At 37.6% G+C, this 72,089-nt stretch overlaps 3 protein-coding genes and 1 long non-coding RNA gene across 4 annotated transcripts; 3 read left to right on the top strand and 1 right to left on the bottom strand.

Annotated features, from left to right (window-relative positions):
* The first annotated feature begins 35,421 nt into the window (after positions 1-35,421).
* Positions 35,422-36,228, top strand: LOC119770793. The gene is made up of 2 exons (XR_005278993.1): positions 35,422-35,470; positions 35,555-36,228. It is a non-coding gene; the product is annotated as an uncharacterized LOC119770793 (long non-coding RNA).
* Positions 36,229-39,720: 3,492 nt separating this feature from the next.
* On the top strand, positions 39,721-60,742 carry LOC6040631 (titin). Its single transcript, XM_038262312.1, has 6 exons — positions 39,721-39,826; positions 39,973-42,396; positions 42,455-42,630; positions 42,690-42,900; positions 42,966-43,109; positions 60,047-60,742. Exons 2-6 carry the CDS (start codon positions 40,012-40,014, stop codon positions 60,200-60,202), a joined length of 3,072 nt encoding a protein of 1,023 aa, XP_038118240.1. The 5' UTR covers positions 39,721-39,826; positions 39,973-40,011; the 3' UTR covers positions 60,203-60,742.
* LOC6040628 (U-scoloptoxin(11)-Sm6a) lies at positions 43,115-51,064 on the bottom strand. Its single transcript, XM_001849944.2, has 3 exons — positions 50,881-51,064; positions 50,413-50,809; positions 43,115-43,365 (listed from the first exon to the last, which is right to left on the bottom strand). The coding sequence occupies exons 1-3, from the start codon at positions 50,986-50,988 to the stop codon at positions 43,163-43,165; spliced, it is 708 nt and encodes a 235-aa protein (XP_001849996.1). The 5' UTR covers positions 50,989-51,064; the 3' UTR covers positions 43,115-43,162.
* Positions 60,743-66,340: 5,598 nt separating the features above from the next.
* Positions 66,341-67,213, top strand: LOC6040626 (peroxiredoxin-6). The gene has a single exon (XM_001849942.2). The coding sequence runs from the start codon at positions 66,434-66,436 to the stop codon at positions 67,088-67,090; it is 657 nt and encodes a 218-aa protein (XP_001849994.1). The 5' UTR covers positions 66,341-66,433; the 3' UTR covers positions 67,091-67,213.
* The last annotated feature ends 4,876 nt before the right edge of the window (positions 67,214-72,089 follow it).

Here is a 72,089-nt window from a genome sequence, read left to right as displayed (position 1 = left end):
CTTTTTGAAAATTGTCGCAGTTTTCATTTTTATAATTAGTGCCTATATTTTGAAAAGCTGAGAAAATTCTCTATATTTTGCTTTATTGAACTTTGTTGATGCGACCCATAGTTGCTGAGATATTGCTATGCAAAGGCTAAAAACAGGAAAATTGATGTTTTCTAAGTCTCACCCAAACAACCCAACATTTTCTAATGTCGATATCTCAGCAACTATAGGTCCGATTTACAATGTTAAAACATGAAACATTCGTGAAATTTTCCGATCTTTTCGAAAAAAATATTTTCAAAAATTTAAAATCAAGACTAACATTTCAAATGGGCGTAATATTGAATGTTTGGCCCGTTTAAAATGTTAGTCTTGATTTTAAATTTTTGAAAATATTTTTTTCGAAAAGTTCGGAAAATTTCACGAATGTTTCTTGTTGTAACATTGTAAATCGGACCTATAGTTGCTGAGATATCGACATTAGAAAATGGTGGGTTGTTTGGGTGAGGCTTAGAAAACATCAATTTTCCTGTTTTTTAGCCTTTGCATAGCAATATCTCAGCAACTATGGGTCGCATCAACAAAATTCAATAAAGCAAAATATAGAGAATTTTCTCAGCTTTTCAAAAATATTTTTTTCAAAGGTGGGCAAACATGGGCACTAATTTTAAAAAATGAAAAACTGCGACTATTTTCAAAAAAGTTACCTAAAAATGGCTATAACTTGAAAACGGTGCACTTTATCAAAAATTCACTAAAGTACTTTTTGATTGCAAATTCGATTTTACATCGAAAAATGAAGTTGAAAATTTTGCGACCGATATTTCGATTTTTAAAAATCTGTATTGATTCAAAAATCATAACTCGGTCAAAGATTTTTGCCCATTCTGGAAATTTCTGAAAAGTTGGCATTTTATGTCCTCTAAAATATATCAAAAAAAAAAATTAAAAAAGTTTTTTGCAAATCAAGTTTAGTGACAAAGTTAAATAAAAAATCACCAAAATTTTTTTACCGTGTATAATTTTTTTCAGTGTAGTCCATATCCATACCTACAACTTTGTCGAAGACACCAACTCGATCAAAAAATTCCTTCAAAAGATACAGATTTTTGAATTTTCACATATCATTTTTGTATGGACAGCTGCCAAATTTGTATGGAAAATTATATGGACAAACTAATGATGCAAATTGGCTTCTTTGGGCATACCGAAGGCTTCAAAAAAGTTTCAGCCGGATTAAAAAATACTCAGAGAATTGCTCAAATGTGTTAAACTATCAAGTGCAAATCATCATTCTTATGTAAAATTGTCTGATCTTTACGATGAAAATATTTTCAGATTTTTAAAATCTGACCTAACATTTGAAAATGGCCAAAACTGCTTTTATAGCGGAATTTGGGTTAAATGGACCCTAGATGATTTTTGCGGTGCAAGTGGTTATTTTTACTGGATTCCTGGGACATTTTCACATAAGTTTAGTGCATTTTGGATGGCCGCATGAAGCCTCCGCTCTTAATACAGACCAATTTTCAAGAAAAAATCTAAAAAAATGGGGAAATGGGGCAAAATGGACCCTTTGCTGTATTGTTGGATGAAACCATCACCAATCGATTTCCCGGATTTTTTTACATAAGAAACACTATTTTCATACCAGGGAACCAGCCGCGTTCAATTAAGTCCGATTTTGGGTTCCATTTCGCCTTTGCGCAATGGGTGTTACTGGGTTAAATATAGTTATAATTATGGAAAAATCTCGGGAATTCCCAGGATGGACGCATTAAAATTTAGAGTTGAGTACCGAATAACGGCAGCATTTTTTTATCTGTCTTTTTAAATGTTAAATACGTTTTTACAGAATTCTCAGGACCCCATCAAATCAGGCGTTCAGTTTACATAAAAGTCCCTTTAACACCAAGTTTCCAAACCTACCTACTTCTACTAGTGAAAAAGCAAGAGAATGTCCAAATGGAGGTCCTAAAAATAGTAGGGTTGACAGAAAAGCTGCATTTGGCACGCTTTTGACAAATTATCACAAAAGTGTTCCGAATTTGTGGGTGTTTCGAATATGTGGGATAACTGTAAGTGTTTCTCGGAAACACGCAAACATGTCTTGGCCAACAAGGAAACAGTCAAATGCGTCTTGTTTGCAAACAAAGTTTGCTGTAATGGAATAGCACCATTTCTCGGAGCAAAAAAAATAAAATAAAAGCTTGAAACCTTTAGCGACGTAATAGAAATAAGCACGGTAAAACCTTTCTACAAATTGCGATAAAGGACTACTAATTCAATTAGTTGCCGTGTCAAGTATCTTTTGCATGATTAAATAGCTGGCAACACTGGCATCTACCGAGCAATCGTTATTTTTTTTCTTTTTTTCGTCGAAACCGAATCTAAGCCAGTGCGACTGACGCAAAATGCAACCAGTCGTTGTGCTCACAGTGCAGGAGCATGAAAGCGCGTTTCAACCGGAAAGCATGAATATTTTAGCCAACTCCAGCGGGAAAGCGAGCGCGAATTTCCTTCGTATCATTCAGCAGGGAGTGGGGAGGTTTCGTACTTCCAACAAAAGCTTCCTCTTCAGCTGCAAAAGCATCATTAGCGTGATTATTTTCCTCGTCAAATTGCGCGTACAGTGTTACACATGACTCGTAACATTCCCGCTGAGTTTGCGTTTCTAGGCTGGGTTGTACTATGAGGGGAAAAAGGGTGTAAAACGAGCAAGCTTGATGGTGTAGGTTGACTTTAAAGCCATAGATTTCAAACGTTTTCTATTTTGCGTAAAATAGTGATTTCAGTTCAAATTTTGATAGTTTTAAAGCAGGCATTTGTTTCCTTATACTTCAAAATACCAATCAAATTTAATAAAAGCCAATTTTCACATGACAGGCTTTCAGCTTAAAAAGCACGTTGCAAACACTCTACACACTGGCCGATGAAAGATCAAACCATCTGACGTCGACGGTGATGATGATGTGGCCGAAAAACTTTATCGGAATCCCGCTTTATGACTTTTGGTGGGCGCGTTTCGGAGGCGTGCCACCAAATTCTACTGTTATGCAAGCAGAGGTTGAAAATGGTTTACCGGATTTTGATAGCGCCATCACGTTTTAGAGGGGTTTTCCGAACTGGGCATGGGGTCAAATAGTATGAATAACCTAGTGGTTCTTTTAAACTGCACGTCCAAATGGAGAATTTCACCCGTAAAAATAATTATACACCTTAATTTTTGCAACATACTTTACAATCTTCTGGAGGTAATTTCCAATCATGATGATTGACGTACATACGATTAAAGAAAACAAAATATGTTTGGACAAAGCTAGATGGATGAAAAAGTATCAAACCTGTCTCTAACCTCCAAAAACGTATTTTCTTGGAAAAAAAATAATACAAAAATATTTGTTTTCGAAAATGTTTCATTTGAAAGCAAACTTTTGCATAAGTTTGCCTACTTGGAGATTTATTTTGGTTTGAGATTCCTATGAAATCGAGTGATAAATAGTTCAAAGAGAAGTGAGCAAGTTTCTATCAAAAGTAAACAATCAGTGAAAATCAACAAATTGGAGGAGCTGCCTACCAAACATTTCGCCTAAATATTTTGAAAATTATTGCGATGATAGTCTATCATTCCGCTAAAAATAATTTTTCGATTCATTTAACATAAATACAGATAGAATAGATAGAATAATAGAATCATATAAAAAATGCATTATTTTTTAATGCGTTTTTAAAGAATTGTAGACGAATTTAAAATATTCTGTAGAACATTACGACAAACTAGATATTATGATGTTGAATACAAATTTACTCAAAATTTAGTACAGCCAAACTCACCAAATAGCTTGCTCAGTTTATTCAGTTGAGGTCGAAGTCACGTCATGGCCTGCTGGATAAAGTGCTTTTCATTCCTATTAATATTGAAACACCAGATAATGGAGCACAACCTGCTGTACCCGTGCTATGTGCGACGATTCTCTTGATTTGCCATGGCCAAAATGAGTTAGATGAATGAAAAAGGTAAAGCTCGTGAAATCAGAGAAAATTTAAGTGTTTAATAAATGGTTTTGTTTCAAAATGTTTGTTTTACATTTTGGGACTCAGCTTATTTATGGTACAATTGCGTTTATTTTTATGTGTTTTTCAATTTCATAACTGCATATTAAATTATCCTTAATCTCCAATTCACACAATTGCACATAATTGCCAGCGTGATCCGTTGACAAATGTTGTGGCTTCCAAAGTGCTCGCTGTTTAGGTCAATCCTCTCGGAACTAATTTCCACCACTGGTAAACCACATTTTAGTTAGGCCACATTGTCGCTTTTTGTTCGGCACTGAAAACCACTCTGACGCCCCAAATGTGTTACGGTCCATCGTTTGTACCCCACCAGCCAACCCCACCCGAAAAGCACACACTCCTCCCTCGCCCGAACGGCGCTTTAAGGGGTTTATCGGCTAGTCGGTAATTGTTGGAGCATAATAATACTTTTCACTCTGTATAAACCACTCACCACCCACCGGCTGTGTGCTTCTCCTCCAGGCGGCCGGCGCCAGCTGCATCAGCGATCTGTTTGCTGTATTTTGGATTTAGAGCTCAAAAGGATTGGTGGCCGCACCCCTCCCCCCCAGGGGGTGGGAGCCGGGTGCTGTTGCTTGTTGAACTGCAAAAGTTCTCGCGAATTGATTGCGCGGCTGGTGGTGAGTGGCACCGGTGGGGTGCTTTGGAGTGTTCTAAAAAACTGGAAAAAAACATCATTTTGCAACTTGTTGCATAAACTATTTAACAATGTGAAATCATACCAAATAACCTTCAAAATATTTCTAAAGCATGACTACTCAGCACCAATTAAAATCAACATTTTATCATTTTCATGTTGGAAATTACCAGCAAATGAATGTACCAATTTTTTCAATGAAACACCCTAGTGATCTAGCTCACTGCAGGATGGTGTAAGGCAGTCGATTGTACGAGCTGTTAATAGGATTTGGTCGACCAACGAACATAAAACGTGTACGTGTGTGTGTGTGTGTATGAGTGTGCGTTTGACGTCCTGAATTGAATGATGACCGTTATTTTCGACGCTGATGCCGCGCCATTCTGGTTTAACGATTCATTATGTTGTGCAGCATATTGTTTGCCCCTGCTCCACCCACCTCCTCGACGTTGATTCTTGGGGGATTATGGTTTGGATTTCAATAAAACCGACAACAAATTGGAGCCCGTGGGGGTGTTGTGAGCTCGACCGAGTGGAACACTGCTACAAATTGTGTGTCGATTACCTACGACGGCGGAGGTTTAAGCTACACCGCTACCCCGGCCGCACTCATCTAAGCGGATTTTCCGATTCATTCGTTTTTGATGTGGAAGCGAATTTTAATCACTTCGTTAATGGGCAAACGTTTTCGAGCGTCGTTAAAATCTGATTATTATTTCTATTTTTAATTTAATACCACTCAGTACAGTGAGCATAATGAGGGGAGGGTTATATGAAATGGATTGAAATGATTTTTTTGATTCCAAAACCTGCCTGGGTGAGGGGCTTTTCGATTCCTCCAAGTGTCAGAAACTTTTGAGGAAGCGGAACGAAACATCAAAAAAAACGACAGAACTTTTGCTCTGGAAAGTTTCATCTACTAGTGAAGATGACAGCCATCTTATTATCTTGTATTCGATTAAAAGTTTGCTTTCGTTATTTGCCCCATCCACGAAAATCATCCCTATTCAGAATCATCATGGTCTTGCGTCTTGGACTAGGAAATCATAAACAGGCTAGTTGTGACTGATATGACTATGATTGTTTGTGTTTGTCTTTACACGGAGAAAAAAGAGTTCCCAAAATCTTGAACAAGCGTTCATGAAAATGGGAACCACGAAGAAAGTGTTCAAATCCCATGGTACGATTTTGAAAAACGTACCATGACATTTGAACACTTTGTTCGTGGTTCCCATTTTCTAGAACGCTTGTTCACGATTTTGGGAACTCTTTTCTCCGTGTAGTTATCATTTACGTATATTTAGACTTTTTTTTATGACATACAGCGATTCCAAATGAAATCGGCAGGATCCATTTCATTGGCGAAAATAAATTGAACGGTTGTTTTTTTGTTTGTTTTGCAGTTCGAATGTTCCTATTCGAAATAGGGTGGTCCAAAAAATTGCCTTTTTGAAAATTTTCCACATTTAAAAAATATATAGATCTCAGGAGCGGCAAAACCAATTCTACGCCCAAAATTCAGAGTCGAGATAATCGTTCTGCCAAAATCAATAGAACAATGGTACCAACTCACACCATCATAACTAAGGCTACCAACTGTACGGATTTTTTCCTTACCATACGGATTTTCGAACCTCTTCGCGGATTTTTAACAGGCCGGAATTTTGTAAGGAATTTTACGCATAATACGGATTTGTACGGTATTTTAACAACTTTTTAATCATTGAATTGCTTTTTGATTTGGTTGAAGCTTTTGTTAACTAGATTTTTTTATTTTTCTGTGAGTTTGATTTAAAAAGGGAGAGTTTTCCGGGGTTTTCTCAATTCAAACTTAATTATCAATAATTCTAGAGTTTTTGAACTATTGTCTTTCATATGTTGATAGGACCTTGTAAAAAAATCTAGAATTGTTCTTTTCGAAATTCCTTACTAAATATATTTATCCATTTCCAAAGGCTTGTGAAAACATTCGTACATTTGAATTAACAAATCTCGGGTGAGTTTTCAAAAAGCCGTAAGAGCCACCGTGACCTCTGGCACTAATTTTTGTTTTTCTCGAAAATGAAACAAAATTTCATTTATTTCAAGTATGGGGCACTTGAAGGACGTGTAGATGAACAATCTCGAGCATTTTTGATATTGGTTTTTCGTAAGTAGGTCGAATACCGAAGGACTTTGTTTACCAATGGCTCTTACGGCTTTTTTGAAAACTAATCCGAGAAATCTAGAGTTTTTTTAAAGGTCCTATAAACTGTTGTGTTTCACATGTTATAGGACCTTTTCAATGAAAAAACTCTGGAAAAGTGTTCGTGAAAACACTAAGAAGGATATTATTCGTAAAAGAAAACTTGACATTTCGTAAACTATTAAACGTTTTACAAAAACAAACTGAAGAACATAATGATTTGTTTCAAATCACGGTTTATTTTATGAATACTTTTAAACGAGCTTATGCTTATGACTTACAAGCACTCTGATAGCATTTTGTGAAATTTGTTAGCTGTAAAAACGACACAGTTTTTTATTTTTTATTTATTAAATTTAATTTATCTAAATAGTACATTGACAGTTTTGTTACACCATGGTGTCATATCGGCAAAGTGTACGGATTTTGCTCAGCAAGAGTTGGTAGCCTTAATCATAACAAATGAGTCCATTCGTTAGTTGAATCAATAAACCTCCAACAGGTGTCATACATCGACTTCTGACTTCTCCTTGGTCACCAAGCTGTGGTGGCCGAGGCAGCTAAGTCATTGGATTGGTTTGTCAAAGGTCTCTGGTTCGATTCCCGTTGTCGACACTTTTGGTTTTTTGTTTGACGGATGAACTTTTTTTGCAAATGAACCTCGAGAGAATAGTTCTATCGCCCATCCCGAGCTGTGTTCTCTGCGTCTGTGAATGGTACCACTATTCTCTCGACTCGAGACCATCATTCTCTCGGACTAGCGCTGCCAGTTTTGGGTGTATGTAAAATTATCAAATAAGCCCAAAATATGACCAAAAATTGATATTTTGACAGTTTAGCTCAATTCCGTGGACAAATTCAGATTCAGCGGGCAAACTTACATGGAAAAAACATATAGTTGTACAATTTTCGAATTTCGTTAAGGAGGTCCCATACACTTTTCCCTTGAAAATTAGACATTTTCAAATGAAGATATTTCGTGTTTCAAGAAAAATACCCCTGAGACTTTTTCAACGTTTGTAGTGCTAAATCTCCCCTTTTTCAAAAGCAACGTGGCCCTTTGGTCTGTGCTTTTTCGAGATATTTAAATTTTAAATTTGTATCTTTTTTACCTTATAGCTGTAACTTTTAACCTTAAGTTCAAATTGACTTGTCAAAGAATAAAAGTGTCCTTAACATCATTTCTCTAAAACTTAACCCTGACTTGCTAAGTATGTTGGGTCGCGGACCCTATTATCTTCGATTATTTATTACCCCCCGGCGCACGGGGGGGTGAGTACAAAACTAGCGTCAAATGTGACAAGTGACGTCTTGTGGATTTGTTTATGTTTTGATTGTAATTATTGTGAATAAAGTTCTGTTGCGTTTTGACACCCGTTGAGACTGGTCGTCTCATCGGGACCAAGAAAGTCGTCGTGTTTTATTTTATTGTACCGTCCTCCCAGTCAGTGGTGTCTTCGTCCACCGTCGTAGTTTCGTTTCGTTTTCTTGTTCCGGACGTCCCCGCAGTAATGCACAACGTAGGGGACTGGACGATCGGGCCGAACAATGTAAAAAAACTGATTTTTGAAGGTTTGCTCAGATGCTTTCTCTAAATTTGGTCGTAGAAAGCGTATATTACGAGATAAAATTTTGGTGTCTTTGACAAATTTGCTTGGAAAAGACGGGAACATTCCCAAAAATATTTCTGAAAAGTTAGTGATCAAAATCACCATAATCGTGAACCATCCTAATTTTCAACCAAACCAAAAGTTGCCCCTTTCCATTTGCAACAACTCTCCTAAAGACACCAAGGCTCTAAAAACTTCACCATTTTAGGAAAATCAATTTTCCACTTGATTGTGCGGTCTGGACCACTGTGGGCATTGAGTACACAAAAAAAACTGTGCTTGAAAAGTATTTAGCGCGATCAATTTTTGACAGTTCAACACCAACGAAACATCCAAGTACCGTCAGTGGGTGTGACTATTGGTCAAAAAACGATACATCGATAACATCGAAAATCATTCAACGTGGATTTGTTCTTAGATAGTTAACTAACATTTTCCCAAAATATGGTGGATTTTGATGAACACTACCTTAAATGCAATAGTTTGAAAATTGATCAAATCTCTCCCCTTAGAGGGGATGACATTGGGTCAAGTGGAACTAAAATGATGCTCAAATACAACGATATGGTAAAAACAAGTTATCCAACAGTGTTTCTTGTTCGAGGGAATTGTATTGTTATGCTAAAAATGTTTGAAGTAGATATTTTCAAACATTTGGATAGTTTTCGAGTAATTCCAACAAAAATATTAAAAAAATGATTTTTCGAGAGGTAATTTTTCGCCAAAAACGTACCTCATCTTCAGACAGCTGAGCAATTCTCTACGGAATCGGTCTTTTTTCTTCAATTTTAATTTTTGTATTTTTTAATCCGACTGATTTTTTTTTGGTGCCTTCGGTATGCCCAAAGAAGCCATTTTGCATCATTAGTTTGTCCATATAATTTTCCATACAAATTTGGCAGCTGTCCATACAAAAATGATATGTGAAAATTCAAAAATCTGTATCTTTTGAAGGAATTTTTGATCGATTTGGTGTCTTCGGCAAAGTTGTAGGTATGGATACGGACTACACTGGAAAAAATAATACACGGTAAAAAATTTGGTGATTTTTTATTTAACTTTATCACTAAAACTTGATTTGCAAAAAAACACTATTTTTAATTTTTTTTATTTTTTTATATGTTTTAGAGGACATAAAATGCCAACTTTTCAGAAATTTCCAGGTTGTGCAAAAAATCATTGACCGGGTGCTCAATTTTTTAATCAATACTGATTTTTTCAAAAAATCGAAATTTTGGTCGCAAAATTTTTTCAACTTCATTTTTCGATGTAAAATCAAATTTGCAATCAAAAAGTACTTTAGTGAAATTTTGATAAAGTGCACCGTTTTCAAGTTAAATCCATATTTATGTGACTTTTTAGAAAATAGTCGAAGTTTTTCATTTTTTTTAATTAGTGCACATGTTTGCCCACTTTTGACAAAAATATTTTTGAAACTTTGTTTTGGACTTTGTTGATACGACCTTTAGTTGCTGAGATATTGCAATGCAAAGGTTTAAAAAAAAGGAAAATTGATGTTTTCTAAGTCTCACCCAAACAGCCCACCATTTTTCATTGTCGATATCTCAGCAACTAATGGTCCGATTTTCAATGTTAAAATATGAAATATTTGTGAAATTTTCCGATCTTTTCGAAAACAATATTTTCAAAATTTTCAAATCAAGACTAACATTTCAACAGGGCCAAACATTCAATATAACGCCCTTTTAAAATGTTAGTCTTGATTTAAACATTTTGAAAATATTGTTTTCGAAAAGATCGGAAAATTTCTCAAATATTTGATATTTTAACATTGAAAATCGGACCATTAGTTGCTGAGATATCGACATTGAAAAATGGTGGGCTGTTTGGGTGAGACTTAGAAAACATAATTTTTCTGTTTTTAAATCTTAGCATTGCAATATCTCAGCAATTAAAGGTCGTATCAACAAAATCCAAATAAGCAAAATGCAGAGAATTTTCTCAGCTTTCAAAAATATTTTTTTAAAGGTGTGCAAACATGTGCACTAATTTAAAAAAAAAATCAAAACTTCGACTATTTTCAAAAAAGTCACCTAAATCTGGATTTAACTTGAAAACGGTGCACTTTATCAAAATTTTACTAAAGTACTTTTTGATTGCAAATTTGATTTTACATCGAAAAATGAAGTTGAAAAATTTTTGCGACCAAAATTTGGATTTATTGAAAAAATCAGTATTGATTAAAAAATTCATAATTCAGTCAATTATTTTTTGCACAACCTGGAAATTTCTGAAAAGTTGGCATTTTATGTCTTCTAAAACATATCAAAAAATAAAAAAAAATTAAAAATAGTGTTTTTTTGCAAACCAAGTTTTAGTAATAAAAAGTTAAATAAAAAAATCACCAAATTTTTTTTACCGTGTATTATTTTTTTTCAGTGTAGTCCGTATCCATACCTACAACTTTGCCGAAGACACCAAATCGATTTAAAAATTCCTTCAAAAGATACAGATTTTTGAATTTTCATGGATCATTTTTGTATGGACAGCTGCCAAATTTGTATGGAAAATTATATGGACAAACTAATGATGCAAAATGGCTTCTTTGGGCATACCGAAGGCACCAAAAAAGTTTCAGTTGGATTAAAAAATACAAAAAAATCGAATTACTGAAATCTGGGAGAACTGCTCAGCTGCCAAAATAACAGGATTTGTTCTAGGAACGAGATTTTTTCAGCGAAGTCATCTTAAGATGTCATCTACACAACCCTTTTAACAGAATTTAGTTTCATTGAGAAGTACCCGAGAAATGGTAAAATCCGTAAAAAATCACTTTGACCCGATCTCACCCCCCAGACCCAATGTCACCCTCACTGACGGTACCATGTTTCTCCATCGAAATGAGTTTCCAGAGCATTTTGCTGGAGACGCACAATGCTTTATGTTCCATTAATTGAATCTATTCTGTTTTAAAACGACTTTTGAATTGGGCAGTCAAAATAAAAACTACACCATCAGATGATCAAAAAAAGAATGTGATGACCATTTCAATTTTAATTTTGATGTTATGAACTATTGTTCTAAAATTCAAGTTATCAGTTTTTATTAAATATAACTGAGAACTTGACAAAATATAATAATAAAGTTAATCTGGCCTTAAACACCTGGTAGAAATCAGCAGAGCAAAATCATTTTCCATCGATCTCGTTGTTCCTTTCAGATAGCACAGTTCGTATAATTTGTTAGATCACCCATGAGCTTTTCACTTCATAAGCTGGTGGCAAAAAAAGAAGCTCCTTCAAGCTCTACCATCCGATACGGGCTCGGATGCTGGACACAACAAGGCACCAACAAGGCTTCTCGTTTACAGAGCTGTCAATTAATCTGCACTTCGAGGTGGTGGCATTATTTTAATTAAAATTCAGCCATTGGGTCCGGTCTGTTCGCCGCCGCCCTCTCCGGAATGGGGAAACAATTTCGCAAGGAAACCAACCGGCCGGTTGACGGTTCCGAGGAAGGGGAAAGGTGGAGTAGTGTCGCTGAAGGGGGGAGGTGGCTTTTATTGTGTGCCATTTAGAAAGCTCCTGTCTCACTCTAAAGTTCGGGCTCAAGCTTGGCTGAAAATATCCGCAGGCAGTAATTTTGACAGAATAAACAAAGCAGTAAAAGCGCCGTAATTCTTCGAATTAGTAGACTCCCCACTCGCATTGTTTCTAATTTTGGGGGGCTGGTGGGTTGAGTTGGGGAGGGCCGGGGGATTGAAAAGGCAGCTACAATTTGTCCAGAGGGATATTGTTGGATGTATTGATTGTTTTTGTTGTTTTAGGTGCAATGCCGCGCAGATTGAACAAGGCTAGGAAGGATCAACGAAAGAGGATAAAGTTGAAGATTTAGACAATTAACATCATCGAATTTTAAAACATTTACTTAGCTTCTCTAAGCCGGTCCGGTGGTGTAGAGGTAAGCGTGGTTGGCCTGGGAAAGAAACGTTGGAAAAGGCCTACCTCGATAGAGTCGCTGGTCTGGACAATCCAAAGGTCGTCGGTCGTCGGCTGGACTCACAATCCAAAGGTCGTCGGTTCGAATCCTGGAGTGGATGGGAGCTTAAGTGTAAAAAAAATGTTTAGATTGACTCAACGTTTCAAGCCTTTGGACATCTAGTTTCGAGTAAGAATCTCGCAATAGAGAACGTCAAGGTAATGCTGTTGAGCGCAGGAGGCCAAGCAGTTATGATTTGGTGAGCAGTGAGCATACAATCGCTACTTTAGAATCGTATTCAATCACATCATTGATTTCCGATGATTCGATCGACCATGCTTGAGTTTTAAGAACTGATTGAACTCATAATTAGGACCCGGACTTTAAAAATACTTTTCCAAATTCAATAATAGTATTTTTCAAATCACCAAGTCAGATTCAAATCCCAAACACAGAAAAACAACACTTTTTTAAATTATGCTATGTAATCGCTAGGAAAATCAACCAAACTTCCTCCAAAACCACACGAAAGCAATAACCGATAAGTGCTTCCCAACTATCCACGGAACTTCCTGCGGATGGCGGAACCGCATTTCGCCGGGAAATTGCAAAGTTAAAACCCGATCGAGTACTAAATTTGCATAATTCGTTCAAACACTTTTTTCTTTTGTAACATCCGGACCATCGCATCTGAGGATGCTGCTGGAAGCACCCAGCAAGAGTTTCCCATTCGACACGCTTCGGTGATCCGTCTTGACTGATTTATGCCTTCCGGGAACAACCGGAAAGGGTGGCTGGCGCGATGGGAAGTGGTCGCTGTTGCTGATGGGATCAAGCTGATTCCGAGCTGATGATGGCGATGGACCTCGGAGGTCCAGATTGAGCGTCGTGATTAATTGATGTTTTTGTTCTCGGTGAGCCGGAGCACTGCTTGGGCGCTTTAACTTCATAATGACTCACTTTGAGATGTAAACTGCTCGGAGCGTCACGACGAGATTGGCGATATCAATCAACGGGGGCAGGCACGCGATGTGGAAGCAACGATGTTTTTTAAATAAATTAAATAAACCATGTTTTTGTTTCTTTTCATGTCTCATTCAAATATGACAAAATATTTCTGGGCTATATTCAAACAATAAGATATAACAAATTAGTTTCGTGAAGTTTTGTGATTCAATGAGTTTAATTAATTATTTATATCATCAATTAACTTTTTCAATTGTAACATTCAGTTCCATCTAAGTTTTTTTTATATTACTTTTTGAAGGGTTTTGGAAATTTCGGAATTAATAATCTTTTTAAACAACGTATTTTCAGTACAGACACTATGATCGGAAAGCTAATGTATTTCAACACGCGATGACTACCGAGAGCTTTCTTTGAAACAGTCAGTTATGACTAATTTAGACTTCAAATAAAAACGTTGGACAAACAAAACAAGTCTTAAAACGGAAATTAATCCCCTTCGCTTCATAAGTAAGACACTCGAGAGCGCAAAACTTTTTCCCCACGCTCAATCCCGAGCGATTGCGCTCAAATTAGCTTGTCTTTCTGGCCCGGTTGGTGAAAATACTGTCACCAGGTGAGAGAGCCCCAACATCACCCCGAGAGTTGGTTGTTGGGTGGGAAAAAGTTCTCGACGGCTGTTTGCTCAGACGGAATTAACGCTCCGAGAGATATTTGCGAAAGTGCTTGAGGTTAATTCCTCGAATGACTCGAAAGACACTGCATTACAGCAGGGGTCCAAATATCTTTGAGGAGAACGTTGAAAGTTGAGCAATAAGTAAGGCCTCAGGTAATACTTATCAGAAATTGGGAAAGTTTTTGGCATCGATGGCAGATCTTGGTGGCACAACTCTGAAGTGGAATTATTGGGACTTTTAGCGGGAAATGAAATAAGTCTTATGGTATTTTATTTATGATTTGCTCATTTTCAACAAAAAAATAAAAAAATCCTGGCCCCCTTTCCAAATCCATTAGTCCATGTTTACTAGTTAATAGATTAAGTAAATTGCACCAGATTGTTGATGGCGACGATGCAGCAATCAAACATATATTCCCAAGTAATTGTGCCTAAACGGAGCAAATTTATTTGAAGTGCGCAGTGGTGAGTATTATGTGCCACGGGAGACCAATCATGGCAAGTTCTCGGTCTGCAGCAAATACTCTATTATGTATGTTTGGCAAACACACGAGTGGCAGTGGCCAAACAGCATATCAGACGAGCTTTATGTGCAGCTCGATGCTTAAGCTGGTGTACAGGTGTTGATAACCAGGATTATTAGAGTTCATTTCCACCATGTGGACCTAGAGATTTACGAATTCAATTGTTTTAAACCTTTAAAGATAATTGAATTTTAAGTTTTATTTTAAGAAATAATTTTATAGTTAAAGCATAAATCAGTTATTAAGAAATTTTCTGATCGGATGAAATACACCATTTCAACAGGTAAGATGAAACAACGCAAATTTCACTAAAATCAAAAGATTTCATTAAATTTGAATTAATAGTTTACTTAGCATAATTTGTATTAGAAATGCAAAGCAAAAAAGCATTTGCTGTTTCTTTCATAATCAATTTTATTGTTTAAAATTAAGTATTACTTTTTAATGCGTAATCTATACAACATTATTCATGATTTTCCTAATGAAATGAATTCGGATCGGAAAACGGAACGCATTTTTGGATTATTTTCCACTAGAAGATGATAAAATTAGATTCCTTATAAAAAGTGTTAGGGTAGAGTAGTCATCAATGAGACACGGGGAACAATGATAAAATGGCTCTCACAAGCCGTAGTTTCAATCAATCAGGCTCATATTTGGAGGAAAGGTGTGTCTATTAGATACACATCTGACATAATAGTGGCTTTGGTTATGGACGCTCCCTTGAAAAGTTATTCAAAAATGTTTGATTCTGGAATGTAAAAGTAAATTATGGACCAAAAATACTTTTTCGCTCGTTGAAAGTGATTTTTGGCATATTTATAGAGTTTTAACTTAATTTAACTAAAAATACAAAGTTATTTGGTACAAATATATGGATTTTACAAAATTCAAATACTTTTTAGTATGACTTTTGTTAACTAAACTTTCATGTTGGCAAAATTGCTCTAAAATGTTCAAGGCAAGTAACCTGTAATGGACCTGTAATTGTTTTTGGTAGTATTTTGCCTATTCTACCTTTAGTCTACCTCTTCTAGTATGGGACACTAGAAAAATTACTGCATACTTCTTTTTACCTAAAATAGGCGTCATCCATAAAGTACGTCACGCTCTAGGGGAGGGGGTTGTCGCATGCTTGACAAAGTGTGACAAGGGGAGGGGGTCCGTGAGAGTGTGACGTCACGCTAGGCTATTTGTTGAATACTGAAAATTCAGTCTTAAAATATGTTTAAAAAAGTTTGATAAACTTTACTCATAAATTAAACACGATACACAGAAAAAAGTTGAATTTTGGAATGTTGAAAATTTTATAGGTTGAATATTACCTCTTTTTTGAGTAATATTACATAAAAATGTGTAAAAATGTGAACCTGATGAATATTCATCAAAAACTGATGAAAATTCATCATTTTCTGAGTAAAATTAATCATTTTTTTAGCCACAAAATCTGTCACCATTTCCTGATGAATATTACCATCATTTTTTTTCTGTGTACAAGGCTCTAAAAAACAGAGTTTTAATAAGGCCGTTGCAAATCTTTTTCAAAGTTTATGCCGCCCCCTCCCTTCAAAATGTGTCGGAAAAATCAAGGGACAAAAAAATATTTAAAAAAAAAATCAAAACTTCAACGAAAATAGAAGTTAAATCAACTTAAAACAATCTAAAATGCATTTTTTGCAATTCCACTGTGAAACTGTCAACTTTTCCTGCCCTTCTGGAGAAACGAAACGGCCTACTTTTCCCTACCAAAAATAACAGAATGGAAAATTAATACCTTTCAATAACAGTGCTGAAAAGTCCTAGTTGAACTTTTCAGCACTAGTATCGAAAAGTAACATTTTTCAATATTGTTTTGTTTTGAACGATGAATTTACTATACACATGAATGTTTGACATAAAATTCCTATATATAAGCGTTTTCGGAATTGCAAAAATGTTGTAAGCAACTCATTGCAAAACTTGATTTTTCAGCACTCGTCCTATTTATCCAACTCGGTAAACCTCGTTGGATAAATGTACAACTCGTGCTGAAAAAATCTTCTTTACAACTTGTTGCATAAACTACTATTTCTGCATTGATAATAATATTTACCATGTTTGGGCTGGATTAAAAATATTTTGATTTTTATGAAATTCCAATGCACAACACCGCAAAAACTTTTTTCGCGAAAAATAAAATTTTCGTCAATACTTAGATAAATATTTTGGAAACTAATGATTGCAAAACAACTGGACAGGTGTATAATGCATTTCAAAATACTTTATTTATTCAAATGTTGAAACCATGGCTCGTAAATTCAATTTTCAAACTTTGTTTTTGCCCTCTCCCTTTGACTTTGGTCAGAGGCGAGGGGCATAAAGTTCAAAAAATATTTGCAGCGGCTTAATAGATTTAAATCATCAATAATAAATAATAGAAAAAAACTTCCTCGATTGAACTCCCAATAAAATAATAATCTTACATTTAGAAATCATGCAAAAATTGCTAAAGCAAATTTTCTAAACAACCTATGAGTCATGGGTATCTCATGCCGATAGGAACTTTTGGAAATTTAATCTAGATTGAACAAAAATCAAGATGGGGGTAGGGGTACGACAAGTGTGACGTACTTTTCGAGGGGGTCAGAGTCAGCGTGACAAAGTGTGACTTAGGGGGGAGGGGGGGTTGATTTTGGCCGATTTTAGCGTGACATACTTTATGGATGACGCCATATAGGAAATGTTAGTAGAAAAACACAGCTAAAGTTGACCCTAAAAAATTTACATTTTTTAAAACATTGGGAAAGTCACATAAAACAAGTAAAACTTCCAACCCATAAATTTTCTAAATTTTTTAGAGTTCTTCTTTCCAATGCTTTTTAAAGATCAAAAATTGGTTGAAAAATTGTTTTTTTTTTAGATTTTTCAAATCGAAGCCCATCTAAAGGCGGGGTTGGGTTGTAGAGGGTTAAAATTTAATATAAGTCTATGTTTTTACATATACAAAACTAGTTTTTAAGTATTGTAGACTACAATAGTTAATTTGTAGGCAACATTCTAACTATTTATCAATTTAATTTAAAAATTATATTTGAGCAATTCCAACTCAAATCAGGATTTTTTCTGGTACTTTTGTACTCGACCCTCTCCGATTTCAATGAAACTTTGTAGACATGTTATCCTAGACCTATATAAGCCATTTTTGTGTATATGGAGCCAATAGTACTCGAAGATAACATTTGAGAAGGGCGTAAGGTATTTAAATATTTTTGTATTTTGCAATTTAAAAATTACTGTATCTCGAAGCCGTTGCGTCGTATCACAAAGTGGTTGTAGGAAATTGGACAAGCTTTCTGAAAAAAAATACACTGAAACAAAATTACACGCCACTTATTTGAGTTTTTTTTATTTTAAAGTCTAAAACTTAAATTTAAAGGTGATGTCACGATTTTTTTTCGTTCAAAATTTTTCTGAAAATAGCCTAAAATGTTACTAAAAGACTGACGAAAAATGCAGGATGGTATGTCTCTCCTAAAAAAATACAAAAATCATTTACTAAAACTGTTTTTTTGATAAGTAGTCTAAACGTCGAAATTTTCAAAAACCGGTAGTAGGAATCGATTCCTCAGACAATTTTACATAAAAGTCTCAATATTGGCCATTGTCCTATGTCCAATCCTTGGGAAGATACAGCGGTTTTAAAAATAAAAATGTTGAAAAATGGGTTTTTTGATTTTTTTTTTTCAATTTCTTTATGACAGACTTGGTTTTTCAGTCTCGTACATATTTTTGCCGTCCAATTTCCCACAAGTTTGTCTTTGACAGCATTTCAATTGGATGTCAGGGCTTACAGATATACAAAAGAACCAGAAAAAATCCTGATTTATTTTATAAAAATATTTATCAACATAGTTTACTAAATACAAACATTAATTTGCAACTTCAAAAACAAAAGCAGCTGTATGAGTAAAACACATTTAAGGTAAAAAATTAAATTTGCAGGCTCTAAATTCGATTTCAATAAAAAAAAATCAATTGAAAGTCACAGCTTTTTGCCTTCCTCGCTCACCTGCTCTAAAATTGAACTTTTTATTTAAAGCTTAGAAACCCACCTTGATGTATACAAATCAACTCAGAATCGAAAACTGAACAAATATCTGTGTGTATGTTTGTGGGTATGTGTGTGTGTATGTGTGTGTATGTGACCAATAATGTCACTCAGTTTTCTCAGCACTGGCTGAACCGATTTTGACCAAACCAGTCGCATTCAACTTGATTTAGAATCCCATACGGAGCTATCGAATTGTTTGAAGTTTCGATAAGTAGTTCAAAAGTTATGTATAAACATGTGTTTTCGCATATTTTCGGAAGTTGAATAAATGGCAGTAAACTGAACCAAACATCATCATGTTATATATCGTTGGTTAGGTAATCAAAAGACAAAGTCCAAAGCATTGATAATCTGGTAACCCTGTCTCGAGTTATAACCACTTAAGTGATATTTATGTACTTTTAAATGTATGTAAACAATGTCCGGATCCATCATCCGACCCATCGTTGGTAAGGTAATCGAAAGACCTTTCCAACGATTCCGAAACATACATAATCTGGCAACCCTGTCTCGAGTTCTGACCACTTATGAGCCCTTGAGTGATATGTGTGTTTTTTGTATTCCGGAACATAACGAAATAAGACGAAATTTGTGTCCAAACCCATCATATCACATATCACCCATTGTTGGAAAAGAGTGAGGAAGGCACCAACCACATAGGTGGATTAAGTTAGTTTTTTTTTTGTTTAAAATCGGATGCAAACTCTGCAAATCCTAGAATTCAAAAAATAAATCCCAATGCAACTTAAAAAAAACAATTGAAGAAACTTTTTTGCCTTCCTCACCTTACTGAGGAAAGGCTATAAAATCACTCGAAAAATGAACTTCTTAATTCGACCTCGTAGACCCACCTTCACGTATACCTATCGACTCAGAATCATGTTCTGAGCAAATGTCTGTGTGGATGTGTGTAGGTGGGTGGACAAAAAAATTGTCACTCGATTATCTCCGGACTGGATTAACGGATTTTGACCGTATTAGTCTCATTCGATCCGTCTTGGGGTCCCATAGATCTCTATTTAAAATCAGCAAGTTTAGTTAGGTACTTCAAAAGTTATGCTAAAAAAACGATTTTGGCGTATGTCCGGAAGATTGTAAAAAGGGTGGTTTTTGCAAGAAACCCTATCATGTTATACATTTTCAAAAGGGTATTAAAAAGACCTTTCCAATGAGCCCAAAACATTGAAGATCTGACTGGCCGATCAAAAGTTATTAGCACTTAAGTGTTATTTATACACTTTTTGGATGCCGGATCTCAGATATTTCAGTAAAAATTATGTCCGGGTTCATCATGCGACCCATCGTTAGTTAGATAATTGAAAGACCTTTCAAATGAGCCTAAAACATCAAGGATCTGACAACCCTATCAAAAGTTATTGGCACTTAAGTGTTATTTATATACATTCTGGAGGCCGGATCTGAGATATTGTGATAAAAATATTGCCTGAATCTTCCATGTGATCTTTCGTTGGGTAGGTTTTTTTTATCAGACCTTGCCGATGAGCCAGAAAAATTGAAGGTCTGCGAACACTATCAAAAGAAATCAGTAATAAAATTGATTTGGAATATCCGGAATATCCGATTTTACTGAATGTATTGACTTTATGAATGTGAGGAAGGCACCAACCACCTAAAGGTGGATTAAGTATCGTTTTTTACAAAAGAATTAAATTTTCGTTAGTTATACTGTCAACGGATTTATTTCCAAAACTGAAGAACTATTCAAAACAGTGGGGCATCCGCCACCGTTTTTTAATCAGTAGAATGTAGAATTGTATATTCAATTCGTTTTTATTGTTTAAAAACCTAGTTACTGTTTGTTTTTGTGAGCACAAAACAGAATTTTTCTGTTCATTTCAGCTATGCTACATAAAAGTTTTGTTAGCAATTTTTTCGTCCAATAATGCATAAACAAGCATAAGAAATAAAAAAAAACTTACTAAATTTTTAAGGGACCGTCCATAAACTAGGTGGAGTTTTTTTTAATAAGACTGGTACAAATATTTTTAAAAGTTTTTTTCAGCCCCCCCCCCCCCTTCAAAATTGGGCCGAAAAATCAGGGGGCAAAAAAAAAATTTTACAATAAACTTCAAATTTTCAATGAAAATTCAAGTGCAACCAGCTGAAATCAAATTAAAATACATTCTCCTGCGTTTAAAATAATTTTTAGCATGTTTGGGTTTATTAAAAAATCTTTTTTAAAAATTTTCGATGCAAAATCTTTTTTTTTTCGATTCAATTTTTGTTTTTGTCAGATCTTAGATTTTTTGAAAACTAATGATTGCAAAACAACTGAACTAGTGTAAAATGCATTTTAAAACACTTTTTTCATTTAAATGTGAAGACTATGGCTTGTTATTTAAATTTTTATATTTTTTTTATTTTTTTGCCCCCCCCCCCCCTTGACCTTGGCCTGGGCCGAGGGACAAAAACTTTTTTAAATATTTGCATCGGCCTAAATGACTTTTCAATCAATATTTTCCATGCTGCGGTTTTTGAAATTTCAATATTATGTCAGAAGGATACATGACATTTGGTCTTTTACTATCATTTATAACTGGGTTCAAAAAAGTGTGTTCAAAGAATAAACGTCAATGAGTATACAATGATCACGCCATGTTTCGCATGAACATAAAATAAGCTCAATTTTTTCTTAAATGTTCAAAAACCTGTAAATGAATGATTACGTGGTGGCCGAAAATACCCTCATAATCACAAGATCACAGTAAAACTTTTCTTATCCACCCCACGTTTTAAATTGGCCTTATTTGCGGTCATGTACCGCGCAAAAGCTTTCCCTCCAGCTTGCTCGCTCGGTTCGTGACGCCTAAGCTCGCTGTCCGTCCGACATCGCAGCTGGCGAAAGGATATACGTGCTAAATGTAGCGGAACGTGTGTGCATGCTGTGCTCCCACAATATTGAGCATCAACCCATCTCCAACCACCACCGAAAGCCAAGCTTAAAGCTCCCACACCAACGGCGGCAGCCTTTTGTGCTAAAATGGCTTCATTTGGTGCCACTCACGTCCACGATCTGTCGTTATCCTATTCATCAAAGGCCCACCTCCCTCCCTCCCCAGAAATTGCACGAGGCAAAAGCTTTCGAATGCGTGACACATGTCCTGCGAGCTTGGCTTAGCTAAAGGATAATGACGTTGCGGCGTTAAGATGGCTTGATGGAAGCTTTCAAATGCATGACACGAAAATAGTTGGAAATTCGATTGTTTTTTCATTCATTATTTTGTATTCTGCATAATTTTAACAGTGTACTACAACATAATGATGTATGAAGCATTTTTTTGTACCCTGATTTTAATATCGTTGTGAAGGAAGCGACAAACTTTACACAAATTTGTCAGGCTGCAAAACGAAAAAAAAGAATATAAATATTTTGAAATCTAGTGCAATGATAATAAAAGGTATTTTTAAAGATTAATTAATCATTTATGATTTCTTATTACATTTATTAATTCATTGATCTTTAAAAATTAATTACGTATCAATAATGTACCTCAATTGGATTATTTTAAATTTTATAAGTTCATTGACTAAGCTACTAAACAAATTACACTCCTACACCAGAGTATAACGAATATTTGTTCAGCACAAGTGTTGCCATCAAACATCACGGCAAGTGCACACGTTTTCATTGCAAAACCACATACAACTCAGAGCAAATGAACGCACAGAAAGTGCAGATTTATGTACCCTCGGTTTGATAAATTGACGCTAAATATTCGCCTACACTCGCCTCGGTAATTCGCAGTGCACACGTTCATGCCATTCCGCAGACAAACTTCAGAACTCTATCGACATCGGGTGGAGAACCTTGACGACCTCCACGTGGATTTAGGGACTGCGAGCGTAATGTTCATTCGAATATGGTTTTGGTTTTAGCGCGCGTAACATGACGACGCAAGTGCACAGTGCTGTTGCCACGCTCAGTTATTTAGGGTGAAACGGGTTTGCGATAAATATTTCTGAAAAAAAATATTCATCGTTAATACAATTTTAGTTGAGTTTACTTAAAAAAAAAAACAACAAAACAAAACATTTGTCCACGAGAAGAAGCAAATATACATTTTTAGCAAAACTCCCCTAAACAGCTAATGAGGTTAACTTTCGCCGGAACTATTTAGCAAATTGTATGCTGTGCGGATTAATGAAACCACCGCCATCGTAGCATCGCATTCATGCACCATCTCGAACGGTGGGCATTTCCCGGACGCGTGCCCTAAGTGTCCCTCAAAATGGCACGTCTGCAATGGCTGATGGAAGCTGATGTTGCATATTTTAGTACCATGCCGTGTAAATACAACGAACTGTGTGGATGTTGCATAGTTTTGACGCACTTTCGAAGTGGTGGAATTAGTTGGAATTTGGGATAGTTACTCTGTTGATCAACGTTTAGGGGGTTCATCAAGCCATGGTTCTCACAACCAAAATGATTCTTTTCCAAAATAGTTTGGTTTACAGTATGAGATGAGATTTTTTAACTACCCAGAATCAAACTTTTGGACTAGTTGGAAAGGTATTTTGATCACGAATCTTAGGATGTGTCACCTGATTGACCCGTACATAATTTCAACAAACAAATCTGATAACCGGTTTCAACAACACAGCAAAAAAAATCCGATGTTAATGTCACATGCAAACGCATGCACATCACCTTTGTGAAGAAAGACAGTTAAGGAGCCATTACACTATCGCAAATAAACAAACAAACTCGCACTTTTTCGTGTTTGACAGTTTGCCAAACTCGCAAACAATGCAAAATGTATTTATGCAGGCTGACGTTTGTACAAACAAATCCAGGCAAACAAACAAAGCAGGAAAACTGACAAAAAGTGCGAGTTTGTTTGTTTGTTTGCCGTAGTGTAATAGCTATGTATGTTCAATTTTTGTAAACACAAAAAACGTCGGGATTCAAACCCAGCACCAACAGTAATGACTGGAGGCTTACCCTGCTCGGCCAACAGACCGATGGAGAATTGAAAGCAGTGCGTCTATCCCGGGAATTCCCGGAACAAAATTCCAGGGATTTTTTTCCAAAACTAGGAATTCCGAATACCGGGATTTTTTAATAATATGTCCCGGGAATTCCCGAAATCTAAAAAAAAAAACAAATTTTGGTCTGAAAATTCAGATTTGGTTGTGGAAATAGATGAACAGTTGAATACTGATAATAATTTTAAAGCATTATAATTTGTATTCGACATATATCACCATTAATTGGGTTTATTTGGGAAAACTGTAAAAAAATGATTTACCGATCTGCTTACAATGTTTCCATTTCCTATTTGATTTTATATATTTTTTAAAGATTGAGATATCTACGTTAAAATTTGGGAAAAAATCAAATCAAATCAGCTCCCTCCGTGTACGCACGAGAGCATGCAGCTAGTGCTCAGTGCTCCATCGTTTTTTTCGATTTTTTCGCCGTAATTGATTGTGGTTACCCGCGAGTTTGCTTCTCCAGCATGCCAAAGGCCGGCCGTGGCCGTGGCAGTTCGAGTGCGGCCTCGAAAAACCCGCGAAGTTCGTCTACCGGCCGTGTGCAAAAGGTAAACAAACCAACGCCGTGTCGGCCGCCATCGCGCAGGGGGCGTCAGCGCTGAAGGCATCGACAAAAGTTACTACATCCTGGATATGTCCCAAGATCACCAGTGCGAACCCGTTCCGGTACTTCCGGTGCCACGACCAGTGGCACATCAACATCCGCCAACATCCCCATCAGGAACGAGTTCCAGATGCTGAGCGACGACGAAGAAAATAACAACTCTGACGGTAGCAGCACTACCGACGACGACGACGACGATGATGGTCGTGCACGGAAAAAAGTGCCGACGTCAAAAAAGAACAACTCTCCAGCGGAACGTAGACCACCTCCAATTTTTGTTTTGGACACGTTAGCGGACGATGTTGACGAGTTGCTGGAAGGCCTCGGATATTGTCTGAAAATCGGTAAGTCGGCAGTGCAAGTGATCACACTGACCAAAAAGAATTTCGACCTGGTGTTTGAAGAATTGAAGCGTAGCAACTTCAACTTCTACACATTCAACCCCGAGAAGCCCCTGTTAAGGTCGTCTTGCAGGGTTATCAAGACCGTCCGATCTCCGACCTGAAGGGTCACCTTTCGGACGCCGGAATAAAACCGCGGGAGATTAAAGTGCTCTCGCGCAAGACAACGGTGACAGGTACACACACACTGTACCTGTTGTACTTCGACCGCGGCACCGTCAAGATCCAAGACCTGCGGCGGACTAAAACGTTGGACGGTTTTGGGTAAACTGGCGGTTTTACACCAAGAACCCGACGGACGTAGCGCAATGCCACCGTTGCCAGAAATTCGGCCACGGCTCGCGGAACTGCAATCTTCGGCCCCGCTGCGTGAAGTGCGGTGAGTCACACCTCTCGGAGGCGTGCGCACTGCCACGAAAGGCGGACTTGGGGGACAAGGCAGAACAAACCAAGCCGCGCGTAAAGTGCGCGAACTGTGACGGCAACCATACCGGCAATTACCGCGGATGCGTCGCGCGCAAGGCTTACCTCGAGGAGCAGGAAAAGAGGAAGAAGAAAGCGTCCCACCCTCCTCAGCGAAGTACGAGCGCAGCCGTTCCAGCAGCTGGACAGCGTACGGTTCCAGCGGAAAACTCAGCGTTCCCTCCTGGTTGGGGGCGTTCGTTCGCCAGCGTGGTCGCTGCCGGTAGCGGCAGTACGGCCCAGCAAGAAGTCACCGGAGAAGATCTCTTCACCCTGCCGGAGTTCTTTGCTCTCGCGGGGGAGATGATGACGCGGTTTCGGAGCTGCCGGAACAAGGCAGAACAATTCCTGGCCCTTGGGGAACTGATGATCAAACACATCTACAAAGGATAAATTACCTGTGATCTAGATATAAGCTTTCTCTTCTTCTATCCCCTTTCCTTTGCAATTTCTGTAAGTTTTTTTTTATAGTTTTTTCTTACTCTTGCTAGTGCCTTAGTTAAAGAAATAATTGTTCCTAAATGGATTATGATGCAACACACAGCTGTAAGGAACTCCAAAACTCTGTTATGCACTTCAAAATAACTCATTGTATCTTGATTATTCACCAATAAAACCAAATTGAATTGAATTGAAAAAATCAAATCAAATTACACTCAACCCCCGGTGGTTGGTCACTTTTTCGTTTGACACTTTTTTAGTTTGTGCCCCGTTGGTTGGTCAAAGTCAAACTAAAAAGTGACGAACTGTCACTATTTACACGACGCTCACGCACACTATCGAAACAAACGTTTGATAGCGTGTGTGAACTCTGCCTGTTAAACTAAAAAGTGACCCCGTTCGTTTGACAACAGTTGGTGTCAAACCATCGGGGTTTGAGTGTATTAACTTTTCTAAAATTTTAGATGAACTGGTGTCATTTTATTTACTTTCGCCTCTTGTTTTTTTTTTAAAGATATTTTCTAAGAAATTTTTCCAGCCTGAAAAATATATTTATATAAGTTTATTTAATTTAAATACAAGTTTAAATAACACTGTAGTTCATTTAAAATCCAGAGCTCAACAAAGAATAAAAACAACTTATTTTAATTTCATTTAAGCTATTAAAAACTGTCATCCTTGTTTAGATTGAAGTGCAGATTATCACCAATCAATATGATTGAGCTAATCCTATGATTTATATACACCCAGAACTGGGCATAGGTATACGAGAGGATAAAGAGCACGATTCGATAGTAAAATGGTACTGTGTGCGGATGGAGAGGATAAATCCCGAAATTACCGAGAGTACTTTACTCATGGGTTCATCTTCAAAAAAAAAGTTCATCTGTCAAAAAAAAGTACCAGCACCGAGACTCGAACCCAAGACCTTCGGCATATTGAACCGTGCCTTTGTCCATATAAGCCACTTGGATGAACTGTTCCAATGAACGAATGAACACGCGAGAGGACTATACTCTCGCAAAATAGCACTTTCCTCACGTTTCTTTTCGTGAGGACTATCCTCTCGTTCTTTAACTTTGGGTGTAGAAAACATAGATTTCATGACTGTTTCAAAATTTTCTTGGGATCTCGGGATTCTGAAAATATTTTTCCCGTTTCCCGGGAAATTCAAAACCCGGGAAATTTGGGCGCCCTAATTGAAAGAACAAACGCATATATAAGCTTGACATTTCGGTCAATTAGTTTTCCCATACTGATGGGCTACATATTTCAGGGTGTAATATAACATAAAATTTCATTAAAAAAAATCCAAAATTTATTTTACACCCAGACCTTTTACACGCTGCTGGTTCACTACTTTTTTTGGCTGTTAAAGTGTATGATTAACACTCAAGTGAAATTATTTGATCTTTAATCTTCTGAAAAGGTAAAAAAAAATTTAAATGACCTAAAAATTATAATTCAATGACATTACTCAAATCAGACATTCACATTTCATCATATTGATCTCAATTTATTAAGACGTGCGTTAAGATACCCCAACTACAACGAATTGCTGCTCTATTGAATACTCATTAATATACACGGGACAAATTCATCCCAAAAGACATACTCCAACTGGCATCGTTCCAAATGAGTAAAATTAGTTCTGACCGGAGCAGGCATGACTCCTAGCATCCTAATGAGCACCCATTTGGCACACGCATTCCGCATTTCCGGTACGGAGTTCGCAAAAACACATGTCATGGCCGCACCCATCAAAACCACAAAATTGGAACGTAAAGAACCGGATGTGACCGCCATTAGGAGAACCACCATGATTTCCATCTCGTGGACATCGTTTGACAAACGTGTGTCGTCACACGGAACTCCTCGTTTTTCGTCATTCCGTCAGCGAGGAAACGGATGAATTTAGATGACCACAATCATCAGTAACATCCGTGTAGAGCTGTTCTGTCCGGGCCATGGCAGGGGACCATTCGAACCGCAGTTGACCGCAACATCCAATCTGGGACCCAAGGCATTTTTCAGCGTCAGCCAACTAAAAGGAAAGGAAAGGAAAATCTCAAATCACATCAGAAGCACCATTATGGATGGACGCCACCGATGTGGGCTGTGGTCCGTGGCATTCGAGGGTAACCCTTCATCTGTTGACACCCCATCTAATCATAAATATTCAAGTTGATAAGAAATTGAAATCAAGACCTTCATACAAAAAAAAATCTTTTCAAAAAAGGTACACCCTTTAAAAGCCCTTTCCACTATAAAAGTCACACTAACGAGTAGTGTAAAAAAAAAGGACGACCTCAGAAAGCATTCCCACCGACAAAAGACGAATCATTCAATCCGTATCCTCATGCATAAATCTGTCCAACGGAGGGGCACCGGATACTGATGGACACTCTCATTTATTATTCAAATTAGGAACCGCTACAATAGTTGTAAGTGGATCGTTTTGTCTCCTCTGATGGTGCAAAAACTATGCGATTTATCCATCATCGTTGGCATATCGTATGTGTATATTGTTAAGCTAGTTATCCAAACGAGGTTGATCTTGGACACCGTTTGATGCAATCGTATTAAGATGCTCTAGTGAACACGAGATAAAATATAACAATAATTGTTATCAGAGCATCGATACCGTATGTTCAGCAGTTCGCAAGGGCAGGAAATCGAATGAAGCTAGTCTTGAAGATTAGACTGATTGGTGAGCCCGTTCTTTTTATAACAAAATATTTGAGCACTCATTCTAACACCCACACACATCATTCAAGACAATTTTCACTAAATCCGCGGTAGGGTGTTCCCTTGGTCTTTCGCTGTGAGTTGTGGATTGCCTGCTTCTCTTCTGATGGTTCAACTGGGGGGTATGCTTATTAATTTCTCGTTGCTCCATACCTTTAGTGACGGGATGGGAGCAAGGGCATCTATGCAAAGGGTCCCTTCAGGCGCTAAAAAACTTTCGGCGCTTTTGGGATGGGGGTGGGAATCAATTTCGTTATATGCGCCGGAATTTGTAGCTCCAAAATTCGTGCAAAAATACAAAATGCATTATGCACTGAAGTGAACAAAAAATATATATATATATATATATATATATATATATATATATTATCATCATACATACAAACATTCATACATACAATAAATGTTATCAGAGAATGTAATCACTAAGATGCTAAAAATAGATTCAGAAAAGGGGACCATTAAAGCAAATAAAAACAAGATTTTGTATCTAGCAAAAATAATAAATAATAATGAAACAAAACCTAAAAAATAAAATATATTTAAATTTGAATAAATTAAAAAAAAGTCAGAAATATACTAAATCAATCCTAAAAGTTTTGAAAAAAGAAATATTTTTTTGAATAAGAAAAATGATGTTTAAATAAATATAATAAATATAATAGTTGTAAGAAATATACAAAACAAAACTTATTAATTGTGAAAAAAAATATATTTATTTTTAATTAATAATAACATTGAAAAATTAACACCGGTGTTCATCAACCGAAATTTTTGTCACCTATTTTATATTTGGAAAACTACAAAAATTATCGATAAAATTATGGATTTATCTCTTGAAATCAATAAAAACAAACTAACAAAAAATATTGTTCCAGTTTTGATCTGTAAGTTCATTTGTTTTGGAATAAGAAGACAACTTTCTTGGTTGCAGAATCGACGTAACACCTTATAATGTGGCCATCTTAAACCTTGCGGTTTCGTCAACGGATCCACAGGCGTGTATCGTTCTTTTTGCGACAAGACTCCGCCTTCCGGGTCTCCTAAGTGTCAAGGCATGGCACGGGGAAAGGGCACCGAAAACCTATATTCAGTCATGCTTTTGAACGGGTTCTCCGTTCGTTCAAGTTCACAAAGCAACACGAAAAATAACAGCTCTAAGAACGAACGCTCGTCTCTAAGAAACGTTCGTTCAGTAGGCCTTTTTGAAACGAACGGAGAACCCAGTTCCAGGGATGCCACATTTGAAGATTTTCGAGCACAGACTCAATGCTCAAACGTATTGTTTTGCCATGTTATTCGATGATTTTTAATTAGATGAATTACTCACGAAAAAGATAACAATGTTATGCTTCTTTTGCCAAAAACAAATTTGTAAAATATTATTTTGCCATCAAGTTAAACTCATTTGCGTTTTTGTGATGTGCCCGAAAATCTTCAAAATCTGGCATGCCTGCCCAGTTCAGGACTTCAACATTTTCCTTTGATAAGACCTCAGTAGACCAGCTAAACTTCATTGACTTTTAATCACCCAGTACTGCTCAGTACTGCTAGCTTAGTGGTGACAATAAGGTTTAGAAATCAGAGGTAGTGAGTTCGAATCTCTTTTTTCCTGAACTTGAAAAGCATGGATTTTTTTAATCACGGTGGCAATAAGATTTCGTTTGTGTGGTTGTGAGTTGGTACCCAACCACACAAACAAAGACGTAAGTCTACGTCAAAAACAAAGACATAAAAGATGCACCCTTTCTCAGATGTAATATTACCATGGTTTTTTTACTGTGTCAAGTAATAAATATAGAAAACTAATTTTAAGAAGAAATTTCAATTTGCCACATCGATGACTACGTGAATTTGCAACGGAGTGAGAAGTAGTGAAATTTCGACTCTTCTTGGTTTCATACAAATTAATAATCCATATTTAAGTCATTATAAACATTTCTAAATGTTAATCTAGCTGCGATTGATGATTAGATCAATAAAACAACTAATATATAATTTAAAAAACGGGTCCATAATCCAAAACGGGTCGTGTTCGACGCTGGAGAATGTGTCTTAAACATTTTAAAAGCTTATGCGATAATACCGAGTTAATACTGTTTTTAGAAATTTAATTATTATAAAAAAACGGAGAATAGAATTCTGGAAATGTATTTTTTTTTTGCTCAATATTTTTGTGGGGCCTTCGCTGTGACCACAAAGGCCATTTTACACTCGAGACACTATGTTTTAAATCAAAAACTTCAAATTTTTAGTAAAAATTGGAGTATATCTTAGGCAATATCTCAAAAACGGTGCACATTAAAAATTGATTGCAAATTCAAATTTTCATTAAAAACTTCAGTTTGAAAAAAATCGGAAAGATTGCTCATAAGTTGTGGCTTATTGTTACCTAAAAAACATATAAAAATATCAAAAAAAAAAATCTTAAATCGACCAAACATATTTTTTGTTTATTATGTTCATGGACCTATTTAAAATCTTAAGAATTTTTGTTTAGAAACATTGAAGATTGGACCTCTGACTGCTGAGACAGCGAATATAAGAAAAGCAAACAGTAAAACTATTGATGTTTTCAAACTCAAACTTTATCTCAGTTTTCAAACATCCTTTCTGTAGTGGATGTGGTGAGAGAGAGAGAGAGAGAGAGAGAGAGAGAGAGAGAGAGAGAGAGAGAGAGAGAGAGAGAGAGAGAGAGAGAGAGAGAGAGAAAGAGAATAAGCGAGGAAAGATAGAGAGAGAAAAAGCGAGAGAGAGAGAGAGCAAGAAATAAAAGAGAGTCTTAATAAATGGCAGTCGATTGCTTAATCTCAACCAGTAAAGTCGTGCGTTTTATTCCGTCCGGAAATGGACGAGGCTGGCCACCACATCCACTACATGATAGCGAGTCTGTTGGGGACGACGCCGATGACACGCTGACGAATGTACCACTCGACGCGCGTGACCATAACTCGGAGACTGAACAGCAAGAGAATCGGCAGCCACCTGCGACCAACAATTCATCGGACGTTCGCAGGAACCTCGACGATTCGGAGGCGGCCCAGATCCCGATTACTTCCGGAGACGGTTCACCAACGAACAATACTGGAAGACCCAAGAGGAACATTCTAAGACCAAGCAAATACAAGGATATGTATCTGTACAACATTTTTCAGTAAAGAGTAGGACTAAGCGAGGATGTAGTGGATGTGGTGAGAGAGAGAGAGAGAGAGAGAGAGAGAGAGAGAGAGAGAGAGAGAGAAAGAGAATAAGCGAGGAAAGATAGAGAGAGAAAAAGCGAGAGAGAGAGAGAGCAAGAAATAAAAGTGAGTCTTAATAAATGGCAGTCGATTGCTTAATCTCAACCAGTAAAGTCGTGCGTTTTATTCCGTCCGGAAATGGACGAGGCTGGCCACCAGATCCACGACACTTTCAATTATTAGTGCCAGCAACTAAAAATCCAATTTTAATTTTTTTTTTAATTTATAATATTTATCTTTACTCCAGGATCCCTTCGAAAGATTGGCTGCGCTAGGGTCTGATTAGATTAGATTAGATTAATTTATAATATTTATCTTCACGCAGAAAAATAAGGCACATTTGAATCAACAAAACGTTTTGTTGATTTGAAAATCAAGATTTTTGTTCAATCAACGCTAGACGTCAAAGCAACTTTTTCAGAGCAACAAAAGATTTTTGTGGAATTGAGAAAATCAAGGTTTGTTTCAACGCAAAATCGGCGTTGATTATATTCAACAAAAAATTGTTGAATCAAACCTCGTACAGGCTGATTCTACAAAATATTTTTCTGCGTGTTCAAAATATATTTTGAAATCGTTACGATTTGTTACAAAGGGGAAGGAGCGGGATCAAAAATCGAAAATAATGCGTTACGTAATAAAAGAACGCTCCCTAGGATTAAATTAAGAATATTTTTGCTAGAAACCATCCGAGCTTGACACAAACGAATGGAGCACATCCATTCGAGCAGTTTTTGCTTTTTTCTACAATGTATTTCTTATGGAACGAACTGTCAAAAACTGCTCGACTGCGGGTGCTCCATTAAAAAATCTGGAGTTTTTTTTTTAAAGGACCAATAAACCAAATTTTCAGTTTTTGCTTTTTGGATGTTTTTTAATACCCCTAGGGCGCTGCAGCGGTTTTTGAATATGCGGGTGACTCAAGGCCAAAGGGCAATTCACTTCTGATATTGCACCAATATAAAGCCAATATTGGAGTCGATATGGTATGCAGCATAGGAATACTGCGCAAGTATTTTGCGCGTATGATATTCACGCTGATATTTGGGTAGATATAACCTCATGTGTGACGATTATGGGCAGTGTTCCCACGAGCCTGAGCCATCGGCTCAGCTAGGTTCATTTTTCTGGCTCAGGTTCACACCACACGTCGGCAAGCATCGTCGGCTCAGGTTCACCGAGCGCCGTGAGCCATGGTTCATTTGGTTCAAACCAGGAAAGCTAGCCAAAATGAACCATTGGCTTGAACCAGGCTTGAACCTGATCAATGAATGTTAGGCTAAACGGTGAGCTCTGTTAGACCGTGACACTGTGCAACCCTAAATCTACTACTCCGTAATATTTGTTACACTGTAACATTGTTACACCGTAACATTCGTTTCACTGTAATATTGTTACACCGTAGCATTGTTACACCGTATCATTGTTACACTGTAGCATTGTTACACCGTAACCGTGTTACACCGTAACACTGTAACGGATATCACGGTGTAACGGATGTTACGGTGTAACGAATGTTACGGTGTAATGAATATTTCGGTGTAACAATGTAACGGTGTAATGAATATTACGGTGTAACAATGTAACGGTATAATGAATATTACGGTGTAACAATGTAACGGTGTAACAATATTACAGTGTAACGAATGTTACAGTGTAATGAATGTTACGGTGTAACAAAGTTACGGTGCAACAAAGTTACGATGTAACAAAGTTACGGTGTAACAAAGTTACGGTGTAACAAAGTTACAGTGTAACAATGCTACGGTGTAACAATGCTACGGTGTAACAAAGTTACGGTGTAACAAAGTTACGGTGTAACAAAGTTACGGTGTAACAATGCGACGGTGTAACAAAGTTACGGTGTAACAAAGTTACGGTGTAACAATGCGATGGTGTAACAAATGTTGCAGTGTAACCATTGCCGTAACATATGTTACACCGTGACATCCGTTACACCGTAATATGGTTACACCGTAACATTGTTACACCGTAACATTGTTCATTGTATCATTCGATACACTGTAACATTGTTACATCATCAATTTGTTACACGGTAGCATTGTTGCACCTTAACACCTATGCATAGTCATGGTTCTCATTAGCCTGGTTAGCCTGGCTTAAGCCATGGTTCATGGTTCACTGAACCAGGATTGAACCACAATGGGAGGTTTAAGCCGAACCAATTTTATTGGTGAGCCTAGCCTAACCGGTTCATTTGGGAACTCTGGGTGCGTATGATACGCGTATGCAGTATTAGGGTGTAATAACATAATTAATTTTCCAGCACAGCACTTTTTCAGTTCCTTTTGGGGTCCTAATCACCCTCCCAAAATTTGGGAACGATTGGTTTTGTCTTCGCTTTGCGCAAAGCGATTGAAATTTGTATGGAAATTACTATGGGAAAACGTACTTTTTGTATTTCGATTTTTAAATTTTCACGTTTCACGGTATAATAAAACCCAGCACATAAAAGTTGCGCTGAAATGTGCTCTACAACTTTCCCGAAGAAAGTATGGTGCTAAAATGCTTCTGAAAAATGATATAGAGTTTTTCAGAAAAAGATAAAACGATGTCTTGAAAATCACTTTATTTGCCAACACTGCCATAGCACACGCTGTGGGTGGTGTTCAGTCGGGGCTTTTCTTTCTCCTTGTTTGTCTGTGGTTTAGAAAGAAAATGTTTTCTGATAGTTTCTTTATAAAATTGGAAGTAATATTTTTAAACACATTTTTTACGTAACCACCGTTATTCTACAATGTGACGTAAGCGCCAAATTCTGAGATTTTATAGCTTTCAGTGGCAATAAAAATATAATTCATGTTTGTTCAATGTGGACAAACTATTTTTTTGATGGTTTAATTTTCGTAATTTATGTTACTTATTTGAGAATCTGTGTTTTGCTTAACATGATGTAACCGACATTTTTATTTTGTGGTTTTCAGGGAAATTTCAGCCTAATTTTATAAGATCTTACTTATCACGGTATTTTAGTTCAAGCAATACGGTTTTGGTAAAAGCCTTGCCGATTTTATTTTTCAATGAGATCTAAACGCCAAATGTTCGAACATCGACTGTAAAATAATCATATAAAATGGTGTAATCTATCTATCTATATATATATATATATATATATATATAAAATTTCGACTGTTTTGTTCGAACGCGAATCAATTCAACACGGAACGTCGGATCGATGTGCTCTTTGTTGCGTTGGGTTCATATAAGTCCAAGGAAGGTTTTTACGCCAAAAAGTTACAACTTTGGCCACTCTGGAACCGATTCCGGAAAATCTGCAGATTGTATGGGAAAAGCTGCGTAAAATCATATTTTGATCACAGGAGGCTGAATTAGCAAACAAGCAAGAAACGTCAGGAAACCAAAAAAAGGGCAGGACGAAGTTTGCCGGGTAATGGCCTATCTACAATCACTTAACTTAGAAAATTTCACTTAGCTTAGGAGTTTGAATCAATAGAAATGAATTTGATCTTCTACAATGAAAAGGAATAAAATTAGAAACTTGACGTATGGTTTGGAAAATTTCAAAATCTACGGTAAGTTGACGTTTCCATATCAAAGGTAAACAAACAACTGCATAGCAACGTATATCAGCCCAGCAAATTTTCTAAGTTGATTGTGGATGACGGCCGTAAGTTGTGTACATTTTCTAAGTTTTACTTTACTTAACTATTCTAAGCTAAGTGATTGTAGATAGGCCATAAGGCTTGTTCATGATAAACAATGAAAAAAATCAACGTATTGCACATTTTGCACTTTACTAGAGTCTTGCGCAGTTATTTTCATCACAGTAACTTTTTATCACAGTGATTTTTCATCACAGTTGTGTCGTTTCCAAGGGTTGTCAAGGTATGTAAACTGTTTATGTTTTGATTTCTATTTTTGGAATGTCGGGCCATGTTACGAAAATTCTACTCATCCATTGTGTTTCAGGACCCAATCTGAAGAGGAACGGAACAGATTCATTGGAAGTGCAAGACAGTTTTGTGGGACTTAAGTGTGTGGAATAGTTGAACACTCAAAAAACTTCACTTTCTTGGCTTTTTAGCTTTGGCGATGGCGGGTTTTCCCAGCTGCGATCTCCAGTCTTTGTTGCCGGATGTAGCTTCTAAACTGCGGCCTTGAGGCTGTCTTCGGCTTAGACTTCCGTGCCGGATGTGGATGGACGACCAGCTGTTGAATTCGTTTCACGCAGAAATCTTCCTTCCTTGTTGAATCGGCAGCCCCAGCGTCTGATCCGAGCGTGCTGAGAGGGCGGGCGTGCCCTCCTTGGCGTTGGAGGCGAGTGGCTTCTGGGTATTCGTCCTTGGCGTTGACGGTGCGATGAGGTGCTCTTATAACGGTTGGATGTAGGCAAATGCCATACAGGACTTACACTGTCCAGGCCGATAAAACCGAAACGGACGCGCGCTCGCGAAATCTCCGGGTTCCATCTTTTGTGCGGTCATTGATGATCAACACACCGAGGATCACGTCTTATCCATTATGATACCAGGTTGGAGAAGTCCCCTCACTACTGATGTGAAGAGTTAAATGTAGTTCGTCATGGATTATGACCAACGGTTACAGGAAAATATGTATTTAAATCGGAAAAAATAAAAGGAAAATGAATAAATTCCTGTTGGCAAAACCATTAAGTCTACTGAAAGTATTCCATAGATTGGCACAAAATTGGACATTAAAATATAAACGGTTCTTCTTCAGTACATTATATGATCTTTATAAAACATTTAAAACTGTCTAGGTAATTAAATTCATTTAGACAATTTATGAAACGATCAGAATTCAAATTTTAATAACTTCCGGTAATTGAAAGTTCAGACCAAAGGTTGAATATGGCATCAATTGAGCCTTTCTAGAAAAAAAAAATAAAATAAAAAGTAATCTCAAAAGTTCCAACTTCTAGAATCGAGCCAGGAACCTTTAACAGACCATCTCAATGACTTAACTGCCTCGGCCACCACAGCTTGGTGACTAGATTGGGGTCAGAAGTCGATGCATTGCACTTGTTTTGTTTTGATGGTGTGATAGAAATTTAGTTTGCCAACTGTGATGAAAATAATCCCGCAGCACTCTACTGAGGTGCAAAGTGCGCAAAGTTGACAGTTCTCAGTCATGCAAGGCAGTGTGATGAAAAAATCTAGGCCTAGCACGATTGACACAAAACTCTAGAAATTGCTGCAAGGCGCAATACCATTTTAATTTGTTTAAATTTTATGTTGCATATGGGTAATTCTCCGCCAACTCACACAGCAGTTGCCCCGACCCCTCTTCGATTTGCGTCAAACTTTTGTCCCTGATCACGAATCCGAGGTCCGTTTTTTGATATCTCGTGACGGAGGGGCGGTACGACCCCTTCCATTTTTGAACATGCGAAAAAAGAAGTGTTTTTCAATAATTTGCAGCCCGAAACGGTGATGAGATTGAAATTTGGTGTCAAAGGGACTTTTATGTAAATTTAGACGCCCGATTTGATGGCGTACCTGAGTAAAATCGCGATAACTCGTGATGTTTATAAGCAAACCCATTATGTCTATAAATTAAAATTTTTGTAATTGTCTGCTCTACAACTTTGTAGAACATTGTTACACTCTAAAAAATAAATAAAATGAAAAATTTTGCTCTAAATGAAAAATTTACCCTTCTGAGTCAATAAAGATTCGAAAAGTACATTAAATTTCCCATAAAATGACATGTTCCAAAATTTTTTACAGTCGAGTAACGAAAAATGGGAGAATTTTTAAAACGTTTTTTGTGTTTTTTTTTCGATGAAAAATACGTTTTTTTCGGAATTCTGAGTACGCCATTAAATTGGGCATCTAATTTTACATAAAAGTCCCTTTGACACCAAATTTCAATCTCATCACCGTTTCAGTTATTGTTATTGTAAATTATTGAAAAACACCTCTTGTTTCGCATGTTCAAAAATGGAAGGGGTTGTACCGCCCCTCCGTCACGAGAAATCAAAAAACGGACCTCGGATTCGTGATCAGGGACAAAAGTTACCCCTTAGGACAAAGTTTCACGCAAATCGAAGAGGGGTCGGGGAAACTTTTCCCGATTTCGTGTGAGTTGGTAGAGAATTACCCATATGAAACTTTGCCTTGAATTCAAATCCCGGCATACACCTGCTCAATAAACTTCCCAAAACATTTTGGAAGCAAACCTTCATTTGAAGTTTTCCACAAGATGAAGATGAAATGCGCATTAAAGAACTTCCTGGAATAACATTTTCGGAAGTTTCGGTCGCACGTGGTTAATAAACGGAATTTGAAAATCTGAACGTAATAATTTTTTTCCCAACCGTTTCTTTTTATCAGGGCCTCGTGGCGCGGTGGTTAGTGGCTTCGGCTGCCGATCCCTAAGTTGCTGTAGTGCGCGGGTCCGATTCCTGCCTTATCCTCCTGGCCTTCTATCTGATGGGGAAGTAAAACGTCGGACCATTTGCGTAAAAGAGGTTTTGGGTGACTCACCACACATAACCTTCGGACGCCTAGAAATGAGCAGAAACTTGCAACAGAGCCCACAAAAGACCCGGGGGTCGTTAAAGTGGATTGCTTTGCTTTTTTGTTCTTTTTTTCATGCTGGCACAGATATCACTTCTCAAACTACCTTACAGAAAAAAAAACTCAACGTTTCTCAACTAAAAAAAAGGGAATCGAACAGCTGATCTAACCCTTCAAAGCTTTTAAGCCCAATCTTACGCACACAAGATCACACAAAAACGCACGTATACAAATACAGTATTATGAAAATTGAATCTTGGTTTTCGCACTGTAATATTACTGTTCTGATCATGACATAAAATAAATGTTTTAAATGTAATTCAAGTAAAACAATGTCAATGACCCCAATGTTAGTTTGTAAACAAAGTTACGTCATTTTTTGCAAAAAGTAGATTCTAAAAAAAGTAACATAATTTATGAAAAAAATGAACCATCATAAAAATAATTTGTCCACATTGAACAAACATCAATTATATTTTTATTGCCACTGAAAGCTATAAAATCTCACAATTTGGCGCTTACATCACATTGTAGAATAACGGTGGTTACGTAAAAAATGTGTTTAGAATATTACTTCCAATTTTATAAAGAAACTATCAGAAAACATTTTCTTTCTAAACCACAGACAAACAAGGAGAAAAAAGCCCCGACTGAACACCACCCACAGCGTGTGCTATGGCAGTGTTGGCAAATAAAGTGATTTTCAAGACATCGTTTTATCTTTTTTTCTGAAAAACTCTATATCATTTTTCAGAAGCATTTTAGCACCATACTTTCTTCGGGAAAGTTGTAGAGCACATTTCAGCGCAACTTTTTATGTGCTGGGTTTTATTATACCGTGAAACGTGAAAATTTAAAAAATCGAAATACAAAAAAGTACGTTTTCCCATAGTAATTTCCATACAAATTTCAATCGCTTTGCGCAAAGCGAAGACAAAACCAATCGTTCCCAAATTTTGGGAGGGTGATTAGGACCCCAAAAGGAACTGAAAAAGTGCTGTGCCCATCAAATTGGGCCATCTTTCATTTTTTCCATATAACGATATTACACCCTAATGCAGTATACTCGAAGTGAGTAACCCCTAGCTCAAGGCGGTTTCAAAAACACCCAAAAAGCAAAAACTGGAAATTTGGTTTATTGAACCTTTTTCCAAAAAAACTCCAGAAATGTTCTATAAGCTTGTTTTTTTACCGATGTACACTAAGTTGTGCATGAAAATCAATCATTACGGTTCTATTTACATGGGGCTATTTGAAATGTTGACGTTGATTTTCACTAATCGCTCCCCTCTTTTTCTAGTTAACAACAACGCCTCTGACATTTTAGCTGTTCCATCCAGGGATGCCACATTTGAAGATTTTCGAGCACAGACTCAATGCTCAAACGTATTGTTTTGCCATGTTATTCGATGATTTTTAATTAGATGAATTACTCACGAAAAAGATAACAATGTTATGCTTCTTTTGCCAAAAACAAATTTGTAAAATATTATTTTGCCATCAAGTTAAACTCATTTGCGTTTTTGTGATGTGCCCGAAAATCTTCAAAATCTGGCATGCCTGGTTCCATCTGTCAAACTTTGCTCATCAAGCTTCAAATCGCGCAACAGCTAAACAAAATCCAACGCCGTGTTTTAAAAATCAACACTTTTTCCGCATTTTGTCCGTATTTTCCGCCTTGAAAGTGCAATTTTGTCAGGTAATTTTGAAGATTAGGCGGATTTTTATGTAGTGCAGTTGAAATTACCTACGAGGGAGTGAAATTGGTGCAATAATTTTTCGCGCAAAAAGTCGCCTCCCATCGCCCTTTCTCAGCTCTGTTTACCTTTTGGTTTCCGATTGCAGGTGGAACGCTCGAGTTCATCGGAATTTTCCCTCGCCGCAATGAGCTCAACGGGACCGGACGGACCAGACGACGGCACGTTCATCGTAACGCTGGAGGACGGTTCGCTGACGTCGCCCAAGGCGGTCGGAGTGGGCAGCGAGCTGGCGGCCATCATGAGTGACGACGAGGGCGGGCGCATCATTACGGAACTGGGAAAGCCGGCACCGTCTTCCGCGGGGAAGGTTTTCATTCACAACCAGACCATGATTAGGGCGGCGGGTGCTGATAGGAAGAAGGAAGATTTACTGGCGAAAATGAAGAGCCGATTGAGCAAGCAGATTGATTTGAAGATGGTGTCTACGCCGAAGGCGGCCCCGAGGGAGGTGCAGCTGGACACGAGTGGTTCGATTGAGATTCCGCAGGATTTGATACTTGGGAGTGACATTCCGGCTACGCCGCTGGCCACGGCAGGGGGGTCGAAGGAGCTGGAGCATCACGATTTGATTGCAATTTTGGAGGGGGACGATGTGGAGATTACGGAGAGCACGACGGAGATTGAAGTCCGGGTGGGTGGTGGGGGTGGGGATGATGGGGTTTACAACGATGAGCAGGTGCTGGAGGAGATCCAGATTTCATTCGTGGATGAGGCCGACATGAATGTCGAGCAGAAGGAGCTGGAAAAGACGATCGCGATGCGACAGATGGCGGCTCTGCCGGTGCTGCCGAAGGGTCGGAAACCTAAGAAAAAGGTGGACGAATTTGGGGCGGAAATTAAAGTTTCTCCGCCGAAGCCGAAACCGGTGACGCCGAAGAAGGATCCGGTCAATGTCGTAACAGTAAAGGGTCAAACCACGATTAAACCCGTGCCAAGGCCAATGATTATCCCGAAGAAGGAACCCGTCGAAAGGGAAACTCCTCGGGTCGTGACTCCGCTGTCCAAGCCAAAGACCAAGGTTGTGTCGGGTTCGCAGCCGTTGCCATCGCTGAATTCCATGGCTTCGCCTCCGCGCACTCCTAAACTGTCATCACCGTCGGCGAACGACGCCATCAAGCAGTCACCGAACGAACTGATCACCTCGCTGGTCTCCGATTGGGACGACGAACCGGTATCGGCGCCGGCTAAATTGGTTAAGGTGGACTCGAAGGTGTCGATGCCCCCACCGCCACCTCCGGCGGAAGATCCATTGGTGGAGCCGCCGAAGCGATCACGTGTCATCAAGAAAAAGATCATTTGGGACCCGGACAATCCGGAGACGCACATGTCTTTCGCAAGCTTTGTCAAAACGAACCGGTCTCTTCCGAAGCAGCCGACCGAGGAACGGGCTAAGGAAGCTCCGGAACCGGTTCGTCCCGTTCCGATCGGCATTCGCCGCAAACGGGCCGAATCCGTCGCAGTCCACATGATCAAAGATCCTCCGTACACGCCGCCAACGTTCCTGAAGCGTGCCCGTACGCCGGAACCGGCACCAAAACGTAGCGCCGCAACGGCCGCACCCAAGACCGGTGGTCCCGGGAACAAACGTGGCCGCAAATCCAAGAGCGAGCTGGACAAACTGCTCGGCGACGAAGGTGCCATCAACATGCTGTACGATTTGGAGTGCGAAAACAGCAACAAAGATTTGCTCAAGGATGCCGACGTCAAGCTGGACGACCCTGAAGACGAAGACGAGAAGCTGCTCGCGAAGGCTAAAATAATCGCCGACGTCGTCAAGCAGGGCACCTCCCCGAATGAACCGGTGGCGCACGTTTCCCGCGTCCGGGCCAAACGTCAGACTTCGGTAAGCCCGGTTCCGCCAGCGGCTACTCCAACCCAGACGGCCACCCGCAAGGGCGGCCCAGGTCGCAAGCGCAAAAACACCCAAAACACATCCCGCGACTGGGACTACGTCTACAACGCCCAAAACGAAAACGACGACGCGATGATCATCCGACGTCGCTCTTCGTCCTACTCCAGCACGGCCAGCCCGCGGCGACTCAGCGTCGAACAGGGCGCTCCACCCTCCGGCCACGACTCGTCAGCCGAAAACTTCGAGTTCATCAAACCCACGGACAAAAAATCGCCGAGCAAACAAACCCACGTCAAGCTCGACTCTTCGCTCGTCGCCAACATGAAGGGCAAACTGAGCAAAGTACTCAGCTCTAAGAAAGACCAAGAGGATCCGCTTGCCGCGGCCACTTCAACGCCCCCGGAGAAGAAGTCCAAAGCTACACCGAAGCCCAAATCGCTGGAAGCCGCAACGTCATCGCCGCCACCGGCGACGATTTCAACGACCACAGTTCGAATCGACGAAAACGGGCTCGGTCCGGCCGCCAAGGAGGAATCTTTCCACAGCAAGCTGGCCGAGCTGAAGCTTACCGAGCTAACCTGTCGGCTGTGCGGAAACCATGCGGAGATTACGCTCTGCCAGAGCGACACCAAGCTGAAGGATGTGTTCACCGTTAAGGTGAGTCGATGAATGGTGTAAAATTCAATCAAAAGACTAAATTTCAACCATTTTTCAGCTGCTGACCGACCTAAAATCCGTGCTGAATCTGGTCAAGGCCGACCCCGCCGTGCGGGCCGTTCTGATCCGGTCCATCAACCGACACTTTTGTCGTGGCATCGACGTTTCGTACCTGATCCAACCGAACGCGGAAAAGCGCAAAAACGCCGCCCAGGAGCTGAGCGGTCATTTGAGGTACGCTTTCTTCACAATAATTTTGAAATCCTTAAACTAGTAATTTTTCTCCCCCTCAGAAACTTCCTCCAAACGCTGGCCACGTTCAACAAGCCGTTGGTGGCGGCCGTTCACGGCGACCTGCTCGGCCTCGGCGTGACTATCCTGCCCCTGTTCGAGGTGGTTGTCGCCCAGGACACGACGACGTTCTCCACGCCGTACGGCATCTTTGGCCACCTGCCGGAGGCGATGAAACTGTTCACCCAGTCGAAAAACCTCAAGCCCAAAGCGGTGAGTACAAAAAAACCTAAACCTTAAGTCAGCTAAAATGTATTCCCCCCCTCCAAACCATTCAGATCACGGACCTGCTGTACATGAGCAAAAAGGTGTCGGCGACGACGGCGCAGGATTTCGGACTCGTGTCGGAAGTGGTTCCGACGGAGAAGCTGCACGAAAAGGCGACTGCCGTGACGAAGAAGTTGGCTTCGCTTTCGCCCCAGGTAAGAAACCGCTTTATTGCACAATTTTAATCACAAAACCATTCTGTTGGGGCTCACCACCAGTCGTAGTCGTAGATGGGGACGCACCGGGCCAGGTACGCCGGTCCGCGGTAAAACAGCTCGCTCACCTCGCTCTGGGACTCGTCCAGGTCGAACTTGCACTGGTGGGATAGGGGGCAGGTGCACCGGTGGAAGATGAAGCCGTAGTCGCGGCGGGCGTACCCGCAAAAGTCGTGCGGCTTGCAGCGCTCCAGGGCTAGAATGGGAGGTTATGGAGAGATTTATTCCGATCCGGTTGGATTCGTATTTCATTTTTGCTTTGTGCATTTTTTAATTTTATTTTTTTTTTGCCCGGAAATCAAACTAAGAATTTTTAACGTAACTTTTTTGTAAAACACTACTGAAAAAACTTGTTTAAATGGTGTATGGACCTTGTCTCGGGTGAGTTTTCAAAAAGCCGTAAGAGCCAGTGTGACCTCCGACACTAATTTTCATTTTTCTCCAAATTGAAACAAAACTTCATCTATCTTTAACTTTGAGCACTTGAAGGACGTGTAGATGAACAATCTGAAGCATTTTTAGAATTGTTTTTTTCGTAAATCGGTCGAGTACTGATGCAAAAAGGACTTTGTTTATCAATGGCTCTTACGTCTTTTTGAAAACAAATCCGAGTTGTGTTCATTTAAATTTTTTAAATTGTTCAATGCCATTTTTTGAATTTTGCAATTTTGATTCATTTCAATTTCTTTATTTTTTAATTATGGTTTGTATGCATGTTTCTATATATACTCTCATCTTACAGACCAAATCACTGCCAAAACCGGAAATGGATCTATTTGTATTTTTTGATTTGGCTCAAACTTTGTTGGGCCTTCCCTATGACCAAAGAAGCTATTTTGTGTCATTGGTTCACTCATACAAGTCTCCATACACTTTTGGCAGCTGTCCATACAAAAATGGTACGTAAATGTTCGAAAATCTGTAACTTTTGAATGAATTTCTGACCAATTTGGTATTTTTGGCACAGTTTTAGGTATTGTTGAGTAATATCCAGAAAAAATAGGCACAGGGATAAAAATGTGGATTTTTTTATTATTTTTTTTCCACAAGAACTCAATTAGGGAACCAAAATCCGCAACTTTTGAGCAATAGAGGAGAAAAGCAACTCGCGATAAAATTTTGAGGCTAGGAATTTTGACAGGTATGATTTTCATAAAGTATTCGCCTCCTTTTCTCTCCCACAGAAAACTTAGGACAATGTAGCTGTCAAACTAGGCCAAACCGTTAAAGTCACTCACAAAATGAACTTTGAGTGATTTGAGTTCATTTTTCTGACGTCACTGATTTTCTCTCTAAAAAAAATGATTTTAAAATATCAGCAAAAAGCAAAATTCCTACAACTTTGCTGAAGACAACAAATCTGTCAAAAAATTCCTTCTTAAGGTATTTATTAACGCAACCCTCTAGTAAAGTGCAAAAACCAGGTTTTTGAATTTTCACATATCCTTTTTGTATAAACTGAAGTCACTCAAAATGTTTCAGCAATATTATGAAAATACAAATGTCCACATTAAAAACGTAACTTAATCCATCATATCTGGAGTTTTTTTTAAAAAAGGTCCAATAAACCAAATTTTCATTTTTTGCTTTTGGGTGTTTTTGAAACCGCCTTGAGTCAGGGGTATTAAAAAACACCCAAAAAGCAAAAACTGAAAATTTGGTTTATTGAACCTTTTTAAAAAATTCCAGATATGTGGTTGGTGCTTTCATTACATTATTATACTTTAGATAGGGTCGTCAGTTTTTTTTTATTATATTTTATTTTATTTTTTGTACTAATTAGAATCAGAGCGTCCAATTTCCCGGGGTTACAAAATTCCCGGGAAACGGGAAATTTTCAACAAGTTTCCCGGGAAATCCCGGGAAATTTTAAATTTAACGAAAATTATTCTAATCCTGTTTCTGATTAGTCTTTTGCAACGAAATTGTATAGAACAGAAACTTTAATGGTCAAAATGAGTGTGAGGATCAATTAATGGCTTAACTGCTTGTAAAAAATCATGCAACTTTGAGAAAATATATATATAACTTTCAGTTTTTAAATCATTCAAATCGTCCCTAATGAAAGAAAATATTATTAGTATTTTTGTTGAGAAGGATTTTTTTTAAATCTAAGTGTTTTGACAGTGAAAATCTATGCTCGACAATCATAAAATTGCTTTTAAGTTTGTCTCAGTGACCATAACGTTAAAATAAAAAACCAAAAAAATTCAACTTGTGAATGAATAAATAATCATTGAATCTACCTTAAAAATCTAATTTCTAGCGCTTTTTAACTTAAAACACTATTTCATGAAATCACAACTCAAAGTTTTCAAATATTTGGAGCGAGTTTTTGAAATAAATTTGCAATTTTTGTGCATTTTTTTGGGTAAATTTCATATGATACGAAGTTTTTTTTTTATGGTTTTTCATGGTTTTATGTTATGATTTTAGTTATATGGTATTCAGCCTAATAAATTAATTAGATTAAAATAATTTTGAGTATTTAAAAGTGGTTGAAATTCAACGATATTTTTTCATATATAACTCTCTTACGCCCTTGGTAGCGCACGTGCTTCATAAATTTATAACTTCAATCTGTAATTTCTCGAATGCTTAGAAACAAATTCTTCTCACACAAACCTTTTTTAAAAATTTAATTATATCAGTTCAATTTCCATCCAACATGTTCAAGGAAAAAAAATCAAACAAATCTCAATGATGATCTTGGCCGGAAGATGTAAATATCTTATTTTCAAATGATATTACAAAAAAACATTTAAAAAGATTGTCAAAAATAAAATATTTTATATTCATTCCATAACAGCGTATGTTTTGTTGTCCAACATATAAGCAAACAATATTCCTAGTGGTGAATGCTTTAGAAATAAATATTATCTGAATTAAACCTTGACATGAAATTTACAGACAAGTGGATTAGTTCAATATGAACAGTACAGTATGTAAAAAAAGTATTTACACCCCTTGGGCACTATGCACATTTTGTGATGAAACATGTAAACAATTTAATGTTGACATAAACCTAGTACTACGTTTTGTTCAGAAACTCATGCCGAACATTTTGCTGCAAAAAGCTCATGAAAATATGTTTTCTTTAAAAAGTTATATAACAAATACTATTACAAAAATAAAAAAGGTGCAAAAAAAGTTTGTACACCTTTCGAAAAATTAACATAAATAAAGTTATTTGTTGACAAATCACCATAAATCCAGTCTCCCAACTCCAAATAGGCATCCTTGACTGATTAAAAAAATAATTTGGATTGAATATAAAGTTTACTAATTGCAGGCCAAGGGTGCATGATACTGATGATACTCGTCGGTTGACAACACCCAGGCGAGGAACATCCCGGGAGGAGCCCAATTACATCCGTAGTGCTGTTTGGACAAAACAGCATGGCTCTGGTTCCTTGCAAGTGTCCTATTTTCTTACCTCCACGTTGGCTTGGTTTAGTCATCATGATGACAAGGTGTAACCTAGCTGGTGGCCTGTGGAAACGACTCGTAAACCTTTGACCAGCGAGGGTCAGAGTAGAGACGGCTAGAAGAAAGGGGCGCGTCAATGTGGGATAGGGAAGTAATTTGTGATTGTAGACGGTATTGTTTTGATTCGCAGTATGTTGAGTCAATTGCTGTGGATGTACCTGAAACATCGCACAACGGGGTTTCTCTTCTCTTCATTCTCAGCTACCACCTATCTTCTGTTTATTTTGTTTAACTGATTTGCTAACGCGGCTTCTGTTTACTATCCTCCATTTGATTTCGATTTTACTTATTTGATTCTCTTATTTTTCAACGCTTTTTCACTCTATTTTACCAATTGATGCTGCTGTAACAAACTATCTTCTTTCCCTTAATTTGGCAGCGATGTCAATTTTGTGCCTTTCTTTATTTATCTATTTGAATAATTTCTCATCTTCCCTGTAAGTTGCCCTCAATAAATCTAAGCTTGTTTGTAACCTCTATTTATTAACTATTGTTAATTTCTTTATCTACTTCATAAATTACTATCTTTCTTTTATTATTGATTCGTTACATAGTATATTTTCTTCACTGTCCATTGTTTTGAAACTTCACCTTGCAAGTGAGACTCGAGCCCTTACTCAATTTATGGAATGATTAAAGGATTAACACAAATATTACTATTATACTTTTGAAAAACTTTTTAAAATGCTTAGGACCAAAATATTGTAACAAAACACCGCGACAGAAGAAATAGCAACATATTAATACGACTCAACAATAGGGAAGATTTCAGGAGAAAACAATACACAGTAAATAACAATTAGTTTTTGAATTCAAACTAAAAATATAACAGTTTTTGCTTTAATGAAAGTTGTTAGGCATACTTTAAATGGTTAGGCGCTTATACTTACATCAAACCCTATTTAATGTACCACCCCCGGCCGAGTTAAAATGCGTAACCGGAAAAGAAGGTGTGCATGCCTGGCACGAACACTCAAAGCGTGTTCTAGCGTGCTGCTCGTACTGACTCAGAGCAAGGGTGAGATGTAGGTGTAAGGGCAGTGTGTGTTCGTCGGGAACCTAGTGCATAAGATCGGTCAAGGCCCGTTCTTACACTGAAAATTGCGAATTGCGAATTGCGAATATAAAGTTTACTAATTACTTAGTATAAAAGTTTATATAACTCTGGAAATTCTATATAAAACTTATCTAAACTTAATTTTGCAAACTTTCAATTTAACTAAATGTCAATATATTACCATAAAATTGCTTAATAAACATTTTGGAGTGGGTATAACACCGTTTTGGGGGTCTTTGTATCGCTAGAATAGATTTTTCGTTGGAATTTCGTACCAACCCGGAATTACGTCGTCGAAAAATCCGCCGGCATCCGAACCGGTCCACAATTCACAAGTTAACCTATGTGGCATCGGAAAGGGCATAAAATTTCCGATCTTTTGATACCCATACATCTAGGTTTTCTATAAAACCCACGTTTTTAAATACCTGGGCAAAAAGTAAGTTTGATCCACGAGAACAAAATTACGAAATTCCATACATTTTTGGCAGATTGCTCAAACGAAACCATAACAACGTTTTTGCCTAGGTATTTAAAAACGTGGGTTTTATAGAAAACCTAGATGTCTGGGTATCAAAAGATCGGAAATTTTATGCCCTTTCCGATGCCACATAGGTTGACTTGTTAATTGTGGACCGGTTCAGATGCCGGCGGATTTTCCGACGACGTAATTCCGGGTTGGTACGAAATTCCAACGAAAAATCTATTCTAGCGATGCAAAGACCCCCAAAACGGTGTTATACCCACTCCAGAATGTTTATTTAGCAATTCTATGGTAATATATTGACATTTAGTTAAATTGAAAGTTTGCAAAATTAAGTTTAGGTAAGTTTTATTTAGAATTTCAGAGTTATATAAACTTTTATACTAAGTAATTAGTAAACTTTATATTCAATCAAATTATTTTTTAATCAGTCAAGGATGCCTATTTGGAGTTGGGAGACTGGATTTATGGTGATTTGTCAACAAATAACTTTATTTATGTTAATTTTTCGAAAGGTGTACAAACTTTTTTGCACCTTTTTATTTTTGTAATAGTATTTGTTATATAACTTTTAAAGAAAACATATTTTCATGAGCTTTTTGCAGCAAAATGTTCGGCATGAGTTTCTGAACAAAACGTAGTACTAGGTTTATGTCAACATTAAATTGTTTACATGTTTCATCACAAAATGTGCATAGTGCCCAAGGGGTGTAAATACTTTTTTTACATACTGTAGATGGAAATAAATATAATCAAATCAGGTTCTCCAATTATTATTTTTTTGTATGATTTTAAAACATTAGTACCAAAAAGGTAGGGAAATGTATACTTCTGCTTGTATTTCGAGAATACCCGGGAAATTTGCAAATTTCCCGGGTAACGGGAAATATTTTTTTCCGGGAAATCCCGGGAATTCCCGGGAATTTTTCTCCGGGACTGGAAGTAGAACGCTCTAATTAGAATGGCCGCCTAAGTAAAATGTGCCAAAAACCATAGAAAAACATACAAATTTATGAATTCAGTGTAGTAGGCTTATGCTCTGGGATGTTCTCTTCAATGTTGTATACTTTGTTGATGAAAATTTTTAGCTTAAAACTATTTTTGAGCCACTTAAAAAAAAAGTTTTTTTTCTGGGCGCGGGGCAGAATGGGCCACCATAGAAAACAAGCCAATTTGTCTAATAAAACGTTGAAGGGAGATAATAAATGACTTAAGAGACCTTTTTAACATAGTTTCCATGAAGTTAGACCACTTTAATGAAAATAGTCACTTACCAAAACAAACATTTTTGAAAATATTGTTAATATATTGAAAATGGACAAATGGATTTTTACATTTAATCATCAAAACAACTAAAATCAACTAATGTTGGATTAAACGTTATTTGTGAAGCTACCAGGAGTGAAATAATCCATTTAATCCAAATTTCATAACTTTTGATTGTTTTTATAAGGCAGGATAAGGGTGGTCCATTCTGCCCTCAAGTGGATTTTATTTTAACACTTCCACAACCAAGCCCCTAAATGATTTTAAGGTTCCGTTGTTGTTTGTATACCTTGGTAGTAGCATCTAGTAACGTTATAAGCATTGAGCAAACTTTTTCAAACAATCCAACTTTTCAGAAAGCTTATTTAAAAACCTCTAAACTGCCCATAATTGAAAATCCGGCTATTATGCCAAATCAAGTATTCCGAGAAAAACGCGTTTTAGTGTTTGTCACTAAATCTCCGTCAAGGCAATTTCCCATAAGAGTGGCATATTAGCCGTTTGGTTTTTCGCATCGGCAGCCAAGTCTATACACTATTTCAGTGAAATTCAAGGGTCAGAAGATGCGTTGGAACATCCTCTATCACCTGGTGCTAATATCTCGTTTTTGCCAAAAGTGGATATTAGCCGTTTTTTCGATGGTGGGCAGTAAATAAACAACATTTGCGTAGTTTTGTCAATAAATTTACATTTTTGCTCATAATTCGAAAAATACAATGAATTCAAACGTTGTTTTCGGTATGGTGAAGTTATTAGAAGTCCTTTATAAGACCCTTGCCTTACAATTGGTCTAAATCCAGTCTAACGCCGAAAACCAAGCGTGGCCCATTCTGCCCCCACCGCCCCTATATATTTTTCGTTTCTGTGCAACGGCTATCACAACCACCACAACTGGTATCAAATTCTTACTAATTTCATACGACGTCCCAACCCTCTGCCTCAATTACCAACGCATCGATAGTTGTCCACCACGGTCAGCTGGTGTCTGGCGTCGTTAAAGTTCTCCCCGGTCTGGTTCACAAACACCCAGTACTGGCGCTGGTTATCACACTGGCAGTGCACCACGATCGACACATTCTTCACGCCGTACTTCTGGTACAGCGTCTTCCGCTGCAGCGCAATTTCGTTCGGTCCACACCGGGCCAGTCCCTTCGTCGACGAGCAGAACTTCATCTGCGTCCGGCTGTTGACGTTCATCACGTGGCCGTGCTTGGTGTACGTCACCGGACAGCTCGGCGTGTTCAGCGGACAGCGGCAGATCTTCTCCACGGCGCTGGGCATCCAGTACCGATGGTGGACAATGTTGCAAACCTCGTGCTCACCGCAAGTCCCCATCAGGGTGTCCTGTGGAAATGGGGGGGGGGGGATTGTCGGTTAAGCTCACTCCGTGTTGGTCACCGGGTTGTTCGGCTTACGTAATCCTCAAGGTGGTACCGGTAGGCCGAAGTGGCCACATGGACCGCGAATATCTGCAACAGCACCGCCAGCACCGGGAACCACGACCGAACGAACGCGAGCACCATTTTTCGCGAGCTTCAAACGAGCTAAACGCCAGATCAAGACTGAGCTGCCAGCTGCGAAATTCCGACCAAGATCTCCTCCTCACCACACGCGCGCGAGTGGAGCGTGTTTCGAAAATCATGCTGAAAATGCGCGCGTTACAAGTGTTTGCTTGCAAATCTCTCCGTTGCGATGCAAATCGCTGACAGCGTCAAACGTTCTCCTTCTTGGCCGTGGTCCGGGAAGGGTTCTCGCGGGATGGAAAGTAAATTTCCCAACTAATTTCCAACGAGTGGTTTACAGTGCAGAGCGATCGTATTGGACCAAGATCTGGAAATGATCTTCTCAAATTTCAGTCAAATTCATCTTAATTCAAAATCCAATTTGCAAATTTTCAAAGTATCTTCGTGCGTCCAAACACCAGTGTACCAGCGGCGATCCTTCTCGTATCCACTTCAAGTCTACTTCTCGATCACAACTCAACAGAGAGATTAAACGGAAAGCTAGAAAAAAAATAACGACGCGGAAAACCATAATCAGTCAGCGCATATTATAGATGGGTTCAAACGGCACGACGTGAAGCACTCTTTCTCTCTGTCTCTCTCTCTTTTGCTTTAAATAAACCGCCGATGACGACGACGCTATCCAATATATTTCCGAATGTCTGAGGACCCCGTCGTGGAAAAAGGCTGTCAGACAGTTGGGAGACATAAATAAGAGCAGTTGTCTTGTCGTTCGCCAACGGGCAGTCTGTAAGACACCAAAAATTGATTGAAAACGATTGGAAGCTATTAAATACGATTTTCGGGCCGCCGCGTGTCCAAAACCGTTGTTAATCATTCCGGAGTGGCAGGCCAGAGCGACGATGAGGAAATTTAATATTTTTCCGCGCCTAATTAGTGGGTGGAAAGAGTGAAACATAAAACGCTGAGCGGCGCGTGCTGTACGAGAGTTGAGTTGTGAATAATTTGTTTGCAGTTTTTTTTTATGTTGGCCGTTACAAGGTTTGCGAAACTGTTGTTGACCAAAATTGCAAAAAACTTTAAAAAATTAAAAATCATTATTCCGTAACAAACGTATAAAAAAATCAATAAATTTTGGTATGAAACCAACTCAGTCCAACTAATCTTAAAAAAGTGCATGAATATCACTTAAGTGACAAAAACTTGTGACAGGGTTGCCAGATTCTCAAACTTTTAGAGTCGTTTGGAAGATCTTTCGAATAATTATCCAACGATAGGTCAGTGGATCCGGACAATGTTTTGATACAGAACAGCGAGATCCGAATTCAGAGAAGTACATCAAAATCACTTAAGGGCCATTCCACCTGAAGCAGAACAGCATTTGAAAATAACCCTCTCCGATCCTGCTCAAATTTGGCAGCGCTGTTGATACTATGTATCAAAACATGCAAGAATCCCGAATTTAATCCAAATCGGATCACCCGCTCCCCACTTTTTCGTGCACAGTTGAGATGGAATGACCCTTAACGTGAAGACTTCCATCATTGTCATGACTTTTCGTTCAAACATATAAATTTTGCGTCGCTCACAATATTTTGTCAAAATTCCTTCAACAAGTTGTTTAGAATAGTGCCCTACACATGCTGATTCCTTTTGGTAACGATTATCCCATTCCTCGTAAACATTTTGATTTCAAATCACATTTTTTATCCAATAATTTTTACCTAAAACATAAGATTATCCAAAATTTCATTTTTTTTCCAGAAGGCAATAAAACAAAATGGCAGTGTTGCCATTTTCTTGAAAAAAAAACTTAATTTTGGAAAACTTAAAAAAAACGGTCGATATTTTCATTTCATTTTCAAAATGCAAAATCGTAATTTAAATCAAAATTTCAAGGTAGCAAAAATTAGCGAGTCGCTCAAATAGCCAGTTAACTTAAATTAGCGAACGAATCACGGAGCACAAAAAAGATCCACGATCCAAAAGAGAATGGGCAAATTTGTATGGGAGCTGGTCCAAGGATGTACACGAACGGGACCAACTTTTTTCGAATAATCTCGCCGAGACATGAAAAAAAGTCTTCTGGACCAACTCTCTAAACCCCGGGGTTCAAAAGTTACAAGTTGTTGAAGTTTGAGCATTTTGGGTAAAAATGTACAAAAAATCGTAATTTTGCTATTTCTAAAATCATTCATAAAATCTCTATTTTATTATGGATTTTGCTCATCTTGACTTCATTCGACGCGTATCAGCAAAAACTATGAGTTCCAATATGTCTTAGCATGGTTGAAACATGATTTCTCTTGTTTTTATACGTTTGAACCGTTTGTGAAAGAGGTATCCCATAGAAACAAGTCGAAACTTCAAGGTTTTGAAACCGGATCCGACCCAGACTGCTTCAATGAGTATGGAAGGCTTCAGTGCAATGTTGTAACAACTTATTGGGATGGTCTGAGTCGTCCGAGAACTCCTTGGAGTTAAGACCGGTGAGTCTACCGCCGTAACAAGCAAGATGTCGGCGGTTTTTGACCACGGATCATACCCGCATGGCTTCAGTTAGTATGGTAGACTACTATGCTGATGTGTTGGAGTGTCCTGGGTTCTCCTAGGACTCCCTGGAGTTAAGATCTGTGGGTCTACTACCGTAACAAGCAAAATGTCCCCTGGTTTTGACAACGGAACATACCCGCATAGCTTCAGTGAGTGTGGTAGACTACTTTGCTAATCCTAACACATGTCTTTGGTCATCCTAGGACTCCCTGGATATATTTGGAATATTTGGGATATTTGGGTCACTGTAACAAGAAAAAGGTCGATGATTTTTAACCGCGCATCATAACCGCAAAGATTCAGTGAGTATGGAAGACTGTATTGCTGTTATGTTGGGATGTTCTGGACCATTCCAGGAAGTCCTTGTAACAGCCATAGACCTACAGATCATAACTCCAGGGAGTCCTAGGATGACCAAAGACATCCCAACACATTAACAAAGCAGTCTACCATACTGACTGAAGCTATGCGGGTATGTTCCGGGGTCAAAAACCGTCGACCTCTTGCTTGTTACGGCTGTAACTCCACAGATCATAACTCCAGGGAGTCCTTGGATGACCCAGGACATCCTAACACATTAGCAAAGTAGTCTACCACACTCACTGAAGCTATGCGGGTATGTTTCGTTGTCAAAACCGGTCGACATTTTGCTTGTTACGGTAGTAGACCCACAGATCTTAACTCCAGGGAGTCCTAGGAGAACCCAGGACACTCCAACACATCAGCATAGTAGTCTACCATACTCACTGAAGCCATGCGGGTATGATCAGTGGTCAAAAATCGCCGACATCTTGCTTGTTACGGCGGCAGACTCACCGGTCTTAACTCCAAGGAGTTCTCGGACGACTCAGACCATCCCAATAAGTTGTTACAACATTGCACTGAAGCCTTCCATACTCATTGAAGCAGTCTGGGTCGGATCCGGTTTCAAAACCTTGAAGTTTCGACTTGTTTCTATGGGATACCTCTTTCACAAACGGTTCAAACGTATAAAAACAAGAGAAATCATGTTTCAACCATGCTAAGACATATTGGAACTCATAGTTTTTGCTGATACGCGTCGAATGAATTCAAGATGAGCAAAATCCATAATAAAATAGAGATTTTATGAATGATTTTAGAAATAGCAAAATTACGATTTTTTGTACATTTTTACCCAAAATGCTCAAACTTCAACAACTTGTAACTTTTGAACCCCGGGGTTTAGAGAGTTGGTCCAGAAGACTTTTTTTCATGTCTCGGCGAGATCTTTCGAAAAAAGTTGGTCCCGTTCGTGTACATCCTTGGACCAAATTTGCCCATTCTCCTTTAAGAGCGAGTCCACGAACAATGCATACCCCTTTGTATGGGACGTCGTTTGGACCTCACCAATCTGAAATCTGAAATTTTCAGGAGTTATTTGTACATATAAAACGAGCATCTGGCCAAAATATGAGCACTCTAGGTCAAAGGGAAGTGGGGCAAATCGGGACACAAAGTTTAAAGGTTCAAAAATGTCAAAAATCTTAAAAAGGCTATAACTTAAGCAAAATTCATTTAAATTTAAAAATTCAAAATGCATCTGCAAGGGCTTGAAAAATGCAACAAAATGCAGGGAGAAGCATCCCAATTGGTTGAATCTAAAGAGAGTTATTGGCATTTTAGTGAAAAAATAGCATAATTTTCAAACTCAAATAAAAAAGTGTTCCATCCAGATATCAACTCGGTTCGACCTGCAGCTTGTAGGGGACATCTGGGACTACCATCTGAGACTGAGAACGCTTTGGGTAAAGCAGTTTAACATATTAACCCTAAGATCGAAATTTTGCCTTCCTCACCTTACTGAGGAAAGGCTATAAAATCACTCGGAAAATGAACTTTTAATTAGACCTCCTAGACCTACCTTCATTTGTACATATCGACTCAGAATCACCAGCTGAGCAAATGTCTGTGTGTTTGGCTGTATGTAGACATGTGTACTAAATCAATGTCACTGGAATATCTCGTCACAGGCTCAACCGATTTTGTCCGGAATGGTTTTAATCGATCCGTCTTAACGTCCCCTAAGTTGCAATTTAAATTGATGCAGTTTTATCATGTATATAAAAAGTTATATTAAAAAACTGTTTCATATTAAATTAAAATTATGGTAAAAGGGTGTTTTTTCATGAATCCCTCACATGTATATATTTTTAGAAAGCATATAAGAAAACCTTTTAGGTGGAGTAAGAATTTTCAAGATCTGACTTACCTATCTTAAATTACAAGCAGTTTAAAAATGGTCTGAATTCACATAACCTCAACTGGTTGGGTCTGATCGCCACAAAAAGCCGTGTAGAGGGATGCCATTTTCCTCAAAGGCCGTGTCTGTATAATCTTGGCAAAAGTCTGTAGGTAGTCTGTTTTTACTCATCACTTATTTTTATCAGGGAGATCCATAAACATGTGGACACTTTAGGGGAGGGGGGGAAATCGCTATAAATGAGAGGAAGGCACCAACCACCTAAAGGTGGATTAAGTAACGTTTTTATTGATAATTTCATCATATTCGTGTTCTGAGACAATTTCACAATAGAAACATGCATAAAAATGTTTATTTTCATCCATTTTAACCCTTTAAAGTGAAAGTTAAAAAAATTAGATGCTGCTTTTGTTCTGGTGTCATCTAGTATCCTTGGAAACGAACTTAAATTGCAATAAATGTGAATCGAAGATTTTTTTTAACTTTCATTTTTTAAAGGGTTAAAATGGATGAAAATAAACATTTTTATGCATGTTTCTATTGTGAAATTGTCTCAGTTTTCGTTAGTTGCCTGGCGGACGCAAGGAGTGGACTTCTTTGGACGCGATCGGCTCGGGAAGCGAGAGGCAACGACGCAGGCTGGAGAGTGCAACTGGCGAGAGCAGAGCCCAAGCTGTTCCACCTGCTGCTAAGGGGAAGTTTGATGAAGAAGGGAGCTGCTGCCAGAGGAGCGCAGGAAACCGAAGATCAGTACTGTTTGTCGTGCTTATTTCAATTAATAACGTATTTTATTTCAGCTAATAATGAAGGTAATTCACTATGTAAAATATTGCTATTGATTATATTCATTGGTTATATATTTACTATATATCATTACACTAAACACACCCTACACAACACCAATGCAACTATAAATCGGAGCGTTTGGTACGGTATGTCCACGCATCCTTCCTCCCCTGTAGATTCTGTGAAATGTGATCCGTTCACAGAATCCTCCTCTGCGGTAAACACAACGTAGTAGGGCTGGCCGCTTTAATTTTTGTTTTACATTTTCGGGTATTCTCGGATGTACTGCAATTATTAATATTGACAAGAAAAGTGCTTGGGGCGTAATCTAATCACAAGACTTTCCAGCATGCTTTCATCGGACTGGCTACGTTTGTGTTAGATTAGATTAGATTAGATTAGATGTTTCTATTGTGAAATTGTCTCAGGAACACGAATATGATGAAATTATCAATAAAAATTTCGATCTTAGGGGTCCCCCGAGCAAAAATGTACAACCAAAAAATTCACTAACACAATCCGCCTTCCCTTCCCACGCCTTGTCTTTAACATCAATCCCTTCCCTACTAACCCCGAGTAGGCCGCGGGTAATCGGCGCCCCTCCCACTAACATTTACACACAAGATCCTCTGTAATTACTCTTAGCTTTGAGAAAATGTAATTACAAAAGCCGACTCGGTCCTAACCAGGTCCCAGTACCGAAAAGGACCTAACAAAATAATTTTATAAAAAAATCACTAAAAGTAAAAGTGTCTATTTAATATGTTAAACTGCCTTACCCAAAGCGTTCTCATTCTCAGATGGTAGTCCCAGATGTCCCCTACAAGCTGCAGGTCGAACCGAGTTGATATCTGGATGGAACACTGTTTTATTTGAGTTTGAAAATTTTGCTATTTTTTCACTAAAATGCCAATAACTCCCTTCAGAATCAACCAATTGGGATGCTCTACCCTGCATTTTATTGCATTTTTTAAGCCCTTTCAGATGCATTTTGAATTTTTAAATTTTATTGATCTTTGCCCAAGTTACAGCCTTTTTACGATTTTTGACGTTTTTGAACCTTCAAACTTTGTGTCCCGATTTGCCCCACTTCCTGTTGACCTAGAGTGCTCATATTTTGGCCAGATGCTAGTTTTATATGTACAAACAACCCCTGAAAATTTCAGGAAGATTGGTAAGGTCGAAGCGAGATGGGTATGCTTTGCTCGTGGACTCGCTCTTAAAGTAAATCTTTCCCAGTTCCTGAGGAGAACACCCTTGAAGAGTGTCGGGGCCGGCATTTACAAAGCGGATTCAGTGGCAGTTTCATTCTAAACTTAATGTTAACATGTTAAGGTTAATGTTAACATTCCATAGGTCGCCTCCCTAAGGTGTTGTGATAAGGTCCAGTTTGTGACGATGCACTACCTTGCCTTTACTAAGCAATCGATTCCAGAAGGAAAAGATCACCAGTTGTGTTGTTGCGATCCAAATTTGCCCTTTAAAAACGCTCTTAAGGGGGCTTAGCAAGTTGTTAGTTGTTGTCTTCTTTTTTCATAATTGTCAAACTCTTGCAACAATCTGATTGTAAAAATGATCAAACTGTGTTGTAAATTATTTTGCTGACAGGGGATGAATAAACTGCCTGTAACAAAAATCTTGGTGCAAAAGCTCTGGTTAATGTCCGGAGCAATACGTAAAAAGGGTGTATAAGCATTTTGACAGCTGGAACAATTTTCCGAATATCGAGTCAACAGGTAACTTTTTCACAAAACTTTAAATGGAAATCAATAGCTGGCCTTCCCAGCTACCTTTTAACACTGCGAATTTGTTAAATAGTTACCTGTTGGCTCACAATTTGCAAAATAGTTCTGGCTATCAAAATGCTTATGCGCCCTTTTCAAATGTTGCTCTAGATTAGAGCTGGGACTTCGGATATCCGGATAATTTACATTTTTTTCTATATTAAATTCAGATATCATCTTTTTATTTAAACCAAATCAAAAGAGATATTCGAAAATCGTATCAGAACTGAAAATTATTTGGATAAAAAGATTTGATGAACCCAAAATAGATTTAAAAATAAAAATGTAACGGATCGGATAGTTTTTCGGATAATAGTATTCGGCCATAAATCATGTGATTTAAAATTGTTTCATCTTTATGTCACCCCACAATCGTGAGACAAAGCTCGCTTGTATAAGTTAGTTCATTTTTTAATAGAATTATTAATTCTGCAAATTGTCCGGATATCCGAAGTCCCAGCTCTACTCTAGATGTGCTCCATTATGATGGTATTAAACTATGACAACTCGTACTTTTGACAGTTTGACTGCTTTGTTTGTTTGCCTACATTTGTTAGCAGAAACGTCAGCCTACATACATTTCGATTTATTTGCGTGTTTGCCGCAAACAAGTTTGCGAGTTTGATAACCTGATTTTAAAAAAAAGTGTCCACGTAGTTTATGGATGGTCCCCTAAAAGGATTTTGAATTTTTAAATTCAAAATGGCGGTGGGACCATCGATAAACCACGTGGACACTTTGAGAGGGGTAATCGAACTTCGGATAGTCGAAACTTTTGATAATCGAGGCTTGGGATAACATAAAATTCGGATAACATAAAATTCGAGTTCTGCGATACCATTTTATTCAAAATTTAATAGTCTTATAAATTACAAAATGTTTTTTTTTATATTTGCTATCACCGCCACCTTGGATTTAGAAATTCTAATCACTTAATCGTAATTTATGGGTCATACTCGAGCTCGACAATTAAAAATAAGACAACGAAAAAAAATCGTGGGTTACCAAAGTTTCGACAATCTGCAGTGAAATTTTTCAGAGGCCTTCGGATAATCGAGTCTAAACTGTAAAGCACTTCTGGGCATGATACAAAGTTTAAATTTCGGGACCACAAATCTAACAAATACAACTTTGGACGCTTGTGAACAGCTTGAATGTGAGGATTTTTTTTAATAAAAATGCAAAGCAGATACTGCGTTTATCATACAAATTATTATGTTTATCTCAAAGTTTATGAAATTGAATTCGTGCTTTCCATTTCATTAGGGCACAAAACTTTTGTAAACGAGAGTGCATCCCTCTAACACCTTATGCAACCTGTCATTTGAGTAAAAGGGATACACACAAATTTTGTGCCTTTTTGAAATGTTAGGCTCCAATTTAAATGCTTTAACGCCGAGAACTATAATAAATAAAGGGAATTTGTAAAAACACAAGATAAGTTACATTGCAAAAATACATATTTTTTGCAAATCCTTCACGGAAAAGATGTGTTTCGTAAAAAAAATAGAACAGGAAATTCTAACCAACTCCATGTATGACGCACAGCATTCAAACGGCATTCTATTTATAAAATCCAGACTTTAATTTCGCCGTTCCAACCAGATGCACTAGCCAAAACAGAAAGTGCGTGCACCAGCAGGTGTTTGCACCCCACTTAATGAGCAGTTTATCGGTTTCTATTTCCATACTCAGTTGGAAGAGTACTGCAAAAATATCCACCAGTTCTAATCCATCTATTTTATCTTATTTTTCTTCTCTTTATAAACAACAGGCAATCCGATCGATCAAGGCCAGCCTCCGCCAGGACCAGTTGGCGCGCCTCGACGAGCAGCTGACCGCGGAGCAGAAGAAGCTCAGCCAGCAGTGGATCTCGGCCGAGTGTCAGGAAAAGTTCAAAATGTTCTGCTCCCGGGGTGGCGAATGGTGACCGGTGCGTAAGGCGCTCCCTCACTAAGTGTAAGTGAAGATGCTTTTATTTACTTCTACCTTTTTTTGTTTTTCTTTTTCTTTATGTCGATGGAAATTGACATCGACTTATCATCGTACGAAATGAGTGAATTTGGTACAATTCACCTATTATCTTTGACCCATTTAAGTATGAATTCAAATAATTTGACTTTCTGTTAAGGCATTTGCCTGCATATCTAATTTAGAGAAGAAGAAAAAAAACTTTATTTTGATCTTTCGGTTGAAAGCGCAATTGGAACAGTGAAATTGCACCTGGCTATATTTTAGTAGTTGAAAGAAAATATGCACCTTGTTAGATCAGTAAAATCAGCAAATGCGAAAACGAAAACTGCAATCGATTGACACCGACACCGATTTTTTGTTTGAATTAGGAGACGAAACGTTTAGATCAACTGAAGAAAAAGGCATTGTTCAAAATTATGAAATTATGAAGTGAATGTTCTATAAATACATATGCTATCGAATTAAGTATAGTTTATCTCTCTAGAGAGAATTGCAATTTATGTTTGTTTCCACGCAAAGTACTACGGAAAAAATGAAATAAATCTAAATTGTAAACTTCGGTATAAACAAAATTCTACTTTACCTTATTTTTTGACAGAAAATGATGAGAAAAGCCCTTGGTAAAAAAAAATCAAACACCGTGAGCGAGAGTGATGTTGAGCCTTAACTCGACAAAAACTTCGTACAATATTTCGACGCTGTCGTGCTATCTTGTCGTACGTTGCTTTTTGACGTTCCGAGAAAAATGCGTTTCAATGTTTGACCATGAATAAACCAAAACGAGAGCACGCAATGTAAACAATAACAAACACGTTTTGTTTGGTTGACGTTTCTGTGCATTGTTCAAAAGTTTGGTTGAATTTGTTTGACGAAGTCCCGAGTTAAAATTAAAAATGTTTACGGTAGTCGAGCTCGTACCTATGTCAAACGCGTTCTGAACTGAAATCCCTTTGGCTAATTGTCGCACTTACATCAATTTTCAGGTTGTGTCAAGATAGCACGACAAATCTTGTCTTTCAGATGAAAAGTGATAAAAATTGTCCGAGCTTTGTTGGTTTTTACTAAATATCTCAGGATTGAAATCGAATTTTGGGGATCTGTGAAGGTCAAAAGATGAGGCATTGTGAGCTGCTCAAAATGGCGTTCTTAACTCAATTTGGCTCAAAATGCACGTACGACAAGTTAGCACGACAGCGACGATTTGCAAACAGCCTTATAAGGCTCTCTAAGCGAAAACTTACAAACACCTGCACACCTCTGAGTGCCACAGAAGTTGGTTTGTTTGCATCAGATCTGCTTTCTCTTTCTAGCATTTTTGCCTTCCTTACCTCAATGAGGAAAGGCTATAAAATCACTCGGAAAATGAACATCTTAATTTGACCTCTTAGACCCACTTTCATGTATACATATCGACTCAGAATCAAATTCTAAGCAAATTTCTGTGCGGGTGGGTGGATGTTGATCAAAATAATTGCACTTGATTTATCGGCACTTGCTGACAGATTTTGACCGTTTTGGTTACATTTGGTTCGTATTGGGGTCCCATAAGTCACTATCTATAAATAATGATGTTTAATTAAGTTGTAGTTATGCTAATAACGATTTTGACTTAAGTCCGAAAGATTGTAAAAAGGGTGTTTTTTATAAAGAAACCCGTCATGTTATACATTTTCAGGAAGGTATTTTAAAGACCTTTCCAACGCGTCTAAAACGTTGAAGATCTGCATCCATATCAAAAGTTATGGTCACTTAAATGTTATGTATACACTTTTTTGTGGTTGGATCTCAAAAATTTAGATGAAAAAGTTGTCCGGATACATTATACTACCCATCGTTAGAAAGCTAATCAAAAAACGTTACATAATCCACCTTTAGGTGGTTGGTGCCTTCCTCTCATTTATAGAGTGATTTCAACCCACCTAAAGTGTTTATGGATCTCCCCTAACGTGATCGCAGCACCTAAGAGGTCCTAATAAAAATAAGTGATGAGTAAAAAAACAGACTACCTACAGACTTTTAGGCAAGATTATACAGACACGGCCTTTGGGGAAAATGGCATCCCTCTATACGGCTTTTTCCTGGCGATCAGACCCGACCAGTTGAGGTTATGTGAATTCAGACCACTTTTTAAACTGCTTGTAATTTAAGATAGGTAAGTCAGATCTTGAAAATTCTTACTCCACCTAAAAGGTCTTTTCGTCGATTTTGTTCGGGGAAAATCTTCGAAATCGACGAAGACCACGTGAATCCGAGCTGTGAAATGACGTCACGGTTTTAAACCTAATAGCTGGTTTTTGAAGGCATACCACCTGATGACAGCTAAGGCGTCATCCATAAAGTATGTCACGCTCTAGGAGGGAGGGGGTAAATTTTGATTGATTTTAGCGTGACGTACCTTATGGATGAAGCCTAACATATTTCGCGGGCAGTGACAGCTCGAGTTCGATCTTTGTTTGCAAAATGACACTGGGTCAGGAGTTCGTCCTTATTAATTTTTCATTTTTTAGATTTTTCTAAATTTAATTCATTGGGTTGTTTTTTTCTGTTTTTTAAATTTATTTTTTCCTTATTTAAAAAATGAGTTTTGAAAATTATTCAAGTTTCTAAACGTTTAAATGTATTAATATTAAAAAAAATTAAATGTTTAAATAAATATGTTTTATGCTTTTTTATGAAAATTATGCATTTTTCAAAAACAATTAAATACACATGGGTCATTTGCTTCAACTGTACACAAAAAAGTACAAATTTGAATTCGACTTTTTCTGATCAAGCTCAAACTATCAAAACGTGTAGGAATCCCGATTTTGAACCAAACTAGACGACCCTTTCCTTTTTGGCCCGCCCCAAAGTTTTGCGATTCTCCTCATTTTTTTCAAAAACTCTCTTTTTCAAATGGCCATATCTGGAAAACGTAATGTGAATAAAACGTAGGAGAGTGTGGGGTAATTTGGACACCCTAAGGAAATTGCTCTGCCACGGGCTGTATGGAGGTTTTAAAGGAATGTGGATGACACCATAGGATAATAGAGATCATATTTGATAGAAAAGTTTGATTCTTTTCGATAAATTTTGATGAAAACCCCATTTTTATCGCAAAAATGAAAAGGTGTCCAAATAACCTCCAAATTTTTGTGCTGGGGTAATATGAACACCCCTATGGGGTAATTTGGACATGCCTTGTGGGGCAATATGGACACCTTTTGTGGGGTAATTTGGACACATGTTGAAGAGTAAGTTTAAAATTTGATTCGTTGAGCATGTTTTTTAACCTTCATCCTGGATTTGAAATTGCTTATATTTTTTTTTAGCTCGCAATGTTTCATCAAAGGTTTAAATAATGATTTTATGATAGAACTATAATTCAATAGGAAGATAACAAATAGTTCAGTGTAGTATCATTCATTCTGTAATGATTTAAACATTGATTCTGGATTAGGCACAAGTTTAGTTTTTATTGATTAGATTTATTTAAATCAATCTTTATATAGAACTGATTAATCTGAAACCATTTTTTTCAAATTTTACATTCCCTAGCCTTTCGAATTTAAATATTATTGTTAACCAACACAGAAATGAAATATGTCAAAGAAAATAATTAAAGGCTATCAACATTAGAGTCTAGTGGATGACAAATGTGTGGTAATCAGATTTTCATCCATTCAAATATTGAAATAAATGTATCTTAATTAAAAAATAGGGGTTTTGTGAAAGTTCTCATTGCTCACATTCCTCTTTGAGTGTTTTGACGTTTTAAATCCCTCTAAATTTATCTAAATCCCTTTAAAAACTCAACCAACCAGGAAAGCTACCTTTTTTTTTGACTGACAGGTAGACCTTTAGGTACACAAGCCACAAGCCATGTCCAAATTACCCCCATAGCATGTTCTATCAAAAATTTCAATTTTTGATGATAAAAATGGATAAAATGCACAATATTTATACGTACATATCTCAGGCATCGTCCAAGCAACCCCCTTAAACAAAAATTTTTCCGCTTTTTGCAAATAATCCCTGCAAAACTTTATTTCCCAACCCTAAAATCGTCGCCGTCGTGCTAACTTGTCGTACGTGCATTTTGGGCCAAATTGAGTTAAGAACGCCATTTTGTGTATCTCACAATGCCACATCTTTTGACCTTCACAGATCCCCAAAATTCGATTTCAGTCCTAAGATATTCAATAAAAACCAAAAAAGCTCCGAAATGTTTGCCACTTTTCATACACGCAGAAAAATAAGGCATAATTGAATCAAAAAAACGTTTTGTTGATTTGAAAATCATGATTTTTGTTGAATCAACGCAGCTTTTTCAGACCAACAAAAGTATTCAACAAAAATTTTGTTGATTCAAACCTCGCACAGGCTAATTGAGATTTTCAAAAAAGTGCCCACGTGGTTTGTGGATGGTCCCATTATGCTTCTATGACCAAGAAAGTTGAAGCAGCCAGCAATAAATAATTTAACAACAATTTTTTTTTTACTTTAAAACATTTTGATGCTAATTTCAATGATTTATTTTATCATTTGAATGAATTTTGAAACGATTTTTGCCTTCCTCACCTTACCGAGGAAAGGCTATAAAATCACTTGGAAATTAAACTTCTTAATTTGACGTCCTAGACCCACCTTAATGTATACCTATCGACTCAGAATCAAATTCTGAGCAAATGTCTGTGTGTGTGGTGGGATGTTGATCAAAAAATTGTCACTCGATTATCTCGACATTGGCTGAACCGATTTTGTCCGTTTTGGCGTCATTCGATCCGTCTTGGGGTCCCATAAGTCGCTATTGAAAATTATACAGTTTAGTTAAGTACTTCAAAAGTTATGCTAAAAAAACTATTTTAACAAAAGTCCGGAAGATTGTAAAAAGGGTGGTTTTTGTAAGAAAACCCGTCATGCTATACATTTTCAGAAAGGTATTTAAAAGACCTTTCCAACGCGTCCAAGACATTGAAGATCTGACAAATCTATCTAAAGTTATAAGCACTTAAGTGTTATTTATACGCTTTTTGGAGGCCGGATCTCAGATATTTTGATGAAAACGTTGTCCGGATCTCTCATGCAACCTATCGTTGGATAGGTATTCAAAAGAGCTTTCCAACGCTTCCTAAACATTGAAGATCTGACAACCCTATCAAAAGTTATAAACACTTCAGAGTTATTCATGCACTTTTTGTAGGCCGGATCTCAGATATTTTGATGGAAACGTTGTCCGGATTTCTTATGCGAACTATCGTAGGATGGGTATTCAAAATCCCTTTCTAACGCGTCCAAAACATTGAAGATCTGACAACCCTATCAAAAGTTATAAGCACTTAAGTGTTATTTACGCACTTTTTTGCATTTAAATGTGAGGAAGGCGCCAACCACCTAAGGGTGGATTAAGTAACGTTTTTAAAGTAACATCACATATTCAAAAGCTGTGTTTTCCTGCTTTATCTTTATTTAGCAAACAGTGAAAGATACAAAAGCAAATTTTATAAAATTGTGCTGTTGACAACAAAAGATCTCCTGCGTTACATCATGCAACATAATTAGATGGAAATAATACTAGAGACCATCCATAAACCACGTGGACACTATTTTGAAACTCAGACCACAGTCTGTGCTCAGACGTTCAATGTTTGTGCCGTTAATATTAGTCTTTAGTTTGGAAAGATGGTGTGATTATCTTTTATTCAGAGATTAGAATACAAAATCAACAAATAAAATTAAAATAATTATACCTATAATGTTATCTTTACAATACATTAGTTTATTTAGCATCTCAAAATTTGACGACTGCAATTCCAGGTCCACTAAATCACCATTTTGCTACATTGTGTAAGCTTTGCTCCGTGAGAACATAAGATTTGGCAGCACATTGAGCACATGGCATTCACGATATGGAAAAGTCTTGAAATCTCTTTGATTTATTTAATTGCGTATTCTATTTTGTTAGAAATTCATTTCAAAAATAAATATAAAATTGTTAAACTGAATTATCTTAACTACCCAAAAATTTTACAAAATTCTAATTTCCGTGGAATTCCACAGCAAACTAAAACCAAAACAGACAGTCTTATTACGAACACATTCACCTATATAAAGTGCCGACCTAGCAGCACCGCAACCGGCAGTCTATTGTTGACATTAGTTCGCTTCGGATCGCTTCGAAACCGCGTGACCTCCCCCCTTCACAAACATGGCCCTGCAGCTCGGTGACCAGTTTCCCAACTTTACCGCCGACACCACGACCGGCAAGATCGACTTTCACGAGTGGGCCGGCAACTCGTGGGTGATTCTGTTCTCCCATCCGGCCGACTTCACCCCGGTCTGCACCACGGAACTGTCGGCGGTGGCCCGACTGGTGCCGGAGTTCACCAAGCGAAATGTGAAGCCAATCGCGCTGTCCTGTGACTCGGCCGAATCTCACCGGCAGTGGATCGCGGACATCAAGGACTACGGAAAGCTGGGCGAGTTCAGCTATCCGATCATTGACGACGAGGATCGTACGCTGGCGGTGCGGCTGAACATGCTGGACAAGGATGAAATCGGTTCCGCGGGGCTGCCGCTGACGTGCCGCGCCGTGTTCGTGATCGATCCCAGCAAGAAGCTGCGGCTGTCGCTGCTCTATCCGGCCACGACCGGACGGAACTTTACGGAGATTCTGCGCGTCATCGATTCGCTGCAGCTGACCGACAAAATGCGAGTGGCCACTCCGGCCGACTGGACCCCGGGACAGTGGTGCATGGTGCAACCGAGCGTCAAAGAGGAAGATCTGGCCACGATGTTCCCCGGGGGAGTGACGAAGGTGGATTTGCCCTCGGGCAAGCAGTATCTGCGAAAGACGACGCCCTAAATTAACACTTTTTTTGTTTGTTACCAATTGTATCTCTAAGTGTGAACCTGAGGTTATCTTGCAAGTGTACTTCAAAAATTCATCAATAAATCCTTATCGGACTTTATCATTAAGCACAAAAAACGGGACGTTTCTATTTTTCGAACAAAACCATTTCGATAAACCACCTGCCGGTGGTGGTTTTAATCAGTAATCAATTATTTCACCCTTTTTGGATCCGTTTGTTATCATCGCTGCTGTTACAGTGGCCCGCCATCTGGTCTCATGTTTATTTACTTTCGGTGCACGATAATTACCTTTTTTATTTGACTTATGAGATTGTGACAGTATGTACAAGTCATTTGCATTAAGAGTAAAAATAATGTCACGTGTTGGACTCTTAACTTTTTAAACCCGATTTTCTATCTGAACAAGTTCTAATTTAAAAATTCGTAAAATTTCGTCAATTTTCAACGAATATTTGACCTTCTAAAAAAAATTGAGAAACGAACTCTTGAATTTCACAAATTACAAGTTTGGTGGTTTGGAACAGCTTTGGCATTGTTTGTAGGTACTAACTTCTCCTATTTAAAACGATTTTGATGTGAAAAAATACACAAAAAAAATAAAAATTGAAGAAAAACAATATTTTACAGAAAAAAATAATGTTTTTCATGCAACAAAAAACATGCCTATTAGAGTGGACAAACGCAACAACATCACTTCCAAGTTTTGGGAGCTTGTTTTGGACCCCCCAGAAAGAACCAGATAAATTCTACTTCTAGGAAAAAAATCATTTTCAATAATGTTAAATAAAATTCCTGCAATCAACATTATCAATTCAAACAAATTTAAAATTTAAATAAAATAATTTACAAACAATTTAATAAACTTCAAAAGGGTAGGATATCAATGCTTCTGACAATCTTCTGCGTACCGTGCTGAGTTAGAAAGAATTTGGTGTTGTTAATAGACAAATCCAGCGAAAGCTCAACGCTGCTTTTTGATGGTGAGAGATTTGACAGCTCCCATACTAAATGTCTCGATTTTCATACTTTTTGTTAATTTTCTTCTAAAATAAAACACTTAACATATGAAAACTATATATTTTTGGTGCCCAAAATTCCTGCTGAATCGAATGGTGTACTTATCTCAATTGCAAATTTTTTGAACAGTTTTTATTTTAATAATATTCTAGACACATTTTGTGCACCTAATCAATCAATACTTTTATCATAAATAATCATTTTATTGCTTAAAAATTGAGTTTTCCTGAGCTCCCATATTCAAATACATGGAAGCTGTCATTTCTAACACCATTGGCCACCTAGCGGCCATTTCAAACTGGATACGTCTATTGCCCTAATCAAATCGCGCTGAAGTCGCGCATTCGTTCAACATTTCGCACACAATCCCTTCTCTCTCAATTTCTTGAATGAAGCACAAAACAACCCATAAAACCTGACCAGCTCACGATGACTCGGCGAAAATAGGCTGCTGCTGCATGCAATTCGGATATAGGCATGAGATGGTTGAGTAACAAGTTCATTTTTTGATGAAACATGCTACCAAGCGTGATGGGACAAAAGTTGGGAGAACTTGAAATCGGTAGATCAAGATTGATTGATAGGCACCGTCTTGGAGGAGATGTCGTTAATTGTTATCCTAATTGTACGTTTGGTAATTGTTGTGTTATTCAAATAAGAGAACAATCGATATTTCTTTAATTTTTTTTTTCAAACGAAATGGTTTCAAATTTTTCCTATAAAAAAATGTTATATATTACTATTAATTAACAATATTGTACCTATGCTTTCCCTGAAATGAAAATGTAGCGTGACAGGACAACATCGTAAAACTGGACTTTTAAAAGACACCCCAGAACAATCGCTACAATTTTGCCAGGCTATTTTTTAAATTTTGCTTCAACATATTATCCCAATTTGAAAAAAACGAATCCTTTGCTCATTGAACCAAACGATTTGGTTGAAATTTGAGTATTTGCCAGCCATTTCTTTGCGTGACAACGATAGAAGCAGATTTATGAAAAAACTCCTCTGAGCAATTCTCTACGAAAACGGTATTTTTTCTTTAATTTTAAGTTTTGTATTTTTTAATCCGGCTGAAACTTTTTTGGTGCCTTCGATGTGCCCAAGGAAGCCATTTTGCATCATTAGTTCGTTCATATAATTTTTCATACATATTTGGCAGCTGTCCATACAAAAATGATATGTGAAAATTCTAAAATCTGTATCTTTCAAGGATTTTTTTGACCGATTTGGTGTCTTCGGCAAAGTTGTAGGTATGGAATGGACTACACTGAAAAAAAATTATACACTCTAAAAAAAATTGGTGATTTTTAATCTCACTTTTTGTCACTAAAACATGATTTGCACACTATTTTTATTTTTTATTTTTTTTGTTTTTTTTTTAATATGTTTTAGAGGACATTAAATGCCAACTTTTCAGAAATTTCCCGGTTGTACAAAATCATTGACCGAGTTATGAATTTTTGAATCTGTACTGATTTTTTCCAAAAAATCGAAATATTGGTCGCAAAAATTTGCCCACTTCATTTTTCGATGTAAAATTAAATTTACAATCAAAAAGTACTTCAGTGAAATTTTGATAAAATACACCGTTTTCAAGTTAAATACATTTTAGGTGACTTTATTGAAAATAGTCGCAGTTTTTCATTTTTTTTAAATTAGTGCGCATAAGCTGAGAAAATTCTCTATACTTTGCTTTTTTGAACTTTGTTGATAGGACCCTTAGTTGCTGAGATTTTGCCATGCAAAGGTTTAAAAACATGAAAATTGATGTTTTCTAAGTCTCACCCAAACAACCCACCATTTTCTAATGTCGATATCTCAGCAACTAATGGTCCGATTTGAAATGTCATATTTAAACATTCGTGAACAAAAACATTTTTTTAAAACCAAGACTAACATTTTAAAAGGGCGCAATATTGAATGCTTGGCCCTTTTTAAATGTTAGTCTTGATCTAAAAAAATTAAAAATATTTTTTTAAAAAGATCGGGAAAAGGTCACGAATGTTTCATATTTTAACATTGTAAATCGAACCATTAGTTGCTGAGATATCGACGTTAGAAAATGGTGGGTTGTTTGGGTGAGACTTGGGAAACATCAATTTTCCTGCTTTTTAAACCTTTGCATGGCAATATCTCAGCAACTAAGGGTCGTATCAACAAAGTTAAAAAATGCAAAATATAGAGAATTTTTCAAACATATTTTTTCCAAGAGTAGGCAAACATGTGCACTAATTTAAAAAAAATGAAAAACTGATTTTTTTTTTCAAAAAAGTCACCTAAAAATTAATTTAACCCGAAAACGGTGCTTATTATCAAAATTTCACTGAAGTACATTTTGATTGCAAATTTGATTTTACATCGAAAAATGAAGTTGAAAAAGTTTTGCGACCAATATTTCGATTTTTTGAAAAAATCAGTATTGATTCAAAAATTCATAACTCGATCAATGATTTTTTGCACAACCTGGAAATTTCTGAAAAGTTGCCATTTGATGTCCACTAAAACATATCAGAAAATGAAAAAAAATCAAAATAGTGTTTTTTCTGCAAATCAAGTTTTAGTGCCAAAAAGTTAAATAAAAAATCACCTAATTTTTTTTACCGTTTACCATTTTGTTCCAGTGTAGTCCGTATCCATGCCTACTACTTTGCCGAAGACACCAAATCGATCAAAAAATTCCTTCAAAAGATACAGATTTTTGAATTTTCATAAATCATTTTTGTATGGACAGCTACCAAATTTGTATGGAAATTTATATGGACAAACTAATGATGCAAAATGGCTTCTTTGGGCATACCGAAGGCACAAAGAAAGTTTCAGCCGGATTAAAAAATTGAAAAAAAAAACGAATGACCGAAATATGAGAGCCTCTCCCATTCCATGGCTTGCAGATTTTATTTGGACAATATTTTTGGCGTTTGAGGTAAGAAAACGCATTTAAAGTCCGTTGTAATTATTTAATTTAAATATTGTCAAAAATGTGACTTTTCAGGAGTCAACTTTGGCTGTATTTCAAGCAACATTGCAGTATTTTTGTAATTTCCTGAACTATGCTTATATGTTTTTTTGTTCACAATTTAAATAGTAGGTACATAATCGTATCATTCTATAGTAGAAATGTGAAAAACAATAAAAATAAATAAAAAAGTTAGGTGGCAGCACATATTTTTCAAAATTTCAAAATTTCGTCGATATTTAAAGATATTTGAAAAAATAATTGCAAAACAACTAATTGGGTGTGAAAATCATTTTAAAATACTTTTTTATTCAGATTTTGAATCTAAGGCCAATAGATCATGAGTCTTGAAATGCAGTTTTTTTAAAGAACTACTTTTACCCAAAAAAATAGCAAAAGCGTGGCAAAATAAAGGCCCTCAAAATATTGATATTGACAAATTACTACAAAAGTGCTTCAAGTTTGAGGGTGTTTCGAATATGTGGGATGACTGTACTATCAGGAACAATAAACATTTAGTTTATGATAAATGAAAATTAAAGCATAGCATTACGGATCTTGTACCACGCTGTAAGGGGTGCCACAATGGTCAATTCAATATTCTTAGACAATTTGACTGATGCCCGATAGAATCAAAAATATCAGAGAACGTAAATTTCCACACAGTGCTGCTTGCACAGCACTCTAAACAAAATAAATGCAAATTAAAATACTAAAGGAGGTATTAGACTATGACAATCAAACAAACTTGCACCACTGACGAACTGACGTACCACCAAGAGTTCAAATTTGACCACACTTTCACAACTTCCTTGTCACTCACTCTCAGCGATCAGCGATTGTCAAACACACGGTTTGACAGATGCACAACTGCTGCTGCTGAGAAGCTTTCTGAAGGAACATGTGAAAAAGGTGGAAACCATTCCTTAAAAAAAAAACAATATTTAAACAATTTAAAAATAAAAGGTAGTGTTAAACGCTGTTTTGTCTTTCATAATTTGTCAATGTCAAT

Source organism: Culex quinquefasciatus, chromosome 3, assembly GCF_015732765.1.
Source record: "Culex quinquefasciatus strain JHB chromosome 3, VPISU_Cqui_1.0_pri_paternal, whole genome shotgun sequence".
Taxonomy (NCBI): domain Eukaryota; kingdom Metazoa; phylum Arthropoda; class Insecta; order Diptera; family Culicidae; genus Culex; species Culex quinquefasciatus.
Note: the sequence above shows the minus strand (reverse complement) of the source record. Positions and strands in the feature narration are given on the sequence as shown.

Excerpts from the sequence above, each read along its gene's own strand:
- LOC6040631 (XM_038262312.1), top strand. The coding sequence starts at position 40,012 with ATGAGCTCAACGGGACCGGACGGACCAGACGACGGCACGTTCATCGTA. Across the intron at positions 42,631-42,689 it reads GAGCTGAGCGGTCATTTGAG|AAACTTCCTCCAAACGCTGG; the intron begins GTACGCTTTCTT and ends TCTCCCCCTCAG. Across the intron at positions 43,110-60,046 it reads TGGCTTCGCTTTCGCCCCAG|GCAATCCGATCGATCAAGGC; the intron begins GTAAGAAACCGC and ends TATAAACAACAG.
- LOC6040628 (XM_001849944.2), bottom strand. The coding sequence starts at position 50,988 with ATGGTGCTCGCGTTCGTTCGGTCGTGGTTCCCGGTGCTGGCGGTGCTG. Across the intron at positions 50,810-50,880 it reads GGTACCACCTTGAGGATTAC|GACACCCTGATGGGGACTTG; the intron begins GTAAGCCGAACA and ends CCATTTCCACAG. Across the intron at positions 43,366-50,412 it reads GGACAACTATCGATGCGTTG|CCCTGGAGCGCTGCAAGCCG; the intron begins GTAATTGAGGCA and ends CTCCCATTCTAG.
- LOC6040626 (XM_001849942.2), top strand. The coding sequence starts at position 66,434 with ATGGCCCTGCAGCTCGGTGACCAGTTTCCCAACTTTACCGCCGACACC.